Source organism: Lathyrus oleraceus, chromosome 7 (assembly GCF_024323335.1).
Source record: "Lathyrus oleraceus cultivar Zhongwan6 chromosome 7, CAAS_Psat_ZW6_1.0, whole genome shotgun sequence".
NCBI classification, from domain to species: domain Eukaryota; kingdom Viridiplantae; phylum Streptophyta; class Magnoliopsida; order Fabales; family Fabaceae; genus Lathyrus; species Lathyrus oleraceus.
In genome coordinates, this window is record NC_066585.1 from 25,851,641 (window position 1) to 25,922,854 (window position 71,214).

Sequence of the window (71,214 nt, forward strand, 5' to 3'; positions counted from 1 at the left end):
AATAAAACGATAATCCAACCGTGTTTATTTGTTATCGGCATACTGTTATCCATTGGTTTATCGCAAGTCGGTTCAGAATAGACGGAAGTCGATTCAGGACTGCGTTTTCCACTAGCCTTTAAAAATCAATTAAAAGTTTTAAAATCTGTGATTTCTCTGTGGTGATCTATTCACCCCCCCCCCCCCCCCCCTCTCGACCACCTGTCACACCGTTTAACACATTTATACATGTTTAGCTCCAAACCCAAACAATTATTTCCTAAGGCATAATAATTTACTCAAGAGGAAAAATAACTCTTAGTAAATTTATAATAATTTTCTTTCCTATCACAAATTTCTCAACAAACTCAAGAACTTTTTTCAAACGCTATGGCTAAAAATATGTGAGAGAAAGAAAAATAATTTAGAGAGAGGAAGGTGAGATATCTCGTATTTTCTGGATGTTTAGAAATGAAGGGGAAGACCTCTATTTATAGGCCAAGGAGTGGTTCATTTTAGGAAACAATCCATTGGCAAAATTAATGACCTAACTGATCAGCTAATCCATTAGGAACATGCAATAATCAATTATTGTTGTCCAAGTTCGAAGATTTTGATAAAGAGTCATCATAATTTATTAAGACACTGTCATATTCAATTATAGACTTGATTCACCCTCATCTAATTGATTAGGTATTTGTTCTAATCGATTAAGCAGTTCAAAAAGATGTCATAATCAGTTTGACACTTCCCAATTCATCTGGATAGGTTTCAAAAACATTTTTTATTATCTAATTTTAAAAAGAGGGGCTTTAAAATGGTTTTAGGTGTGTGTATGATTTATCCATACTAGTTACAAAAAATACTCTTGTATTTTTACAAGACATTGATCGCTCAACTAAACACGATCAAGTGATATGTCACATTTCCTCTCTTTCACACTCTGAAGTTTCGAGTCCTTTTACCAGATATACCAATCATATAAGTATTTCACATGAATCTTCTATGGATGAGGCTTGAGATATATTTAAGTTATATGTCATCATCAGAGGATATCATTGGTGATCATAAAACCTTAATTCTTTAACTTGATTCAGAGAAATAATTTGATCAACCATCTTGTACATTTTTGACCTCTAATTTTAATACTTTCTTTTCTTTATGTTTTGTTATCGTTAAAATCACTTTAATAGTTGTTACAACTTCAGGTGTTGTCGTCATAAAAACCATGATGTTATGGCTAATAATATCTTGTTTATCTATGAGCTTTGATCACTTCCTGATTATATCTACAAGCACATAATTCCATACTAACCAGCTGAGTGCAGTTTTTCTATCAACAAACTTCACCAACCTGGATCACCTTGATAATACCTTCAAGCACATAGATATACATCTTTATCATCCCAATTGTTTGAGAGTTTTATAGTTTTAATGTCATTGACCATGCTTTTTGGGACAAAATAATTGTCTTTGATAGTAACCCGAAGCATTTTATCAACTGACATTAAGTGATCATACATGTCATATTTCCAATATACATAGTTTTCACCCTTGAATATGGGAGCTCAATTTTGTGCACCTTTTGGATCGTCCTTAACCCATATTCTCATCTTTTGAGGTCACAAGACCTGAACAAAATATCAGTTCTTAAACCAATTGTTTGATGGAATATAGGTGTAGAATGATCTAAAAGGGAGGTTGAATATACCTTTCTCCAAAAAAACACTTTCAAAAATGTTTTCTTCAAAATAAGAGTTTTCAAAAAGTTTGGCAACGGATTTTACAAAAGATGTGCTTAGATTGATTTCACAATTTACACTATCATTAGAAAATATAATGAAGATGAGAGATGAAGATGCTAAACAAGTAATGCGTCAATTAATTGAATTCAATTTACACAAAATATTTAAATTGAACTGTATTAATTCATATATGAATCTAATATTACAAGTTTTACAGCTATAATTAACAAAAGGATCGTTCAATAAACTTAATCTATGACATGTATATGCTTATTACGTGAAATTATTATAAGCGATAAATCTAGCTACATGCAATGCTAAAATACAGATAAACCTTAAGATCATCCAAATCTATACAAGAATTTAAAGAGAGGGATAAATAAAAATGTGTTGCGATTTATACTAGTTATGTGCATTCGTTTTCACTAGCACTTTATCCGGTCTCGAATGATAGATCATTGGAATTTTGTTAGTCTTCCACTATATGACAATTTTATAATGTGTCTTTCAATAACAATAAAAAATTCTCAGATAATCCTAAAAATATAAAATAATAGATAAACAGCTTCAATCTGAATCTACTTCTTCTAATGTATACAGCTTACGAGGATGAATTTTACAATATTCACTCGATCTTGAATCGGTTCACCTTCTCAGTACCAATGTTTGTTCCAAGCCCCCTTCAGCAATAGTCTTCACTCAACCCTGTCGAAATTCCCTTGTTCGAGCCTTCGATTTAACTGAAGGAGACTGAAACTCCAAACTTTGTTTGTAGTAACCTTCACTTAATTCTACTAAAGGTTTCCTAGGATAAGAAAACCCTTATTTTTCTTTGATGGATTTTCAATCGCAACTACACAATCACAACTTGATTCTTCAATTTAAAACTCAAATTTCACAAAGCATTAGCAACTAATGACCCTACTCTCACTAGATCTCACACTCTCTCATAGTTGAGAAGCACACACACAAGAATGGTGATTTTTTATAAGTTAAAGATGAATGTTTTATTATGCAATCTCACACAAAAATGCTCAAAAATTCAGGAAATTAAAACAAAAAAAAGTTGTTCTTCAAGTTTGATTTGAGATAGAAAGATTTTGTGTGTTTAACAAAACTCAAAAAATGGGTTTCCAAAAAGTTATGAAAGTTGTGTTGTTATGCTTGAGAGAGGAATTTTTTACTGTATATGTGTTGGAGTCAATGCACTAAAAATGAGTAAAATGACCCTTACGATTCGAGTTTAGAGAAAATATTATGATTCGAGTCAAATGAGATAGTGATTTTCACCTTTGATTTGAGTCATATGATTCGAGTCAAAGAAATCTTTTATTCGAAACACAAACCCACATAAGAAATCCAAATTATGAAGTCTGGTCATGATTTGAATCCAGATTTCATGTGATTCAAATCAAGCTATTACCTAATTCAAATAAGTGGAACTTATGATTGGAATCACACTTCTAGAAGAAAATTTTGATTTACACATGATCAATTAGAATAATATGGTTATTTCTTGGATCAATATAATGCTTTCACCGCACATTGCTCAAAATATGATAGGTTTTGATTATGCTTTGGAACTCTGAGAAGATCTATGCAAAAGATTCATATAAGGTAACCATTTTAGCTTCTCCGATCTTGTTTGATACCTCTGTTTAATCAAACAAGTTGAAAAATATATTTCCCAATATTTTACCGAACTGAAAATCTTATGGGATGAGCTTGAAGATCTCCACCCAACATCATCTTGTTATTACCAAATCCTCTACACCTACGATCTCGCCAAATTCGCTCATTGGTACAAACACATGGATTGTATTCTTTCTTTCTTAGGGGCTTAAATGATTCTTTCAATAACATACACACTCAAATCTTGATCATAGATCCTCTCTGAATCATTAGTCGTGTACTCGCTCATAGTTCAACAAGAGGTATTTATTTTACATTTTTTGTGTATTATTTTACTCAAAATCATTCTCGAAGCACTAAGGCAAAATATGTGAGAAACCAAGAGATTTATATAAAATGGGAGAGAATGAGGAAGTGAGATAAAAGCTCATTTTTTGGATAAAATAAAATGATAGAGAAGCTTTCTATATATTAGCTAGATTGTTCTTTAAATTTAGAAATAATCCATGGGCAAAAATGAATGCCATAATCAATTAGGCCAATCAATTATCCACCCCTAATAATCGATTATTCGAGCAACAAATGGATGATTTTGATATTTGGTCGTTACTAATCATTCAGAGACTAACCCAATCAATTTTAGACTCAACCAAGAGAAACTAATCGATTAATTGATTAGGTCTAATTGATTATCCAGTTGTAAAAAGTCTTACAATTGATCAGATAATCCTCTAATCAGTTATTTAGGCCTTAAAACATTTTTAGGTGGTTTACTAAAATAAGTTAGGATTCTCCAAGATTTTTAGTGTGTGTGATTTTTCCATAGTATTTCCATAATTATCCTTGTTCCTTTACATGATACTAGTCACTTAGACTGACACAACCATGCGAGCTTTCACACTTTCTCTCTTTCACAGCTCTGAAGTTATAAGTATTGGCATCATTATCTTTAAGTTTATCATCATACAAGAACATTAAGTCTTCTTAATGAGGTTTAAGATATCTACAAGTTGATTACGATTAGCACGGAGTTAAGAAGATAAACTATCGGTGAACCTTGAAACATAAGTTTTCACTTGAATGTCGTTTGACCACAATGTTCACTTCAAAATATGACTTGATATTCAAGAATATATTCAAGAGTATAGCTTAAGTCTATAGGATAGCTTGATAAAACATCTTTATCATCTATGACCTCTTGAGCTATCTTCAATAGATAAGGACTTCATTGAATATCGTTTGATATCAGGTGTTGTCATCATCAAAACCAGAAATATAATTGTCGAACATGCAACTCCATACTCTAGAGAAATGAATTGTGGAGGTTTAAAAAATGATATTTTAATACCAAATTATTTTCTAAATCAGCGTTTGAAAACATTTATTAAAAACGTTTGGAAATGCAGCAGAAAGTAAGGACAAAGAAAATGAAATTGAAAATTTAAGGGAAGAGAGATAATACCAGAGATTTATAGAGAGTCGGTCTTAAATAAGTTGCCTACTTCTTTCCCCGAGAATTAATTTTGAGAGTATCCAATAATTCTTGAGAGTTTTTAAAAGGTTAAGCCCACGAACTTTCTAACACAAAGAAAATGAAATTTCAAGTTTACTTCCAACCAAACAGAGAACAAAGAAATGAATTGGCTAGTCTTCACGTCAAACAGCAGACAGAGCTTCAAGAGGTTAGTCTTTAAGCCAAACTGAGATTTTGTATGGGCTAATCTCAAACCAATTTGGAGTTTTAAATTGGATGTCCTTTGATTTGAACCGAGGTTTTACACAGGATGACCATAAACCGACCCTGGATTTTATATTGGCTTGATCTCATACCAACTGAGCTTTTGTACAAGGCTAAGCTCAAGAGCCGATGTGAAATTTTTTTACTGGTTATTCTTCGCGAACCCAAAATGAGATCTTTTTTTCAAGTGGCGGAGCTCACAAACCAAAGAGCTTTTATACACGTTTAGCTCCGAACCCAAACAATTACTTCGTAAGAAAGAATAATTTACCCGAGAGGAAAAATAACTCTTAGTAAATTTATAATAATTCTCTTTCCTAGAACAATTTCCTCACTAAATTCAAGAATTTTTTTCAAAACGCTATAGCTAAAAATATGTGAGAGAAAGAAAAATAATTTAGAAAGAGATTGAGAGAGAGGAAGATGATCTATACAATGCTTTCACCGCACATTGCTCAAAATATGATAGTTTTGATTATGTTTTGGAACTCTGAGAAGATCTATGCAAAAGATTTATATAGGGCAACCATTTTAGCTTCTCCAATCTTGTTTGATTCCTATTCAATCAAACAAGTTGAAAAATACATTTCCCAATATTTTACTAAACTTAAAATCTTATGGGATAAGCTTGAAGATCTCCATCCAACATCATCTTGTTATTACCAAATCCTTTGCACCTACGATCTCGCCAAATTCGTTCATTGGTACAAACACATGAAGTACCTTATTTCGTCCCCATGGGCTTAAATGAGTCCTTCAATAACATACACACTCAAATTTTGATTATGGATCATCTCCCAATCATTAGTCGCGCACTCGCTCATAGTTCAACAAGAGGTCTCACGTCATTGATGGTTGTTACTTGAAGCATGTGTTTCCCCCCAGGATATAGATCCTAACTTTACTTCTACCTCATACAAGCATGGATCCATTTCCAAAGAAGACTACCAACATTTACTTACTCTTCAACAATCTAATAAAGATGCTCAGAACACAATACAAATAAGTACACCTCTGCTGATAATTTGCATATAATCTCAAGTATCACCAATGCAAATATTAATTTAAAGCAATTTTCAATTAGGATCCTTGACTCGGAGGCACCATATAAGGTTTTACCATATGTCAAGTGTTTTTCTAGTATAAAACTCATTGACCCCATCCCTATACATTTCCCTAATGGAACACTATCACTGCCAATTTTTCTGAATTAATTCACCTTAAGATAACCTAGAATTAGATAATATTCTTTATATTCCTGAATATCAATTTAATCTTATCTCTATATCTTAAGTATGATTTTTGTCAAACTTTGGAGTTACACTTTGTCAGTGTATCATTCAAACGGCGGATTTAAATTAACATGTAGTTTGTAAGACCTAAATAATGGACAAGAATGAAAGAAAGTGAAAAACATTCTGAAACTCATTAATAAAAAGAAGCAAGGAGCATACACAAGTTACGTATGCACCATAAGAAAATCATAAAAACCATAGTGTTAATAATAATATTGTGATACTGGTGTACTCTCTTTTAAGAGCTTGAGTATTCTCACTACTTCAGTCAACACAACCGCTGGTTCCCTAGTATCAACTCCAATCATTGCTACCAACACTTGTATTTTGTTCATTGTTTTTCCATCATACAGAACCTCATCAAAACTCACTTCTTCATCAGAAACATCGTCGTTTACCTCGCTCGACGAGTCAGGGTCAGAGTAGTTCTCAAAAGAATGTTCTCCATGCGGAGATTTTTTTTCCAGAATGTCTCAATGTTGAAATAATTTTCCCACAATGCCCCAGTCTGAAAAAAAAAATTCAAACTGCCCAATTTTCTTATTTGGACTCGTCCATTCATTGGGCGAGTTGATGAAGGACTTTTTTCGCTGGGTAGGCTCGGCCATTCATTGGAAGCTCCACCTGTTTCAGCCTTTGCTCTCGTTTCTCGTCAAGCCTGTAGCAATACAGTTCTTGGCATTAAACCCGGTCCTATCCAGGGTTGCAGGCAATGCACCTGCAAAGTTAAAACAACAATAAAGCCCACATCAAAACCTGCAGTGCACTAGTTTGAAGACTGAAACTTATGGTGCTATTATAATGTACAAGTTTATGATGTACAGAGTATATAGACATTCTGCACGAGTTTATGGTTTACAAATTTTGCTTTGTCCATCATATGTCTAGATTACAAACTCATTTCAACAGTGATGATGGTGCTTTCATTTTGATTTCGTCTGTTGCTTATGGCATGAATTAATAGCAAGGTAGTCGAATTTCAAGAAATCCCAATTCCAAAGGAGTTCCAACCACAACATGATTTCCATCAAACCACATGGAATTCGGTTAGCATCATCCCATTCCCCATATTGAAACACATGTTGTCAACTCAATGCTAGCATGCCGGCCGTCCAATATTTCAAAACCTGAAAGGAAAAAAACGAAACAGCCTTAGCATCCAACTTTGGTATTCAAAATTGCAAGCCATGTAAGCATGGGCACGTAAGAATAACATTGATTTATCACATCTTACCCGTGCAGTTGAAACTGGAGTTCTTCTAGCTACAGAGCTTCCAAATGAGATTCCAGAGAACGATTATATCAAATATTTTGGACCAGGCTTCTCATTGAAGATTCTGAATGGGCACATAGAAAATTTAAACAGTAAATCGTATCTTAGCACTATAAAAATGCAAGTCTTGGAGAATCTACGCTGCATACAACATGCTCCAAGTGTGCAAATGCAAAACATAATGGCAATGCAAAGACTGTGAGGAAAAATAATTCAAGTCAGTTTGGTAAGTTTGTGGAGATTCAACTTAATAGAAAGGGAAGAAATGAAGGCAGCAAGTCTTACGCAATACAGAGCTTACTCCACCGATGAAGTGATGGCATTGCTTCGGTCGTGGTTGAATACCGAGTTAGAGATACTGCAGTGAATATTATTCACAAGGTGGGCAAACTCTCGTTGATTGATCTTGCAGGGTCAGAGAGAGTTTTTGCCACAGATCAAAGAACACTTAGGTCTCTTGAGGGTACCAATATTTACCGGTCTCTTCTTGCACTAAGCAGCCGAAATTCAAAACTCACTTAGCTTCTCAAGGATTCATTAGGAGGGACTTGTAACACTGTCATGATTGCAAACATAAGCCCAAGTACCCTTTCATTCGGTGAAACCCAAAAACACCCTTCCATGCATGGTGCAATTAAAAGAAAAAAACAAATCATATTATTAAACAATAAATAAAAAAAGAAATATGAATAATAAAGCATAAATATAAGAGAAAATATTAAAAGAAAGAAAAACTACACCTAGGAGTATCGAACCCACTACACTAAAGATCTAGAAGTCACTCCCCTCCACCAGGCCACTTACTAACTAAATAATATTTTAATGCTAACCTTAATATATAAACTAACATAAACTAAAAAACGAATTAAAATAAAAAACTAAAAAAAAAAACAGTTAGTCTAACCTAATTAGAAACCAGCCGCTTGACTGTTGGTTTTTTCAAAAAGAGAAATGGATTGGGAATACCAGTGGTAATTAAGTCCTAATTAAGTTCTAATTTAAAGCATGCTTTTTTTTTTGTTTTCTTTTATTTTAAAATAACAATAAATGAATAAAAAGTGATAATGAAATAGTAATGAACAAAAATCTTTCAATCTCCTCTCTCGTGTCCTTCCGTCTCTCACCTTCTCATTTTTTCGTCCCCTTCTCTGAATCGCTCTCTCTCAGAAACCCAATCGCCCTCACGAACTCACCTCTCAAACTCTGTCTCGTCCTCTCAACTCACAATCTCACTTAATCGTTACCAACTAAACTCTCTCAAACTCAGACATTCGTTCGAATTCACATGCTCAACAAAAGAAAATCTCACCTTTGGCGACGACGAATCAGGTGAGCTTAAATCTTCCTCCTCAATACTGTTTTTTTGATTTGGGATTTTAGGGTTTGTGGTCTCTTGTTCGCTGTTTCCCTTTTTTGTTTATGGCCGCCTCCCTCTCAAATTTAAATTTAAATAAACTGTTAAAAGAAATATAACTATTAGAATGTATAAAATAAATTTAAATAAGTTGAATATTATAATTAATCATTCTTACATCGTTTTCTTCCATGTGTTCTATTGCAACACGGTACCCTCATAGATGATGACGAGGATTATTTCCGTAATTCATACCTCGTTTGCATCGTCTTGCATATTAAAAAAAACCTTAAAGCGACGTATAAATAATTTTGAGAAACATAAATTGCATTTAAATGAAAATCGTTACCTTAATGCATAAGGATGTGATGGAACCTCGTTACTAACCGGGGCTAACAAGGGTATGCGTGTGAATGCCCGTACAGTTAGTAATACAACACATCCTCCTATGCTCTTGACTCCTTTATGGACTGCCTTGCACATATGTCTATATAGTGTCGTCAGACAAGCAGAACCCCAAATGTATGTATTACATTTTTCTAGGCCTCCTACTAAAGGTAACCAAGAAGAATGCAACAAATTGTGACTCTTATCTGACATTAAAAAAAGTAGCAATTAAAAGTAAAATATAAATTTTTGAATGAAGAATATTTTCTGCCTCGGTCGGGTTAGAGTTATTTTTCAGTTGTGTTAATACTGCTTCTAACCAAACTATTTTAACAGAAGCCCCATTTTTATCCGAAGCTGTTGGTTCGATGCCCAAATTCTCCATGTAAACATCATTGGTTACGTTTGTTGAGCCATTAACAGCTTTACCATTGATTCGGAGACCGAGTAACATACTCACATCCTCTAGTGTGATAGTACATTCACCCGTTGGTAAATGAAAGGTATGTGTCTCGGGTCTCCATCTCTCTAACAATGCAACAATTAATTTAGAACCTACTTTTAGACTTGCAATTTTGGTCACATTTGCAAAACCGGCTAGTTCCAAATACGGTATTATAACCGCACTTGGTTGAATGTATGTATGCGAATGGACCCGGAACCTACCGTCTTGCTGAAATTCAAATAAAAATGGTAATGAATATTTGATGTGATATTTACATATTGAATTTGTGAAATAGATTTGAAAGAGACTTACGTATTCGACAATGTTTGCCGCCGTCCCACGGTGTGATTCACCCATCCATAACAAAGACATTTTGGAATTGAAGATAGTGAATATTTGTAGAGAGTAAATATTTGAAGAGAGTAAGTATTTGTGAAATAGAAATTGTAGGAAGATGATGAGAAAGAATTAGAGAGGAAAGGATTATTTATAGTAGTAAAAAATAATAAATATATAGGTTAGAATTGTAATGGTTGATTGGACAATTAATGGAATGCATGCAAAATATTTTGGCAAGGAATCCTGCAACCAAGAGATTCCCACGCTAATGAGAAATCACACTGCCAAAAAGCCTGCATGTAGACTCGTCCCTTTGATGGACGAGTTAACCTTTGTAATGTATGGGCTCGTCCAATGGAATGACGAGATAATTCATGTGCCGTGTGGGCTCGTCCAATGGAATGACAAGTTTGTTCTTATAGGGTTATGGCTCGTCCAATGAATGGGCGAGCTAGTAAAGGCTAGGGTTCACGCTTTCTCTCTCTTCCAATTGAATGACTAACTACATGTGATTTGTATAGGGTTTGGTTTACTATAAATTGCATTAACATCTTCATTCATTCTCACCAAACCAAATCTACTACATTTATATCTTTACTTATTTTCATCAAACCAAATATTGTACATTCATATCTCCTAAATCAAATCAAATATTCCACATCCATGGCTCAAAGAAATTTAATTGTGTCTATCCATTCCGAAGGGTCCCTTTTCATAGATGCAAATGAGGGATTCTTATTTTGCAATACGAATTTGCATATGTTCAAAATCCACATCAACTCCGACTTCCATCATTTAAAAGACCGTATTGAAAAAAAGTTACAAAGTTATGTTGAAGACATCATTTATCGCCATCCATTATTTAATGGAGATAATAATACCGTCTTTTACATAATGACACCCATTGAGACCGACGAAGATGTCAAGTCGATGTTTCAATGTCATATAACATTATCTCAATTACCCACCATTGAGATATATGTTCGTCTAGTCGAAAATCTTGAAGAACAACCGAGTCACAATGAAAATGTTGAAGAACAACCGACTCACAATGAAAATCTCTGTTATCCAACGCAATCTGTACAGTCACACGACTACGGAATGAGTCAAGCCATTGACGAAGAACCGACTCAAAATAATGAACCTTTCATACCAAATGAAGAGGTAGGCGAGAATAGTGAGGATGATCTTGAGGAGGTTCAATTTGAAGATCTATTTGGTGTTAGCGATGACGATGGCAATGAAGACATCTTCGACACACCGACCGTTGCACTAAGAGCGCAACCAATTAGTTTGTACAACCCACCTGTGCACATGCAAAATATAAGTTTGGATGATGCTGAACCAATCTCCGTTTTCGGAAGTTTCATACCAACTCACAATGCTGACGAAATAAAGGAGGGCATCGAGTATGAAAATAAGGAAGAGTGTGTTCTGGCGTTGCAACAATGACATATAAAACGTAGTCTAGATTTTTCGATGGTTAAATTTGACAATGTACGTTTTGTCATCAAATGTAGAAATTCAACATGCAATTTCAAATGCAGGGTCTCTTTGCGTAAGGGCAACTCAAGGTGGAGAGTTGGTAAGTCTGGTGGGCCTCATACGTGCACAACCACTTCCATGTCACAAGACCATACAAAACTCAGTTCAGAAATGATTAGTAAGAGCATAATGGAGCTTGTAAATCGGGACGCTTCTCTTAAGGTGAAGGTTATCATCGCTCATGTTGCTGAGAAATACAGGTATATCATATCCTACAAAAAGGCATGGATTGCAAAGTGTAAGGCAATTGAGTCGCTGTATGGAAATTGTGAGACATCTTACAACGATCTGCCGCAGTGGATACTGGTAATGAAAATATATCTACCAGGTACCATTATAGAACTACAATCCTTACCTGTGATTTCAAATGATGGTTCTTACTTGGGTGACCAAAGGATATTTCATCGTCTATTTTGGGCGTTTCAACCATGTATACGTGGTTTCTTGTATTGTAAACCTATTGTGCAGGTTGATGGAACATGGTTGTATGGCAAGTACAGAGGGACTCTGTTGATGGCTGTGGCACAGGATGGGAATGAGAACATATTTCCGATAGCGTTCACATTGGTTGAAAGTGAGACAAAGGAAGCTTGGAGTTTCTTTCTTAAGAATTTAAGAATACACGTTACCCCCCAAGCAAACCTGTGTCTAATATCAGACAGGCATGAATCGATAAAGAGTGCATATAACAATCCGGAAAATGGATGGCAGTATCCTCCATCATCACACGTCTATTGCATTTGACACATCGGGCAAAACTTCATGTGCGAGATTAAAGACAAGGATCTGCGCAAAATAGTTGTTAACATGGGTTATGCATTAACAGAGGCAAAATTTAACTACTACCGGGGGGAAATACGAAGAACAAACAACGGCGCTTTATCATGGATAGACAACATCCCTCGGGAGAAGTGGGCAAGGGAATTTGACGGAGGGCAACGCTGGGGTCACATGACAACTAACCTAGCAGAAGCAATGAACTCGGTGCTAAAAGAAACCCGAAACCTTCCAATCACTGCATTGGTCAAATCTACGTACTATCGATTAGGATCACTATCTGGTAGAAGAGGCCATAAATGGACAAAAATGTTAGCCTCTGGGCAGATTTTCACTGATAACTGCAACAAGGGGATGACTGAGGAAGTCATCAAAGCTAACACGCACAACGTCATGCAGTTCGATCGCGAGAGATTTTATTTCATGGTCCAAGAGAAGATTAATCATAACGACGGTCGACCAACCGAAACATTTAGCGTTGATATGAGGAAACAACACTATGACTGTGGGAAATTTCAGGCATTTCACTTACCTTGCTCCCATGTAATCGCAGCATGTTCGAGCATACGCCAGGACTACTCCATTCACATTCCAGACGTCTTCAAAATTCTTAACGTCTTCAAGGTCTATAAGGAGAGTTTCCTAGGACTTCCCCATGAGGAGAATTGGCCACAATATGAAGGATTTACTCTTTGCCACGACGACTTTATGAGAAGGAGGAAGAAAGGGCGCCCAAACAACACCAGGATTAGAACCGAGATGGACGACGTTGAGAAGGAAAAGAGAAGGTGTGGAATTTTCCGTGAAATAGAACACATGCGTAGGAAATGTCCTAATGTTGCAGGACCGTCCCAGCGACCATCCAGATGATTATGTTGTTATTTTAAATATCCGTCCAGATGATTATGTTTTTTTTTAATTATTAACTAGTATGCACGTACTATATATAAACCATTGTGTATTTCTAATGTCTTTTGGGAACAAACAATTATGAAATACATTTGATAATCAAAGGCTTCTGGTTACAAAGCACGACCACATCAACTAAACAACAACAACAACCAACACAAGTGGTAATTAAAAAACTAATCAACAACAACAACCAACACAAGTGGACCTTTAACTCCTCTATTAACTTCACCACTATGTGCCGAAAACATACACCGAACATCTTCATCATTTTCTATACGATCCAGGTAATACATGTACGTACCATCGGGGCTTGCATAAGTCAACATTATGTATGGACAATGATACTCTACTTTCCTCACCTTCATACGACGCTCGCCCAACTGTCGGAAGCCAGTGTGGATGGCTGAAATCAGTGTTCTGAAATTCCATTGCGGATCAAGGCAAACACTGATTTTTTCACCTTGTCCATAAAATACAAGACCCCAAACAGACATTCTTACCAAAAGAAAGGATTTTGTGATCTGAGTTACATTTCTACAAGTCCTATTATTTATAGAAAATTAATACTTGAATACTCGGCCAATCATTGGCTGAGACAGTACAAACACAAAGCAATTGCTCGGTCATTGAAATTTTGGAGGGAAACATATCATTCCCAAAAAATTATTGAAATTTTGGAGGAAAACATATCATTTTTATTATTAATATATAAAAAAAATTATTTTTATTATGAATATTATAAAAAATAATCATTTTTATTATTAATATTTTAATAAAACAATAGTAGAAAACTATTATTTGTATTTTATAAAAATATTAATATTATTTTTAAAAAAATCAATTATATTATTTAAATATAGAATTAATTAGAAAACTATTTTATAATAATTTTAATAAAGTTATTTAATTATATAATACTTTTTAAAATAATAAAAAATAAAAAAAACAACTTCCTTCACTAGCTCGGCCACAGAACACATATAATATAAGAATAGGACTGGATACAGAGGGCAAATATTCCAATCAAAATCAAAGGTCACAGAACACATATCTTTTTTGTTTTTGGCTCTGTTTTCACCCATTTCTGCATTACTGCGTTGTTGTCTTTCTGTGTTTACATTTGATTTTTGTTTTGCATTTCTTTGAAGTGTTTTGGGGTTCTTTGGTATAGTTTGTAATATGTAGAAGATTTGTTTTGAGTGGTTAGTTTTGTTTCTAGTGGGAGAACATTTTAAGTTTTGCATTCTAAGTAATTAGTGATTACATTGTTAGACTGAACTTTTTCTTTGTCGCATGTTGGCTATTTTCCTTTATCAGAATGTGAGTCATTTTATTTATTTAAGTATAATGCTAAAATGCTTATTAAGATATGCATACTGGTATCTTTAGATATGGAACTCTTCCATTTGTTCTATCATTTTTTTTCTTCTTAAAGTTGATCTCAACACATCTCTTCTGAACTTTTGTAATGATTTTGTTTGGTTTTCTAGCTTATAGGATGCAAATAGACTAGGCTAGATCAGATCCTAAAGTTTTAGGGTATTACTTTATCCCCTCTAAGTGGCGGGGATAAACACAGTGAAAACTCTTGAATTTTGCTTACTATAAATTATGATAAAATTTTAAAGTATTACTTTATCTACTCCAAGTGATGGAAATAAACACATTGAAAACTCAGTTTTGTTAAAAGAAAGAAAAACTACACCTACGAATATCAAACCCACTACACTAAAGATCTAGAAGCCACTTCCCTCCACCAGGCCACTTACTAACTAACTGATATTTTAATGCTAACCTTAATATATAAACTAACATAAACTAAAAAACGAATTAAAATAAAAAACTAAATAAAAAAAAACAGTTAGTCTAACCTAATTAAAAACCAGCCGCTTGGCTGCTGGTTTTTTCAAAAAGAGAAATGGATTGGGAATACCAGTGGTAATTAAGTCCTAATTAAGTTCTAATTTAAAGCATGCTTTTTTTTTTTTGTTTTCTTTTATTTTAAAATAACAATAAATGAATAAAAAGTGATAATGAAATAGTAATGAACAAAAATCTTTCAATCTCCTCTCTCGTGTCCTTCCGTCTCTCACCTTCTCATTTTTTCGTCCCCTTCTCTGAATCGCTCTCTCTCAGAAACCCAATCGCCCTCACGAACTCACCTCTCAAACTCTGTCTCGTCCTCTCAACTCACAATCTCACTTAATCGTTACCAACTAAACTCTCTCAAACTCAGACATTCGTTCGAATTCACATGCTCAACAAAAGAAAATCTCACCTTTGGCGACGACGAATCAGGTGAGCTTAAATCTTCCTCCTCAATACTGTTTTTTTGATTTGGGATTTTAGGGTTTGTGGTCTCTTGTTCGCTGTTTCCCTTTTTTGTTTATGGCCGCCTCCCTCTCAAATTTTCGTCTCCCTCTCTGAATCGCTCTGCTTCCTATTTATCTCACAGATTAGGGTTTCAAAAGTGTAATTGGTGTTCAAAGGAGCATCCTGCAAAATCCTCTTTCATGTGCTCAGCTTGGATCGGCCTATTTTGATGCTAAAACCGAAAACGGTAATGTGGACTCCTGCTTTCTCTTCGCTTTTGTCCTCATGCTAATTTGGGAATTCCTTTTGAATTTTAACAGCTTTAATTAATTACCTGTGTTACTGCAGTGAAAATGGAGCATTGGTTTCGGTTCCGTTCTATTACCGTTTTTCTGTTTCTGTTTTAGGTACCGGTAATAGATCCTCGTTTGCCGGAGCCGCCCTGCAAAAGAATTGCCTGCAGCAGATCTGTATTCTTCTATTACTATCTTTCCAGCCATTATCATGGTCAATGCAACAAAAGGCGTCTTCATTTCCTGGTTTCTTCCTATCACTCACTCTTTCCTTTCAATTTTAATCACCTTTTTCCTCTATGCCAAATACTCAATTTCAAACCTTGGGCCAGTTTGTTTTAGCTTTAAAAAAATGAATTTTTTCTTTTTATTTTTGAAAATGGATTTTGCAAAAATATTTTTCAAAATATTACAAGTTTTTCTAAATTTATTTTTTTTATATTAAAAGATTGAATTGTTCATTGTATAACATAAATATACATTAGATCAAAACATAGTTAAAATCACAATTTTTTAAAAAAATTATATCTCAAAAATGATTTTTAGAAAAAGCTATTTGAAATAGCTTCAAAATTAAGTGATTTTTTGAAATTTTGATATCCAAAAAAAAGTTTCCATAAAATGATAAAGTACCTAAAATAAAATTTTAAGAATAACTATGTAAACAAAATTTTCATTTGAAGTTTTTATGAAAAGTTTGTTTGTAAATTTTTTTTACACTAAAATATATAACACTATAAAAATCATTTTTAAAAAAAACCAAAACAAACGGCCCCTTCTTTCCTGAAAGTTGATTTTTTCTTGCAATTTTGTTGCCATTTACAATATTTTAGGGGTTTTCACCTACTTGATCTTTATTAGCATCTAATTTGTAATAATAGGTATTTTTTTTTGTTGTTATTGTGCAGTGACATACCTATGGCTCAATATATCATAAATATGAATGCTTCAATGCCTGCATGTGACAAGTTCATAATACATGTCTTGGATAGTACTCACATGTTTGTTCAACCCCATGTCGAGCTAATGATTCGGAGTCAAATCGCAAAGTTTAGAGAAGACAATACATATGTCAAGCCTTCTTGATTCAATTTCAATTTCATCTTAGGAATATATATGTTATTTTAGTTCTTTATCATGTTGGAAAACACTCTTCTATTGATGTTGATGTTGAAATGCCTTTTGAAAAGTTGTATAGACACATGATACAACTATTTTGGTTAAATTCATAAGGAACTGGTGCACTATAAACATGACCAACTTGATAACATCTATGTTCAGCAGCATGAGTGTGTACACTGTGTATATTGACTTTGACGTTGTGTTTGTTAAGACTTTCTCGAGCATTTCTCGGCAGAGAGAGCTGAAATAGTAGAGGAATGTTAAAACTATTGGAAAGAGGTTATCTAATTAAAATGTGTCTTCTAGTTTTGGCATTTCAGGTATTATGGCTTGATTGTAAACTACTCTTTTACATGATGTTGTGTTTATATAAGATGCTTACAAAAGTGAATCATGTCTGAAAATTGACAGCACCCCTTAACAGCTTGTCAACATGAGGAAGCTCTTGTCTATATAAAGTTCTTTACATGATATTATGCTTTCTCTGTCATTGCAAATTTTAAGCTATTTATTATTATGATGATAATTTTATTATTCTTTCTATGCTGGTGTAGTGCAACCAAAAGTTGGGTAGAATAAAAAAATGATATGTAATATTACCTCATAAAAGGTCTACTGGATCTGATTTCGATCTTCTATTGATATTTGATGTAACTTAGTTTGTTGATTGCATATAGAAAAATTTCACATGCTCTGTATACATTGTGTCTTTCCTGTTTTGATTTTCCTGTTTTGATACTATTCTTTGGTAAGTTGCTGCTGCTTTTTCTGCTTCACTAAATAAAACCTTTTCTTTTGGCATTCCTTATGCCTCTTGGGATACTAAAGTCCAGTTCATAATTGTTTGCCTTGATTATGTTTATATTGTTTGGGCCTTTTCTGGCCTGTTTGCCCATATTTGGGTTTGACTTCTGCTGAATAGTTGATATCTCCAAATGGATTGTCTATATATTGTAGTATTCATTTTTAAACACGAACTCAATTGACTTTCTGTTCACCAAGCATTTACTTCATTTTTAATTACTAAGCTGCTGGCAAAAAGAAATTCATTCTTAATCTTAAGTTACACATGACTTACTCTTTCTATATATTCTAACTATTATTTGCAGTCTGAGTGTAGCAAAATGGATTCATCTAAATTGGGGGGATGATGGCTTAATTACATTATTTGCAGAGACTTGGAAGCTGCTCCGACCTGTGAGTATTATCTCCTACCATCCTTTTTTCCCTTTCTCTATGTTTTAACCACATAATATAAAAGTTCAGTTGGTAAAAGAAAAAGCCGTGATATATGGGACATGTCTAATGAGAGGAATGTTTTATTTATGCTGAGTCTAGCAGCATTAGATTATATTCCATGCCTGTGCATGGACCCTTCTAAACAATCTATGTCTGTTGCCTGTCTCTGACAGAACTCACAAATATAATGGAAGAAATTGTGTATTATTTATGGAATTTGATTGATCATGAAGCTCTACAAGTTGAAAAGATAAACCCGAGTATGAATAATCCTACGAGAGAGATGATTCTCTCCTAAGTCCTACCAGAATTCCTCACAATATGCAAAAATGACCCTCCACCTAGCCTCTCTCCTGCTAATGACATAATCCTGTAGAACAAACTAGACTAACATACTCTTTCCCTTCGCTCCTGGCCCACTTTTCCTCTCCCCGTGCAAACATGCCATATGGCGGTTTCAATCTTCGACTCCTCACAAGTTGAAGGCCCAGGTGTCCTATCAAGCTAATATTTAGCAAATTGACATTTCGGCTAATCCTCATCTTCCCAAGTAGTGTCATCCTAATTATGCCCGTTCCATTTAATCGACAACTGCCTTATTAACTGTCATTCTACTAACTCATCCATTTTGATCTCCAGCCCCACTGGTAACTCAACTCTGCTGAATAAATGAACTCTAGCTGAATCTGGCAGGTTGAGCTTATAAGAACAGCTCCAATCTTCTCAATTATGGGAAATGGTCCAAATTACCGTGGGGCCAATTTTTGATTGATTTTTCTAGCTACTATTTGTTGTTGATGTGGCCTCAGTTTCTAAAACACCCACTCTCCACCTCAAAGTTCAAATCTCTTCTCTTTTGGCCCGCATACCCTTTCATTTGTTGTTGGACTCGGGTTCAAATGGTGCTTCAATTGTCACAGCGCCTCATTTCATCTTATCAACTCTGTTGCCACTGCTTCCGCTCTCGTCCTTCCTAGAGAAAATCTCACCAAAGGAGGTGGTTTTCTCCCATAAACTACAAAAATTGTGGTACCATTGGACCCATGAAAAGTATTGTGTACCATGATAGGACCTGAGATGAGAATGTGGAGTTAAAGAGACTAGTAGTGACTAAATATACTATTGAGGTGTTTAAATAACAATGTAGTCAATAATGGGTCTCCTACAAATAACAGAATCCTCTAGAATAAACCTGCCAACTCACTAAATATAGCTTCTTCTCTTCTCTCCCGGCCCACCCGCTTCTCACGTAAACATGCCATTCTGTGGGCCTCTTAATTGTGGTTTCAATCATTGGCTCCTCATAAGTTAGAGGCCCGGGTATCCTATCAGTCTCCTTCCATTATCTTTATCTTTATCTTGCTAATCATGCTTGCTTTCTTGTATACACTTTCTCAAAACCCCATCTCTGCACTACATCCAAGTGTGTTTTTCTCTGTTCTAGAGATTCCAGCTCTGATTCGTTTTCTGAACTTGAATTAATTAATGGTGCACATATTTTCTGGTAAAACCACACACCAACATAACCTTCCTCTTAATATAATCTGTTACTTACAATGTAATATTTCTTCTAAACAGGGTGGCATTTTTGTGTTGGAACCTCAGCCATGGAAGTCATATGAAAGCAACCGTAATGTCACAGAGGTAACAATTAACTGGCTGTCATTTCTGTGATTATGGATTTCGTAGCTCAAAGGGTATACTTTATACAGTTATCTTGGATCCATTTATTTTGTAAATCAAGTGCATGGCGTGTTTGTGGAAACATTTCCTGAAATTTGAATGTATTATGTTTAGGGGTTTGCTCGTGAGCAAAGCAAGTCCTACCTTTCCAATTGATAAATGCTCTATGTTTTCTTCTGTAACTTCACTTTATGTTGGTGGAGCAACCAATGCATTATCAATATGCTAATACTATTACTATAGCTTTGCTTTTAAATCTCTTTATCACTTTTTACAAAATGAGAAAGGGGCTAGTATTGAGTCATTTTTTCTCCATTATGCAGAATACTTCTGCTAACTTCCGTAATATTAAGTTTCGACCAGAAGAGTTTCAGGAAATACTGCTAGATAAGGTTTGTTTTAAATACTTCAGGAATGATATTTTGAAGTCTGCTCCATTTATAAGCATTCCTTTTGTTTTGCCAATTTATTTATTACAATTTTGTTTAGATAGTAATGGATAATATTTAACTTATTTGTAGATTGGATTTAGAACAGTAGAAGCAATCACTTCAGATTTGTCAGGTAGTACAGTTGGTTTCAACAGACCAATTTTGGTTTTTCAGAAATAACGAATGCAGAATGCCATGTGATGAGTAAATGTGATTCTTCTCAGCAGAGAAGTAGCTGTTATATATTTTGAGATCAGAAGCTTGCATGCCATGAAACTGCTGTTCAAGATGATGAATGACATGCATGGAAGCAAATTTTTGGTTAAATGAAAATGCAGTGTCTAATAGAATGAGATATAATTTATTGTATTATAAAAATATTTAAAGAATTAATTAATTTTATTTTGTTTCAGTTTACTTGCTATTTTTTTTTTGGTTTTCACCACCTGTATCTCGTCCATTGGACCGACTAATTCGGTTCGAAGGTCAGTTCTAACCTCAAGGGATTCCAATCCCCTCCCAATCGTGGGACCGATTTTGTGTTCAATGATGGTCTTGCTTTATGTAGATGCTTTTTTTCTTTTGGTCTAAGTTAGCAATTGTGGAATTAATTGGACCTTGAAATGTCTATGAAAGTAACGTTCAGCAATCACTTTCACAGAATATAATATAGCGGGCAAGAGCACAGAAGTCAAATATAGCAAAACAGAATTATGATCAACAAGTACCTCATTACTTTTTCTTTCTACGTTTTCTTCGTTTGTTAACGGTCCTCATTATGGCATTTTAGGACCAAAACTGCACTCATTCCTTATATATATCAACACCATTGTGTAGTATTCCACCTCATTCAACATCAAACTATGGATACTCACACTTTCCATTATCTTCTTTTCACCCCAAACTCTCACATTCATACAAAAGCCAGAACTGACATTGGCAATTCTCATGTCCATCCGCATGGGACTTTTTTCCCATAATGCCCCAATGTTGAAATAATTTTCCCACAATACCCCAGTTTGATTTTTTTTTTCCAAACTGTCTCATTTTTTTATTTGGGCTCGTCCATTCATTGGACGAGTTGATGAAGGACTTTTTTTGCTGGGTAGGTTCGGTCATTCATTGGCCGAGCTAGTGAAGGGAGTGTTTTTATTTTTTATTTTTTATTATTTTAAAAAGTATTATATAATTAAATAATTTTATTAAAATTATTATTAAATAGTTTTCTAATTAGTTCTATATTTAAATAATATAATTAAATTTTTAAAAAATAATAATAATATTTTTATAAAAACATTTAAAATAAAATTCTAATAATAATAGTTTTTTATAATAATAATAGTTTTCTAATATTGTTTTTTTTAAATATTAATAATAAAATATATTTTTTTTTAATATTAATAATAGAAATGATTTATTTTTTTAAGAATTACAATGGAAGAAATACATTTTATTCATATAATGGAAAAAATATTTTATTGATATAATGGAAGAAGTACATTTTATTTATAGTGACCGCCTGTTCCACATTTTGTGCCAACTTTTTTGCGTTTTTCCTTGCCCAAGTCTTCTTGTCTTTGTCTTGCGGGAGACGGAGATGAGTCGGAAGACAATTCATCATGGGCGTCTTGTTGTTGATGTTGTTGTTGACTTTGATGTTGTTGTGATGTGTTTGGAGGCATATCCATAATGTCGAGATCTTGAATGCGAAAAGAAGGGATATTCATTAGATGATCATCGGTGAGGTCATAGTTGGGTAGTGAATGTGAGAGTTATGTGTAGGTGCTGGGTTGGGTGTGTTGGATAGGAGGATAATAGACATCATCAGGGTTGTATGTAGGAGTGGGCTGTGCGAATGTGGTGTTAGATGTTTGGGGTTGAGAATGAGGGTTTGAGTATTCAAAGTTGGGTTGAGGAATTGGAGTGTATTGTATGGGTGGGCGTAGGTTGGTTTGTTGTTGATATTGTTGGTTGTAATAGTAGTTTGTTTGAGGGAATGGAGTGTGGGGATTATGGTGTTGGGTTAAGGTGGAATAAATTGTGTGTTGTTGTGTGGTCTGGGTGTGTTGGTAAGTTTGTTGAGCTGAGGATGATGGTTGGTTATGTTGTTGTGGGGGTGATGTTGTTTGTTGGATTGAAGAAGCTACACGTTGATGTGGATCATTCAAAAACTGTGTTGGAGCAACGTGTATAAAAGGAATTGATAAAAACCAATTCATGTATTCTCTATCCGGCTTAGACTCACCAATTACCGAGTTTCCTTGTAACACCAAATGCCTTCTTCTTTTCCATTCTTTTAGCTCTTCTTTGTTTAAATCTTGCCAATGTGTGTCCCAAGCTTGGACCATAGTCATGTTATGGTGTTCACTTAGACATCTTGGCTGAGATGGTATTTGTTGTTCAAATCCAAATTGGAGTTTGACTCGATCCGTCTGATGCATCTCAACGGTAAAGAAACATACCATATATGTTGTTGCACTCCAAACTCGGCTGTCATTGTAATCAGACACTGGATATTGTACGTACGACCTCCAAATAAACTGTTAAAAGAAATATAACTATTAGAATGTATAAAATAAATTTAAATAAGTTGAATATTATAATTAATCATTCTTACATCGTTTTCTTCCATGTGTTCTATTGCAACACGGTACCCTCGTAGATGATGACGAGGATTATTTCCGTAATTCATACCTCGTTTGCACCGTCTTGCATATTAAAAAAAAACCTTAAAGCGACGTATAAATAATTTTGAGAAACATAAATTGCATTTAAATGAAAATCGTTACCTTAATGCATAAGGATGTGATGGAACCTCGTTACTAACCGGGGCTAACAAGGGTATGCGTGTGAATGCCCGTACAGTTAGTAATACAACACATCCTCCTATGCTCTTGACTCCTTTATGGACTGCCTTGCACATATGTCTATATAGTGTCGTCAGACAAGCAGAACCCCAACTGTATGTATTACATTTTTCTAAGCCTCCTACTAAAGGTAACCAAGAAGAATGCAACAAATTGTGACTCTTATCTGACATTAAAAAAAGTAGCAATTAAAAGTAAAATATAAATTTTTGAATGAAGAATATTTTCTGCCTCGGTCGGGTTAGAGTTATTTTTCAGTTGTGTTAATACTGCTTCTAACCAAACTATTTTAACAGAAGCCCCATTTTTATCCGAAGCTGTTGGTTCGATGCCCAAATTCTCCATGTAAACATCATTGGTTACGTTTGTTGTGCCATTAACAGCTTTACCATTGATTCGGAGACCGAGTAACATACTCACATCCTCTAGTGTGATAGTACATTCACCCGTTGGTAAATGAAAGGTATGTGTCTCGGGTCTCCATCTCTCTAACAATGCAACAATTAATTTAGAATCTACTTTTAGACTTGCAATTTTGGTCACATTTGCAAAACCGGCTAGTTCCAAATACGGTATTATAACCGCACTTGGTTGAATGTATGTATGCGAATGGACCCGGAACCTACCGTCTTGCTGAAATTCAAATAAAAATGGTAATGAATATTTGATGTGATATTTACATATTGAATTTGTGAAATAGATTTGAAAGAGACTTACGTATTCGACAATGTTTGTCGCCGTCCCACGGTGTGATTCACCCATCCATAACAAAGACATTTTGGAATTGAAGATAGTGAATATTTGTAGAGAGTAAATATTTGAAGAGAGTAAGTATTTGTGAAATAGAAATTGTAGGAAGATGATGAGAAAGAATTAGAGAGGAAAGGATTATTTATAGTAGTAAAAAATAATAAATATATAGGTTAGAATTGTAATGGTTGATTGGACAATTAATGGAATGCATGCAAAATATTTTGGCAAGGAATCCTGCAACCAAGAGATTCCCACGCTAATGAGAAATCACACTGCCAAAAAGCCTGCATGTAGACTCGTCCCTTTGATGGACGAGTTAACCTTTCTAATGTATGGGCTCGTCCAATGGAATGACGAGATAATTCATGTGCCGTGTGGGCTCGTCCAATGGAATGACAAGTTTGTTCTTCTAGGGTTATGGCTCGTCCAATGAATGGGCGAGCTAGTAAAGGCTAGGGTTCACGCTTTCTCTCTCTTCCAATTGAATGACTAACTACATGTGATTTGTATAGGGTTTGGTTTACTATAAATTGCATTAACATCTTCATTCATTCTCACCAAACCAAATCTACTACATTTATATCTTTACTTATTTTCATCAAACCAAATATTGTACATTCATATCTCCTAAATCAAATCAAATATTCCACATCCATGGCTCAAAGAAATTTAATTGTGTCTATCCATTCCGAAGGGTCCCTTTTCATAGATGCAAATGAGGGATTCTTATTTTGCAATACGAATTTGCATATGTTCAAAATCCACATCAACTCCGACTTCCATCATTTAAAAGACCGTATTGAAAAAAAGTTACAAAGTTATGTTGAAGACATCATTTATCGCCATCCATTATTTAATGGAGATAATAATACCGTCTTTTACATAATGACACCCATTGAGACCGACGAAGATGTCAAGTCGATGTTTCAATGTCATATAACATTATCTCAATTACCCACCATTGAGATATATGTTCGTCTAGTCGAAAATCTTGAAGAACAACCGAGTCACAATGAAAATGTTGAAGAACAACCGACTCACAATGAAAATCTCTGTTATCCAACGCAATCTGTACAGTCACACGACTACGGAATGAGTCAAGCCATTGACGAAGAACCGACTCAAAATAATGAACCTTTCATACCAAATGAAGAGGTAGGCGAGAATAGTGAGGATGATCTTGAGGAGGTTCAATTTGAAGATCTATTTGGTGTTAGCGATGACGATGGCAATGAAGACATCTTCGACACACCGACCGTTGCACTAAGAGCGCAACCAATTAGTTTGTACAACCCACTTGTGCACATGCAAAATATAAGTTTGGATGATGCTGAACCAATCTCCATTTTCGGAAGTTTCATACCAACTCACAATGCTGACGAAATAAAGGAGGGCATCGAGTATGAAAATAAGGAAGAGTGTGTTCTGGCGTTGCAACAATGACATATAAAACGTAGTCTAGATTTTTCGATGGTTAAATTTGACAATGTACGTTTTGTCATCAAATGTAGAAATTCAACATGCAATTTCAAATGCAGGGTCTCTTTGCGTAAGGGCAACTCAAGGTGGAGAGTTGGTAAGTCTGGTGGGCCTCATACGTGCACAACCACTTCCATGTCACAAGACCATACAAAACTCAGTTCAGAAATGATTAGTAAGAGCATAATGGAGCTTGTAAATCGGGACGCTTCTCTTAAGGTGAAGGTTATCATCGCTCATGTTGCTGAGAAATACAGGTATATCATATCCTACAAAAAGGCATGGATTGCAAAGTGTAAGGCAATTGAGTCGCTGTATGGAAATTGTGAGACATCTTACAACGATCTGCCGCAGTGGATACTGGTAATGAAAATATATCTACCAGGTACCATTATAGAACTACAATCCTTACCTGTGATTTCAAATGATGGTTCTTACTTGGGTGACCAAAGGATATTTCATCGTCTATTTTGGGCGTTTCAACCATGTATACGTGGTTTCTTGTATTGTAAACCTATTGTGCAGGTTGATGGAACATGGTTGTATGGCAAGTACAGAGGGACTCTGTTGATGGCTGTGGCACAGAATGGGAATGAGAACATATTTCCGATAGCGTTCACATTGGTTGAAAGTGAGACAAAGGAAGCTTGGAGTTTCTTTCTTAAGAATTTAAGAATACACGTTACCCCCCAAGAAAACCTGTGTCTAATATCAGACAGGCATGAATCGATAAAGAGTGCATATAACAATCCGGAAAATGGATGGCAGTATCCTCCATCATCACACGTCTATTGCATTTGACACATCGGGCAAAACTTCATGTGCGAGATTAAAGACAAGGATCTGTGCAAAATAGTTGTTAACATGGGTTATGCATTAACAGAGGCAAAATTTAACTACTACCGGGGGGAAATACGAAGAACAAACAACGGCGCTTTATCATGGATAGACAACATCCCTCGGGAGAAGTGGGCAAGGGAATTTGACGGAGGGCAACGCTGGGGTCACATGACAACTAACCTAGCAGAAGCAATGAACTCGGTGCTAAAAGAAACCCGAAACCTTCCAATCACTGCATTGGTCAAATCTACGTACTATCGATTAGGATCACTATCTGGTAGAAGAGGCCATAAATGGACAAAAATGTTAGCCTCTGGGCAGATTTTCACTGATAACTGCAACAAGGGGATGACTGAGGAAGTCATCAAAGCTAACACGCACAACGTCATGCAGTTCGATCGCGAGAGATTTTATTTCATGGTCCAAGAGAAGATTAATCATAACGACGGTCGACCAACCGAAACATTTAGCGTTGATATGAGGAAACAACACTATGACTGTGGGAAATTTCAGGCATTTCACTTACCTTGCTCCCATGTAATCGCAGCATGTTCGAGCATACGCCAGGACTACTCCATTCACATTCCAGACGTCTTCAAAATTCTTAACGTCTTCAAGGTCTATAAGGAGAGTTTCCTAGGACTTCCCCATGAGGAGAATTGGCCACAATATGAAGGATTTACTCTTTGCCACGACGACTTTATGAGAAGGAGGAAGAAAGGGCGCCCAAACAACACCAGGATTAGAACCGAGATGGACGACGTTGAGAAGGAAAAGAGAAGGTGTGGAATTTTCCGTGAAATAGAACACATGCGTAGGAAATGTCCTAATGTTGCAGGACCGTCCCAGCGACCATCCAGATGATTATGTTGTTATTTTAAATATCCGTCCAGATGATTATGTTTTTTTAATTATTAACTAGTATGCACGTACTATATATAAACCATTGTGTATTTCTAATGTCTTTTGGGAACAAACAATTATGAAATACATTTGATAATCAAAGGCTTCTGGTTACAAAGCACGACCACATCAACTAAACAACAACAACAACCAACACAAGTGGTAATTAAAAAACTAATCAACAACAACAACCAACACAAGTGGACCTTTAACTCCTCTATTAACTTCACCACTATGTGCCGAAAACATACACCGAACATCTTCATCATTTTCTATACGATCCAGGTAATACATGTACGTACCATCGGGGCTTGCATAAGTCAACATTATGTATGGACAATGATACTCTACTTTCCTCACCTTCATACGACGCTCGCCCAACTGTCGGAAGCCAGTGTGGATGGCTGAAATCAATGTTCTGAAATTCCATTGCGGATCAAGGCAAACACTGATTTTTTCACCTTGTCCATAAAATACAAGACCCCAAACAGACATTCTTACCAAAAGAAAGGATTTTGTGATCTGAGTTACATTTCTACAAGTCCTATTATTTATAGAAAATTAATACTTGAATACTCGGCCAATCATTGGCTGAGACAGTACAAACACAAAGCAATTGCTCGGTCATTGAAATTTTGGAGGGAAACATATCATTCCCAAAAAATTATTGAAATTTTGGAGGAAAACATATCATTTTTATTATTAATATATAAAAAAAATTATTTTTATTATGAATATTATAAAAAATAATCATTTTTATTATTAATATTTTAATAAAACAATAGTAGAAAACTATTATTTGTATTTTATAAAAATATTAATATTATTTTTAAAAAAATCAATTATATTATTTAAATATAGAATTAATTAGAAAACTATTTTATAATAATTTTAATAAAGTTATTTAATTATATAATACTTTTTAAAATAATAAAAAATAAAAAAAACAACTTCCTTCACTAGCTCGGCCACAGAACACATATAATATAAGAATAGGACTGGATACAGAGGGCAAATATTCCAATCAAAATCAAAGGTCACAGAACACATATCTTTTTTGTTTTTGGCTCTGTTTTCACCCATTTCTGCATTACTGCGTTGTTGTCTTTCTGTGTTTACATTTGATTTTTGTTTTGCATTTCTTTGAAGTGTTTTGGGGTTCTTTGGTATAGTTTGTAATATGTAGAAGATTTGTTTTGAGTGGTTAGTTTTGTTTCTAGTGGGAGAACATTTTAAGTTTTGCATTCTAAGTAATTAGTGATTACATTGTTAGACTGAACTTTTTTCTTTGTCGCATGTTGGCTATTTTCCTTTATCAGAATGTGAGTCATTTTATTTATTTAAGTATAATGCTAAAATGCTTATTAAGATATGCATACTGGTATCTTTAGATATGGAACTCTTCCATTTGTTCTATCATTTTTTTTCTTCTTAAAGTTGATCTCAACACATCTCTTCTGAACTTTTGTAATGATTTTGTTTGGTTTTCTAGCTTATAGGATGCAAATAGACTAGGCTAGATCAGATCCTAAAGTTTTAGGGTATTACTTTATCCCCTCTAAGTGGCGGGGATAAACACAGTGAAAGTATTACTTTATCTACTCCAAGTGATGGAAATAAACACATTGAAAACTCAGTTTTGTTAAAAGAAAGAAAAACTACACCTACGAATATCAAACCCACTACACTAAAGATCTAGAAGCCACTTCCCTCCACCAGGCCACTTACTAACTAACTGATATTTTAATGCTAACCTTAATATATAAACTAACATAAACTAAAAAACGAATTAAAATAAAAAACTAAATAAAAAAAAACAGTTAGTCTAACCTAATTAAAAACCAGCCGCTTGGCGGTTGGTTTTTTCAAAAAGAGAAATGGATTGGGAATACCAGTGGTAATTAAGTCCTAATTAAGTTCTAATTTAAAGCATGCTTTTTTTTTTTGTTTTCTTTTATTTTAAAATAACAATAAATGAATAAAAAGTGATAATGAAATAGTAATGAACAAAAATCTTTCAATCTCCTCTCTCGTGTCCTTCCGTCTCTCACCTTCTCATTTTTTCGTCCCCTTCTCTGAATCGCTCTCTCTCAGAAACCCAATCGCCCTCACGAACTCACCTCTCAAACTCTGTCTCGTCCTCTCAACTCACAATCTCACTTAATCGTTACCAACTAAACTCTCTCAAACTCAGACATTCGTTCGAATTCACATGCTCAACAAAAGAAAATCTCACCTTTGGCGACGACGAATCAGGTGAGCTTAAATCTTCCTCCTCAATACTGTTTTTTTGATTTGGGATTTTAGGGTTTGTGGTCTCTTGTTCGCTGTTTCCCTTTTTTGTTTATGGCCGCCTCCCTCTCAAATTTTCGTCTCCCTCTCTGAATCGCTCTGCTTCCTATTTATCTCACAGATTAGGGTTTCAAAAGTGTAATTGGTGTTCAAAGGAGCATCCTGCAAAATCCTCTTTCATGTGCTCAGCTTGGATCGGCCTATTTTGATGCTAAAACCGAAAACGGTAATGTGGACTCCTGCTTTCTCTTCGCTTTTGTCCTCATGCTAATTTGGGAATTCCTTTTGAATTTTAACAGCTTTAATTAATTACCTGTGTTACTGCAGTGAAAATGGAGCATTGGTTTCGGTTCCGTTCTATTACCGTTTTTCTGTTTCTGTTTTAGGTACCGGTAATAGATCCTCGTTTGCCGGAGCCGCCCTGCAAAAGAATTGCCTGCAGCAGATCTGTATTCTTCTATTACTATCTTTCCAGCCATTATCATGGTCAATGCAACAAAAGGCGTCTTCATTTCCTGGTTTCTTCCTATCACTCACTCTTTCCTTTCAATTTTAATCACGTTTTTCCTCTATGCCAAATACTCAATTTCAAACCTTGGGCCAGTTTGTTTTAGCTTTAAAAAAATGAATTTTTTCTTTTTATTTTTGAAAATGGATTTTGCAAAAATATTTTTCAAAATATTACAAGTTTTTCTAAATTTATTTTTTTTATATTAAAAGATTGAATTGTTCATTGTATAACATAAATATACATTAGATCAAAACATAGTTAAAATCACAATTTTTTAAAAAAATTATATCTCAAAAATGATTTTTAGAAAAAGCTATTTGAAATAGCTTCAAAATTAAGTGATTTTTTGAAATTTTGATATCCAAAAAAAGTTTCCATAAAATGATAAAGTACCTAAAATAAAATTTTAAGAATAACTATGTAAACAAAATTTTCATTTGAAGTTTTTATGAAAAGTTTGTTTGTAAATTTTTTTTACACTAAAATATATAACACTATAAAAATCATTTTTAAAAAAAACCAAAACAAACGGCCCCTTCTTTCCTGAAAGTTGATTTTTTCTTGCAATTTTGTTGCCATTTACAATATTTTAGGGGTTTTCACCTACTTGATCTTTATTAGCATCTAATTTGTAATAATAGGTATTTTTTTTTGTTGTTATTGTGCAGTGACATACCTATGGCTCAATATATCATAAATATGAATGCTTCAATGCCTGCATGTGACAAGTTCATAATACATGTCTTGGATAGTACTCACATGTTTGTTCAACCCCATGTCGAGCTAATGATTCGGAGTCAAATCGCAAAGTTTAGAGAAGACAATACATATGTCAAGCCTTCTTGATTCAATTTCAATTTCATCTTAGGAATATATATGTTATTTTAGTTCTTTATCATGTTGGAAAACACTCTTCTATTGATGTTGATGTTGAAATGCCTTTTGAAAAGTTGTATAGACACATGATACAACTATTTTGGTTAAATTCATAAGGAACTGGTGCACTATAAACATGACCAACTTGATAACATCTATGTTCAGCAGCATGAGTGTGTACACTGTGTATATTGACTTTGACGTTGTGTTTGTTAAGACTTTCTCGAGCATTTCTCGGCAGAGAGAGCTGAAATAGTAGAGGAATGTTAAAACTATTGGAAAGAGGTTATCTAATTAAAATGTGTCTTCTAGTTTTGGCATTTCAGGTATTATGGCTTGATTGTAAACTACTCTTTTACATGATGTTGTGTTTATATAAGATGCTTACAAAAGTGAATCATGTCTGAAAATTGACAGCACCCCTTAACAGCTTGTCAACATGAGGAAGCTCTTGTCTATATAAAGTTCTTTACATGATATTATGCTTTCTCTGTCATTGCAAATTTTAAGCTATTTATTATTATGATGATAATTTTATTATTCTTTCTATGCTGGTGTAGTGCAACCAAAAGTTGGGTAGAATAAAAAAATGATATGTAATATTACCTCATAAAAGGTCTACTGGATCTGATTTCGATCTTCTATTGATATTTGATGTAACTTAGTTTGTTGATTGCATATAGAAAAATTTCACATGCTCTGTATACATTGTGTCTTTCCTGTTTTGATTTTCCTGTTTTGATACTATTCTTTGGTAAGTTGCTGCTGCTTTTTCTGCTTCACTAAATAAAACCTTTTCTTTTGGCATTCCTTATGCCTCTTGGGATACTAAAGTCCAGTTCATAATTGTTTGCCTTGATTATGTTTATATTGTTTGGGCCTTTTCTGGCCTGTTTGCCCATATTTGGGTTTGACTTCTGCTGAATAGTTGATATCTCCAAATGGATTGTCTATATATTGTAGTATTCATTTTTAAACACGAACTCAATTGACTTTCTGTTCACCAAGCATTTACTTCATTTTTAATTACTAAGCTGCTGGCAAAAAGAAATTCATTCTTAATCTTAAGTTACACATGACTTACTCTTTCTATATATTCTAACTATTATTTGCAGTCTGAGTGTAGCAAAATGGATTCATCTAAATTGGGGGGATGATGGCTTAATTACATTATTTGCAGAGACTTGGAAGCTGCTCCGACCTGTGAGTATTATCTCCTACCATCCTTTTTTCCCTTTCTCTATGTTTTAACCACATAATATAAAAGTTCAGTTGGTAAAAGAAAAAGCCGTGATATATGGGACATGTCTAATGAGAGGAATGTTTTATTTATGCTGAGTCTAGCAGCATTAGATTATATTCCATGCCTGTGCATGGACCCTTCTAAACAATCTATGTCTGTTGCCTGTCTCTGACAGAACTCACAAATATAATGGAAGAAATTGTGTATTATTTATGGAATTTGATTGATCATGAAGCTCTACAAGTTGAAAAGATAAACCCGAGTATGAATAATCCTACGAGAGAGATGATTCTCTCCTAAGTCCTACCAGAATTCCTCACAATATGCAAAAATGACCCTCCACCTAGCCTCTCTCCTGCTAATGACATAATCCTGTAGAACAAACTAGACTAACATACTCTTTCCCTTCGCTCCTGGCCCACTTTTCCTCTCCCCGTGCAAACATGCCATATGGCGGTTTCAATCTTCGACTCCTCACAAGTTGAAGGCCCAGGTGTCCTATCAAGCTAATATTTAGCAAATTGACATTTCGGCTAATCCTCATCTTCCCAAGTAGTGTCATCCTAATTATGCCCGTTCCATTTAATCGACAACTGCCTTATTAACTGTCATTCTACTAACTCATCCATTTTGATCTCCAGCCCCACTGGTAACTCAACTCTGCTGAATAAATGAACTCTAGCTGAATCTGGCAGGTTGAGCTTATAAGAACAGCTCCAATCTTCTCAATTATGGGAAATGGTCCAAATTACCGTGGGGCCAATTTTTGATTGATTTTTCTAGCTACTATTTGTTGTTGATGTGGCCTCAGTTTCTAAAACACCCACTCTCCACCTCAAAGTTCAAATCTCTTCTCTTTTGGCCCGCACACCCTTTCATTTGTTGTTGGACTCGGGTTCAAATGGTGCTTCAATTGTCACAGCGCCTCATTTCATCTCATCAACTCTGTTGCCACTGCTTCCGCTCTCGTCCTTCCTAGAGAAAATCTCACCAAAGGAGGTGGTTTTCTCCCATAAACTACAAAAATTGTGGTACCATTGGACCCATGAAAAGTATTGTGTACCATGATAGGACCTGAGATGAGAATGTGGAGTTAAAGAGACTAGTAGTGACTAAATATACTATTGAGGTGTTTAAATAACAATGTAGTCAATAATGGGTCTCCTACAAATAACAGAATCCTCTAGAATAAACCTGCCAACTCACTAAATATAGCTTCTTCTCTTCTCTCCCGGCCCACCCGCTTCTCACGTAAACATGCCATTCTGTGGGCCTCTTAATTGTGGTTTCAATCATTGGCTCCTCATAAGTTAGAGGCCCGGGTATCCTATCAGTCTCCTTCCATTATCTTTATCTTTATCTTGCTAATCATGCTTGCTTTCTTGTATACACTTTCTCAAAACCCCATCTCTGCACTACATCCAAGTGTGTTTTTCTCTGTTCTAGAGATTCCAGCTCTGATTCGTTTTCTGAACTTGAATTAATTAATGGTGCACATATTTTCTGGTAAAACCACACACCAACATAACCTTCCTCTTAATATAATCTGTTACTTACAATGTAATATTTCTTCTAAACAGGGTGGCATTTTTGTGTTGGAACCTCAGCCATGGAAGTCATATGAAAGCAACCGTAATGTCACAGAGGTAACAATTAACTGGCTGTCATTTCTGTGATTATGGATTTCGTAGCTCAAAGGGTATACTTTATACAGTTATCTTGGATCCATTTATTTTGTAAATCAAGTGCATGGCGTGTTTGTGGAAACATTTCCTGAAATTTGAATGTATTATGTTTAGGGGTTTGCTCGTGAGCAAAGCAAGTCCTACCTTTCCAATTGATAAATGCTCTATGTTTTCTTCTGTAACTTCACTTTATGTTGGTGGAGCAACCAATGCATTATCAATATGCTAATACTATTACTATAGCTTTGCTTTTAAATCTCTTTATCACTTTTTACAAAATGAGAAAGGGGCTAGTATTGAGTCATTTTTTCTCCATTATGCAGAATACTTCTGCTAACTTCCGTAATATTAAGTTTCGACCAGAAGAGTTTCAGGAAATACTGCTAGATAAGGTTTGTTTTAAATACTTCAGGAATGATATTTTGAAGTCTGCTCCATTTATAAGCATTCCTTTTGTTTTGCCAATTTATTTATTACAATTTTGTTTAGATAGTAATGGATAATATTTAACTTATTTGTAGATTGGATTTAGAACAGTAGAAGCAATCACTTCAGATTTGTCAGGTAGTACAGTTGGTTTCAACAGACCAATTTTGGTTTTTCAGAAATAACGAATGCAGAATGCCATGTGATGAGTAAATGTGATTGATTCTTCTCAGCAGAGAAGTAGCTGTTATATATTTTGAGATCAGAAGCTTGCATGCCATGAAACTGCTGTTCAAGATGATGAATGACATGCATGGAAGCAAATTTTTGGTTAAATGAAAATGCAGTGTCTAATAGAATGAGATATAATTTATTGTATTATAAAAATATTTAAAGAATTAATTATTTTTATTTTTATTTTGTTTCAGTTTACTTGCTATTTTTTTTTGGTTTTCACCACCTGTATCTCGTCCATTGGACCGACTAATTCGGTTCGAAGGTCAGTTCTAACCTCAAGGGATTCCAATCCCCTCCCAATCGTGGGACCGATTTTGTGTTCAATGATGGTCTTGCTTTATGTAGATGCTTTTTTTCTTTTGGTCTAAGTTAGCAATTGTGGAATTAATTGGACCTTGAAATGTCTATGAAAGTAACGTTCAGCAATCACTTTCACAGAATATAATATAGCGGGCAAGAGCACAGAAGTCAAATATAGCAAAACAGAATTATGATCAACAAGTACCTCATTACTTTTTCTTTCTACGTTTTCTTCGTTTGTTAACGGTCCTCATTATGGCATTTTAGGACCAAAACTGCACTCATTCCTTATATATATCAACACCATTGTGTAGTATTCCACCTCATTCAACATCAAACTATGGATACTCACACTTTCCATTATCTTCTTTTCACCCCAAACTCTCACATTCATACAAAAGCCAATTATGATCATATGAAGAGTGTCCTGCTTCATATTCTCTAGTTGAAGACGCTTAGGCAACTGTCATACCCCGATTTTGACCCTGAAATTTTTTCATTTTTTCTTTTATTTTTTGCATTTTGCATACATTCATCAGTATAAAACGGATTTTAATATCTTAATTGTCAATTGTCAATTTAATATCTTAAGTTTAATTCCAATTGTCAATTTAATCTTAATTGTTTATTTTTACTAATGATTAAAACTCTAATTGATTTTTTATTTCCAAATGAATGTTAGAGTTGATATCCAAGTAATTTTAAATGAATTATAAATTAATTTGATTTTAATTTGGTTTTTACTGATTTGTTATTATTATTTAAATTGATATTTAAGTTAGTTTTGGATTATGCCTAAAAATCCATATCCATTTTTATAATCAAATATCCAAATTCCTTAAACCCACAATTAATCCATAAACCTTTTAATGGAGGTTTTCATTTACTATATTATTTATCCATAAAGAAAAAACAAGTACCAGCGTGGTTCATTTTCTTTTCATGGTGGGATGCAGCACAGACACTGACTGATACATTGTGCAAAGAGATTGGCAAAGATGACCTTACATTAAATGCAAAGGTTTTGACACTAGCTTACAGTCATGATGGAAGTTCCTCATCGGAAAACTGGTCAATTACTTGTACTTCTAACAAAAAAACTCAATATGATGATGCAGTAATTATGACGGTTTGGCTCCATTATAGCAGGGGCTTTACAATCCAGCTTATTTGGCAAAAGGAACAAAACTGGAGAAACTAAAGATACATCAAGATATTGGGAGAAGCTTTACAGCTAAGTCGACCCATTAACAGCAATTCTATATCAGTTCATATGCCAAGATTTTGCACTCTTCTTCAGCTCAATAAATCTGCTCAGGAACTGGCTACTCATATTGGAGACGTTGTGATCAACGAATGCTTCTGCACTCGCAGGAATCCAATTACCATCTCTGCTGCCGCCATATATTTGACCTGCCAACTAGAAGACAAACGATCAAACAGACCCTCGGCAGAAAAATCTACAAATGAACCTACAAAGGAATTTTCTGGATTTGACCGAGAACTATTGGAGAGTATGTAGAATGACCGGTGCTTTTTTCCTCGAAGCGGCCCTCTTCCTCCTGCCAAGCTCCACCTGTTCCAGCCTTTGCTCTCGTTTCTCATCAAGCCTGTAGCAATACAGTTCTTGGCATTAAACCCGGTCCTATCCAGGGTTGCAGGCAATGCACCTGCAAAGTTAAAACAACAATAAAGCCCACATCAAAACCTGCAGTGCACTAGTTTGAAGACTGAAATTTATGGTGCTATTATAATGTACAAGTTTATGATGTACAGAGTATATAGACATTCTGCACGAGTTTATGGTTTACAAATTTTGCTTTGTCTATCATATGTCTAGATTACAAACTCATTTCAACAGTGATGATGGTGCTTTCATTTTGATTTCGTCTGTTGCTTATGGCATGAATTAATAGCAAGGTAGTCGAATTTCAAGAAATCCCAATTCCAAAGGAGTTCCAACCACAACATGATTTCCATCAAACCACATGGAATTCGGTTAGCATCATCCCATTCCCCATATTGAAACACATGTTGTCAACTCAATGCTAGCATGCCGGCCGTCCAATATTTCAAAACCTGCAAGGAAAAAAACGAAACAGCCTTAGCATCCAACTTTGGTATTCAAAATTGCAAGCCATGTAAGCATGGGCACGTAAGAATAACATTGATTTATCACATCTTACCCGTGCAGTTGAAACTGGAGTTCTTCTAGCTACAGAGCTTCCAAATGAGATTCCAGAGAACGATTATATCAAATATTTTGGACCAGGCTTCTCATTGAAGATTCTGAATGGGCACATAGAAAATTTAAACAGTAAATCGTATCTTAGCACTATAAAAATGCAAGTCTTGGAGAATCTACGCTGCATACAACATGCTCCAAGTGTGCAAATGCAAAACATAATGGCAATGCAAAGACTGTGAGGAAAAATAATTCAAGTCAGTTTGGTAAGTTTGTGGAGATTCAACTTAATAAAAAGGGAAGAAATGAAGGCAGCAAGTCTTACGCAATACAGAGCTTACTCCACCGATGAAGTGATGGCATTGCTTCGGTCGTGGTTGAATACCGAGTTAGAGATACTGCAGTGAATATTATTCACAAGGTGGGCAAACTCTCGTTGATTGATCTTGCAGGGTCAGAGAGAGTTTTTGCCACAGATCAAAGAACACTTAGGTCTCTTGAGGGTACCAATATTTACCGGTCTCTTCTTGCACTAAGCAGCTGCATCAATGCTCTTGTAGAGGGCAAGAAGCACAATCCATACCGAAATTCAAAACTCACTCAGCTTCTCAAGGATTCATTAGGAGGGACTTGTAACACTGTCATGATTGCAAACATAAGCCCAAGTACCCTTTCATTCGGTGAAACCCAAAAACACCCTTCCTTGGGCTGATAAAGCCAAGGAAATTCGAACCAAGGCACCTGATGCAAACGAGGATCTATTACAGGTACCTAAAACAGAAACAGAAAAACGGTAATAGAACGGAACCGAAACCAATGCTCCATTTTCACTGCAGTAACACAGGTAATTAATTAAAGCTGTTAAAATTCAAAAGGAATTCCCAAATTAGCATGAGGACAAAAGCGAAGAGAAAGCAGGAGTCCACATTACCGTTTTCGGTTTTAGCATCAAAATAGGCCGATCCAAGCTGAGCACATGAAAGAGGATTTTGCAGGATGCTCCTTTGAACACCAATTACACTTTTGAAACCCTAATCTGTGAGATAAATAGGAAGCAGAGCGATTCAGAGAGGGAGACGAAAATTTGAGAGGGAGGCGGCCATAAACAAAAAAGGGAAACAGCGAACAAGAGACCACAAACCCTAAAATCCCAAATCAAAAAAACAGTATTGAGGAGGAAGATTTAAGCTCACCTGATTCGTCGTCGCCAAAGGTGAGATTTTCTTTTGTTGAGCATGTGAATTCGAACGAATGTCTGAGTTTGAGAGAGTTTAGTTGGTAACGATTAAGTGAGATTGTGAGTTGAGAGGACGAGACAGAGTTTGAGAGGTGAGTTCGTGAGGGCGATTGGGTTTCTGAGAGAGAGCGATTCAGAGAAGGGGACGAAAAAATGAGAAGGTGAGAGACGGAAGGACACGAGAGAGGAGATTGAAAGATTTTTGTTCATTACTATTTCATTATCACTTTTTATTCATTTATTGTTATTTTAAAATAAAAGAAAACAAAAAAAAAAGCATGCTTTAAATTAGAACTTAATTAGGACTTAATTACCACTGGTATTCCCAATCCATTTCTCTTTTTGAAAAAACCAACAGCCAAGCGGCTGGTTTTTAATTAGGTTAGACTAACTGTTTTTTTTTATTTAGTTTTTTATTTTAATTCGTTTTTTAGTTTATGTTAGTTTATATATTAAGGTTAGCATTAAAATATCAGTTAGTTAGTAAGTGGCCTGGTGGAGGAAAGTGGCTTCTAGATCTTTAGTGTAGTGGGTTTGATATTCCTAGGTGTAGTTTTTCTTTCTTTTAACAAAACTGAGTTTTCAATGTGTTTATTTCCATCACTTGGAGTAGATAAAGTAATACTTTAAAATTTTATCATAATTTATAGTAAGCAAAATTCAAGAGTTTTCACAGTGTTTATCCCCGCCACTTAGAGGGGATAAAGTAATACCCTAAAACTTTAGGATCTGATCTAGCCTAGTCTATTTGCATCCTATAAGCTAGAAAACCAAACAAAATCATTACAAAAGTTCAGAAGAGATGTGTTGAGATCAACTTTAAGAAGAAAAAAAATGATAGAACAAATGGAAGAGTTCCATATCTAAAGATACCAGTATGCATATCTTAATAAGCATTTTAGCATTATACTTAAATAAATAAAATGACTCACATTCTGATAAAGGAAAATAGCCAACATGCGACAAAGAAAAAAGTTCAGTCTAACAATGTAATCACTAATTACTTAGAATGCAAAACTTAAAATGTTCTCCCACTAGAAACAAAACTAACCACTCAAAACAAATCTTCTACATATTACAAACTATACCAAAGAACCCCAAAACACTTCAAAGAAATGCAAAACAAAAATCAAATGTAAACACAGAAAGACAACAACGCAGTAATGCAGAAATGGGTGAAAACAGAGCCAAAAACAAAAAAGATATGTGTTCTGTGACCTTTGATTTTGATTGGAATATTTGCCCTATGTATCCAGTCCTATTCTTATATTATATGTGTCTGATAAATACAAAGCCTCAGTGATAAGGCATGACATTCCATCACAAATCAATGTTCGTTACAAGCCTAATCAATATTCTCACACTAATGAAATGACTACATATATCAGCCATATAAGTGATTGCTTCTACTGTTCTAAATCCAATCTACAAATAAGTTAAATATTATCCATTACTATCTAAACAAAATTGTAATAAATAAATTGGCAAAACAAAAGGAATGCTTATAAATGGAGCAGACTTCAAAATATCATTCCTGAAGTATTTAAAACAAACCTTATCTAGCAGTATTTCCTGAAACTCTTCTGGTCGAAACTTAATATTACGGAAGTTAGCAGAAGTATTCTGCATAATGGAGAAAAAATGACTCAATACTAGCCCCTTTCTCATTTTGTAAAAAGTGATAAAGAGATTTAAAAGCAAAGCTATAGTAATAGTATTAGCATATTGATAATGCATTGGTTGCTCCACCAACATAAAGTGAAGTTACAGAAGAAAACATAGAGCATTTATCAATTGGAAAGGTAGGACTTGCTTTGCTCACGAGCAAACCCCTAAACATAATACATTCAAATTTCAGGAAATGTTTCCACAAACACGCCATGCACTTGATTTACAAAATAAATGGATCCAAGATAACTGTATAAAGTATACCCTTTGAGCTACGAAATCCATAATCACAGAAATGACAGCCAGTTAATTGTTACCTCTGTGACATTACGGTTGCTTTCATATGACTTCCATGGCTGAGGTTCCAACACAAAAATGCCACCCTGTTTAGAAGAAATATTACATTGTAAGTAACAGATTATATTAAGAGGAAGGTTATGTTGGTGTGTGGTTTTACCAGAAAATATGTGCACCATTAATTAATTCAAGTTCAGAAAACGAATCAGAGCTGGAATCTCTAGAACAGAGAAAAACACACTTGGATGTAGTGCAGAGATGGGGTTTTGAGAAAGTGTATACAAGAAAGCAAGCATGATTAGCAAGATAAAGATAAAGATAATGGAAGGAGACTGATAGGATACCCGGGCCTCTAACTTATGAGGAGCCAATGATTGAAACCACAATTAAGAGGCCCACAGAATGGCATGTTTACGTGAGAAGCGGGTGGGCCGGGAGAGAAGAGAAGAAGCTATATTTAGTGAGTTGGCAGGTTTATTCTAGAGGATTCTGTTATTTGTAGGAGACCCATTATTGACTACATTGTTATTTAAACACCTCAATAGTATATTTAGTCACTACTAGTCTCTTTAACTCCACATTCTCATCTCAGGTCCTATCATGGTACACAATACTTTTCATGGGTCCAATGGTACCACAATTTTTGTAGTTTATGGGAGAAAACCACCTCCTTTGGTGAGATTTTCTCTAGGAAGGACGAGAGCGGAAGCAGTGGCAACAGAGTTGATAAGATGAAATGAGGCGCTGTGACAATTGAAGCACCATTTGAACCCGAGTCCAACAACAAATGAAAGGGTATGCGGGCCAAAAGAGAAGAGATTTGAACTTTGAGGTGGAGAGTGGGTGTTTTAGAAACTGAGGCCACATCAACAACAAATAGTAGCTAGAAAAATCAATCAAAAATTGGCCCCACGGTAATTTGGACCATTTCCCATAATTGAGAAGATTGGAGCTGTTCTTATAAGCTCAACCTGCCAGATTCAGCTAGAGTTCATTTATTCAGCAGAGTTGAGTTACCAGTGGGGCTGGAGATCAAAATGGATGAGTTAGTAGAATGACAGTTAATAAGGCAGTTGTCGATTAAATGGAACGGGCATAATTAGGATGACACTACTTGGGAAGATGAGGATTAGCCGAAATGTCAATTTGCTAAATATTAGCTTGATAGGACACCTGGGCCTTCAACTTGTGAGGAGTCGAAGATTGAAACCGCCATATGGCATGTTTGCACGGGGAGAGGAAAAGTGGGCCAGGAGCGAAGGGAAAGAGTATGTTAGTCTAGTTTGTTCTACAGGATTATGTCATTAGCAGGAGAGAGGCTAGGTGGAGGGTCATTTTTGCATATTGTGAGGAATTCTGGTAGGACTTAGGAGAGAATCATCTCTCTCGTAGGATTATTCATACTCGGGTTTATCTTTTCAACTTGTAGAGCTTCATGATCAATCAAATTCCATAAATAATACACAATTTCTTCCATTATATTTGTGAGTTCTGTCAGAGACAGGCAACAGACATAGATTGTTTAGAAGGGTCCATGCACAGGCATGGAATATAATCTAATGCTGCTAGACTCAGCATAAATAAAACATTCCTCTCATTAGACATGTCCCATATATCACGGCTTTTTCTTTTACCAACTGAACTTTTATATTATGTGGTTAAAACATAGAGAAAGGGAAAAAAGGATGGTAGGAGATAATACTCACAGGTCGGAGCAGCTTCCAAGTCTCTGCAAATAATGTAATTAAGCCATCATCCCCCCAATTTAGATGAATCCATTTTGCTACACTCAGACTGCAAATAATAGTTAGAATATATAGAAAGAGTAAGTCATGTGTAACTTAAGATTAAGAATGAATTTCTTTTTGCCAGCAGCTTAGTAATTAAAAATGAAGTAAATGCTTGGTGAACAGAAAGTCAATTGAGTTCGTGTTTAAAAATGAATACTACAATATATAGACAATCCATTTGGAGATATCAACTATTCAGCAGAAGTCAAACCCAAATATGGGCAAACAGGCCAGAAAAGGCCCAAACAATATAAACATAATCAAGGCAAACAATTATGAACTGGACTTTAGTATCCCAAGAGGCATAAGGAATGCCAAAAGAAAAGGTTTTATTTAGTGAAGCAGAAAAAGCAGCAGCAACTTACCAAAGAATAGTATCAAAACAGGAAAATCAAAACAGGAAAGACACAATGTATACAGAGCATGTGAAATTTTTCTATATGCAATCAACAAACTAAGTTACATCAAATATCAATAGAAGATCGAAATCAGATCCAGTAGACCTTTTATGAGGTAATATTACATATCATTTTTTTATTCTACCCAACTTTTGGTTGCACTACACCAGCATAGAAAGAATAATAAAATTATCATCATAATAATAAATAGCTTAAAATTTGCAATGACAGAGAAAGCATAATATCATGTAAAGAACTTTATATAGACAAGAGCTTCCTCATGTTGACAAGCTGTTAAGGGGTGCTGTCAATTTTCAGACATGATTCACTTTTGTAAGCATCTTATATAAACACAACATCATGTAAAAGAGTAGTTTACAATCAAGCCATAATACCTGAAATGCCAAAACTAGAAGACACATTTTAATTAGATAACCTCTTTCCAATAGTTTTAACATTCCTCTACTATTTCAGCTCTCTCTGCCGAGAAATGCTCGAGAAAGTCTTAACAAACACAACGTCAAAGTCAATATACACAGTGTACACACTCATGCTGCTGAACATAGATGTTATCAAGTTGGTCATGTTTATAGTGCACCAGTTCCTTATGAATTTAACCAAAATAGTTGTATCATGTGTCTATACAACTTTTCAAAAGGCATTTCAACATCAACATCAATAGAAGAGTGTTTTCCAACATGATAAAGAACTAAAATAACATATATATTCCTAAGATGAAATTGAAATTGAATCAAGAAGGCTTGACATATGTATTGTCTTCTCTAAACTTTGCGATTTGACTCCGAATCATTAGCTCGACATGGGGTTGAACAAACATGTGAGTACTATCCAAGACATGTATTATGAACTTGTCACATGCAGGCATTGAAGCATTCATATTTATGATATATTGAGCCATAGGTATGTCACTGCACAATAACAACAAAAAAAATACCTATTATTACAAATTAGATGCTAATAAAGATCAAGTAGGTGAAAACCCCTAAAATATTGTAAATGGCAACAAAATTGCAAGAAAAAATCAACTTTCAGGAAAGAAGGGGCCGTTTGTTTTGGTTTTTTTTAAAAATGATTTTTATAGTGTTATATATTTTAGTGTAAAAAAAATTTACAAACAAACTTTTCATAAAAACTTCAAATGAAAATTTTGTTTACATAGTTATTCTTAAAATTTTATTTTAGGTACTTTATCATTTTATGGAAACTTTTTTTTGGATATCAAAATTTCAAAAAATCACTTAATTTTGAAGCTATTTCAAATAGCTTTTTCTAAAAATCATTTTTGAGATATAATTTTTTTAAAAAATTGTGATTTTAACTATGTTTTGATCTAATGTATATTTATGTTATACAATGAACAATTCAATCTTTTAATATAAAAAAAATAAATTTAGAAAAACTTGTAATATTTTGAAAAATATTTTTGCAAAATCCATTTTCAAAAATACAAAGAAAAAATTCATTTTTTTAAAGCTAAAACAAACTGGCCCAAGGTTTGAAATTGAGTATTTGGCATAGAGGAAAAAGGTGATTAAAATTGAAAGGAAAGAGTGAGTGATAGGAAGAAACCAGGAAATGAAGACGCCTTTTGTTGCATTGACCATGATAATGGCTGGAAAGATAGTAATAGAAGAATACAGATCTGCTGCAGGCAATTCTTTTGCAGGGCGGCTCCGGCAAACGAGGATCTATTACCGGTACCTAAAACAGAAACAGAAAAACGGTAATAGAACGGAACCGAAACCAATGCTCCATTTTCACTGCAGTAACACAGGTAATTAATTAAAGCTGTTAAAATTCAAAAGGAATTCCCAAATTAGCATGAGGACAAAAGCGAAGAGAAAGCAGGAGTCCACATTACCGTTTTCGGTTTTAGCATCAAAATAGGCCGATCCAAGCTGAGCACATGAAAGAGGATTTTGCAGGATGCTCCTTTGAACACCAATTACACTTTTGAAACCCTAATCTGTGAGATAAATAGGAAGCAGAGCGATTCAGAGAGGGAGACGAAAATTTGAGAGGGAGGCGGCCATAAACAAAAAAGGGAAACAGCGAACAAGAGACCACAAACCCTAAAATCCCAAATCAAAAAAACAGTATTGAGGAGGAAGATTTAAGCTCACCTGATTCGTCGTCGCCAAAGGTGAGATTTTCTTTTGTTGAGCATGTGAATTCGAACGAATGTCTGAGTTTGAGAGAGTTTAGTTGGTAACGATTAAGTGAGATTGTGAGTTGAGAGGACGAGACAGAGTTTGAGAGGTGAGTTCGTGAGGGCGATTGGGTTTCTGAGAGAGAGCGATTCAGAGAAGGGGACGAAAAAATGAGAAGGTGAGAGACGGAAGGACACGAGAGAGGAGATTGAAAGATTTTTGTTCATTACTATTTCATTATCACTTTTTATTCATTTATTGTTATTTTAAAATAAAAGAAAACAAAAAAAAAAAAGCATGCTTTAAATTAGAACTTAATTAGGACTTAATTACCACTGGTATTCCCAATCCATTTCTCTTTTTGAAAAAACCAACCGCCAAGCGGCTGGTTTTTAATTAGGTTAGACTAACTGTTTTTTTTTATTTAGTTTTTTATTTTAATTCGTTTTTTAGTTTATGTTAGTTTATATATTAAGGTTAGCATTAAAATATCAGTTAGTTAGTAAGTGGCCTGGTGGAGGGAAGTGGCTTCTAGATCTTTAGTGTAGTGGGTTTGATATTCGTAGGTGTAGTTTTTCTTTCTTTTAACAAAACTGAGTTTTCAATGTGTTTATTTCCATCACTTGGAGTAGATAAAGTAATACTTTCACTGTGTTTATCCCCGCCACTTAGAGGGGATAAAGTAATACCCTAAAACTTTAGGATCTGATCTAGCCTAGTCTATTTGCATCCTATAAGCTAGAAAACCAAACAAAATCATTACAAAAGTTCAGAAGAGATGTGTTGAGATCAACTTTAAGAAGAAAAAAAATGATAGAACAAATGGAAGAGTTCCATATCTAAAGATACCAGTATGCATATCTTAATAAGCATTTTAGCATTATACTTAAATAAATAAAATGACTCACATTCTGATAAAGGAAAATAGCCAACATGCGACAAAGAAAAAAGTTCAGTCTAACAATGTAATCACTAATTACTTAGAATGCAAAACTTAAAATGTTCTCCCACTAGAAACAAAACTAACCACTCAAAACAAATCTTCTACATATTACAAACTATACCAAAGAACCCCAAAACACTTCAAAGAAATGCAAAACAAAAATCAAATGTAAACACAGAAAGACAACAACGCAGTAATGCAGAAATGGGTGAAAACAGAGCCAAAAACAAAAAAGATATGTGTTCTGTGACCTTTGATTTTGATTGGAATATTTGCCCTCTATATCCAGTCCTATTCTTATATTATATGTGTTCTGTGGCCGAGCTAGTGAAGGAAGTTGTTTTTTTTTATTTTTTATTATTTTAAAAAGTATTATATAATTAAATAACTTTATTAAAATTATTATAAAATAGTTTTCTAATTAATTCTATATTTAAATAATATAATTGATTTTTTTAAAAATAATATTAATATTTTTATAAAATACAAATAATAGTTTTCTACTATTGTTTTATTAAAATATTAATAATAAAAATGATTATTTTTTATAATATTCATAATAAAAATAATTTTTTTTATATATTAATAATAAAAATGATATGTTTTCCTCCAAAATTTCAATAATTTTTTGGGAATGATATGTTTCCCTCCAAAATTTCAATGACCGAGCAATTGCTTTGTGTTTGTACTGTCTCAGCCAATGATTGGCCGAGTATTCAAGTATTAATTTTCTATAAATAATAGGACTTGTAGAAATGTAACTCAGATCACAAAATCCTTTCTTTTGGTAAGAATGTCTGTTTGGGGTCTTGTATTTTATGGACAAGGTGAAAAAATCAGTGTTTGCCTTGATCCGCAATGGAATTTCAGAACACTGATTTCAGCCATCCACACTGGCTTCCGACAGTTGGGCGAGCGTCGTATGAAGGTGAGGAAAGTAGAGTATCATTGTCCATACATAATGTTGACTTATGCAAGCCCCGATGGTACGTACATGTATTACCTGGATCGTATAGAAAATGATGAAGATGTTCGGTGTATGTTTTCGGCACATAGTGGTGAAGTTAATAGAGGAGTTAAAGGTCCACTTGTGTTGGTTGTTGTTGTTGATTAGTTTTTTAATTACCACTTGTGTTGGTTGTTGTTGTTGTTTAGTTGATGTGGTCGTGCTTTGTAACCAGAAGCCTTTGATTATCAAATGTATTTCATAATTGTTTGTTCCCAAAAGACATTAGAAATACACAATGGTTTATATATAGTACGTGCATACTAGTTAATAATTAAAAAAAAACATAATCATCTGGACGGATATTTAAAATAACAACATAATCATCTGGATGGTCGCTGGGACGGTCCTGCAACATTAGGACATTTCCTACGCATGTGTTCTATTTCACGGAAAATTCCACACCTTCTCTTTTCCTTCTCAACGTCGTCCATCTCGGTTCTAATCCTGGTGTTGTTTGGGCGCCCTTTCTTCCTCCTTCTCATAAAGTCGTCGTGGCAAAGAGTAAATCCTTCATATTGTGGCCAATTCTCCTAATGGGGAAGTCCTAGGAAACTCTCCTTATAGACCTTGAAGACGTTAAGAATTTTGAAGACGTCTGGAATGTGAATGGAGTAGTCCTGGCGTATGCTCGAACATGCTGCGATTACATGGGAGCAAGGTAAGTGAAATGCCTGAAATTTCCCACAGTCATAGTGTTGTTTCCTCATATCAACGCTAAATGTTTCGGTTGGTCGACCGTCGTTATGATTAATCTTCTCTTGGACCATGAAATAAAATCTCTCGCGATCGAACTGCATGACGTTGTGCGTGTTAGCTTTGATGACTTCCTCAGTCATCCCCTTGTTGCAGTTATCAGTGAAAATCTGCCCAGAGGCTAACATTTTTGTCCATTTATGGCCTCTTCTACCAGATAGTGATCCTAATCGATAGTACGTAGATTTGACCAATGCAGTGATTGGAAGGTTTCGGGTTTCTTTTAGCACCGAGTTCATTGCTTCTGCTAGGTTAGTTGTCATGTGACCCCAGCGTTGCCCTCCGTCAAATTCCCTTGCCCACTTCTCCCGAGGGATGTTGTCTATCCATGATAAAGCGCCGTTGTTTGTTCTTCTTATTTCCCCCCGGTAGTAGTTAAATTTTGCCTCTGTTAATGCATAACCCATGTTAACAACTATTTTGCGCAGATCCTTGTCTTTAATCTCGCACATGAAGTTTTGCCCGATGTGTCAAATGCAATAGACGTGTGATGATGGAGGATACTGCCATCCATTTTCCGGATTGTTATATGCACTCTTTATCGATTCATGCCTGTCTGATATTAGACACAGGTTTGCTTGGGGGGTAACGTGTATTCTTAAATTCTTAAGAAAGAAACTCCAAGCTTCCTTTGTCTCACTTTCAACCAATGTGAACGCTATCGGAAATATGTTCTCATTCCCATCCTGTGCCACAGTCATCAACAGAGTCCCTCTGTACTTGCCATACAACCATGTTCCATCAACCTGCACAATAGGTTTACAATACAAGAAACCACGTATACATGGTTGAAACGCCCAAAATAGACGATGAAATATCCTTTGGTCACCCAAGTAAGAACCATCATTTGAAATCACAGGTAAGGATTGTAGTTCTATAATGGTACCTGGTAGATATATTTTCATTACCAGTATCCACTGCAGCAGATCGTTGTAAGATGTCTCACAATTTCCATACAGCGACTCAATTGCCTTACACTTTGCAATCCATGCCTTTTTGTAGGATATGATATACCTGTATTTCTCAGCAACATGAGCGATGATAACCTTCACCTTAAGAGAAGCGTCCCGATTTACAAGCTCCATTATGCTCTTACTAATCATTTCTGAACTGAGTTTTGTATGGTCTTGTGACATGGAAGTGGTTGTGCACGTATGAGGCCCACCAGACTTACCAACTCTCCACCTTGAGTTGCCCTTACGCAAAGAGACCCTGCATTTGAAATTGCATGTTGAATTTCTACATTTGATGACAAAACGTACATTGTCAAATTTAACCATCGAAAAATCTAGACTACGTTTTATATGTCATTGTTGCAACGCCAGAACACACTCTTCCTTATTTTCATACTCGATGCCCTCCTTTATTTCGTCAGCATTGTGAGTTGGTATGAAACTTCCGAAAACGGAGATTGGTTCAGCATCATCCAAACTTATATTTTGCATGTGCACAGGTGGGTTGTACAAACTAATTGGTTGCGCTCTTAGTGCAACGGTCGGTGTGTCGAAGATGTCTTCATTGCCATCGTCATCGCTAACACCAAATAGATCTTCAAATTGAACCTCCTCAAGATCATCCTCACTATTCTCGCCTACCTCTTCATTTGGTATGAAAGGTTCATTATTTTGAGTCGGTTCTTCGTCAATGGCTTGACTCATTCCGTAGTCGTGTGACTGTACAGATTGCGTTGGATAACAGAGATTTTCATTGTGAGTCGGTTGTTCTTCAACATTTTCATTGTGACTCGGTTGTTCTTCAAGATTTTCGACTAGACGAACATATATCTCAATGGTGGGTAATTGAGATAATGTTATATGACATTGAAACATCGACTTGACATCTTCGTCGGTCTCAATGGGTGTCATTATGTAAAAGACGGTATTATTATCTCCATTAAATAATGGATGGCGATAAATGATGTCTTCAACATAACTTTGTAACTTTTTTTCAATACGGTCTTTTAAATGATGGAAGTCGGAGTTGATGTGGATTTTGAACATATGCAAATTCGTATTGCAAAATAAGAATCCCTCATTTGCATCTATGAAAAGGGACCCTTCGGAATGGATAGACACAATTAAATTTCTTTGAGCCATGGATGTGGAATATTTGATTTGATTTAGGAGATATGAATGTACAATATTTGGTTTGATGAAAATAAGTAAAGATATAAATGTAGTAGATTTGGTTTGGTGAGAATGAATGAAGATGTTAATGCAATTTATAGTAAACCAAACCCTATACAAATCACATGTAGTTAGTCATTCAATTGGAAGAGAGAGAAAGCGTGAACCCTAGCCTTTACTAGCTCGCCCATTCATTGGACGAGCCATAACCCTATAAGAACAAACTTGTCATTCCATTGGACGAGCCCACACGGCACATGAATTATCTCGTCATTCCATTGGACGAGCCCATACATTACAAAGGTTAACTCGTCCATCAAAGGGACGAGTCTACATGCAGGCTTTTTGGCAGTGTGATTTCTCATTAGCGTGGGAATCTCTTGGTTGCAGGATTCCTTGCCAAAATATTTTGCATGCATTCCATTAATTGTCCAATCAACCATTACAATTCTAACCTATATATTTATTATTTTTTACTACTATAAATAATCCTTTCCTCTCTAATTCTTTCTCATCATCTTCCTACAATTTCTATTTCATAAATACTTACTCTCTTCAAATATTTACTCTCTACAAATATTCACTATCTTCAATTCCAAAATGTCTTTGTTATGGATGGGTGAATCACACCGTGGGACGGCGGCAAACATTGTCGAATACGTAAGTCTCTTTCAAATCTATTTCACAAATTCAATATGTAAATATCACATCAAATATTCATTACCATTTTTATTTGAATTTCAGCAAGACGGTAGGTTCCGGGTCCATTCGCATACATACATTCAACCAAGTGCGGTTATAATACCGTATTTGGAACTAGCCGGTTTTGCAAATGTGACCAAAATTGCAAGTCTAAAAGTAGGTTCTAAATTAATTGTTGCATTGTTAGAGAGATGGAGACCCGAGACACATACCTTTCATTTACCAACGGGTGAATGTACTATCACACTAGAGGATGTGAGTATGTTACTCGGTCTCCGAATCAATGGTAAAGCTGTTAATGGCTCAACAAACGTAACCAATGATGTTTACATGGAGAATTTGGGCATCGAACCAACAGCTTCGGATAAAAATGGGGCTTCTGTTAAAATAGTTTGGTTAGAAGCAGTATTAACACAACTGAAAAATAACTCTAACCCGACCGAGGCAGAAAATATTCTTCATTCAAAAATTTATATTTTACTTTTAATTGCTACTTTTTTTAATGTCAGATAAGAGTCACAATTTGTTGCATTCTTCTTGGTTACCTTTAGTAGGAGGCCTAGAAAAATGTAATACATACATTTGGGGTTCTGCTTGTCTGACGACACTATATAGACATATGTGCAAGGCAGTCCATAAAGGAGTCAAGAGCATAGGAGGATGTGTTGTATTACTAACTGTACGGGCATTCACACGCATACCCTTGTTAGCCCCGGTTAGTAACGAGGTTCCATCACATCCTTATGCATTAAGGTAACGATTTTCATTTAAATGCAATTTATGTTTCTCAAAATTATTTATACGTCGCTTTAAGGTTTTTTTTTAATATGCAAGACGGTGCAAACGAGGTATGAATTACGGAAATAATCCTCGTCATCATCTACGAGGGTACCGTGTTGCAATAGAACACATGGAAGAAAACGATGTAAGAATGATTAATTATAATATTCAACTTATTTAAATTTATTTTATACATTCTAATAGTTATATTTCTTTTAACAGTTTATTTGGAGGTCGTACGTACAATATCCAGTGTCTGATTACAATGACAGCCGAGTTTGGAGTGCAACAACATATATGGTATGTTTCTTTACCGTTGAGATGCATCAGACGGATCGAGTCAAACTCCAATTTGGATTTGAACAACAAATACCATCTCAGCCAAGATGTCTAAGTGAACACCATAACATGACTATGGTCCAAGCTTGGGACACACATTGGCAAGATTTAAACAAAGAAGAGCTAAAAGAATGGAAAAGAAGAAGGCATTTGGTGTTACAAGGAAACTCGGTAATTGGTGAGTCTAAGCCGGATAGAGAATACATGAATTGGTTTTTATCAATTCCTTTTATACACGTTGCTCCAACACAGTTTTTGAATGATCCACATCAACGTGTAGCTTCTTCAATCCAACAAACAACATCACCCCCACAACAACATAACCAACCATCATCCTCAGCTCAACAAACTTACCAACACACCCAGACCACACAACAACACACAATTTATTCCACCTTAACCCAACACCATAATCCCCACACTCCATTCCCTCAAACAAACTACTATTACAACCAACAATATCAACAACAAACCAACCTACGCCCACCCATACAATACACTCCAATTCCTCAACCCAACTTTGAATACTCAAACCCTCATTCTCAACCCCAAACATCTAACACCACATTCGCACAGCCCACTCCTACATACAACCCTGATGATGTCTATTATCCTCCTATCCAACACACCCAACCCAGCACCTACACATAACTCTCACATTCACTACCCAACTATGACCTCACCGATGATCATCTAATGAATATCCCTTCTTTTCGCATTCAAGATCTCGACATTATGGATATGCCTCCAAACACATCACAACAACATCAAAGTCAACAACAACATCAACAACAAGACGCCCATGATGAATTGTCTTCCGACTCATCTCCGTCTCCCGCAAGACAAAGACAAGAAGACTTGGGCAAGGAAAAACGCAAAAAAGTTGGCACAAAATGTGGAACAGGCGGTCACTATAAATAAAATGTACTTCTTCCATTATATCAATAAAATATTTTTTCCATTATATGAATAAAATGTATTTCTTCCATTGTAATTCTTAAAAAAATAAATCATTTCTATTATTAATATTAAAAAAAATATATTTTATTATTAATATTTAAAAAAAACAATATTAGAAAACTATTATTATTATAAAAAACTATTATTATTAGAATTTTATTTTAAATGTTTTTATAAAAATATTATTATTATTTTTTAAAAATTTAATTATATTATTTAAATATAGAACTAATTAGAAAACTATTTAATAATAATTTTAATAAAATTATTTAATTATATAATACTTTTTAAAATAATAAAAAATAAAAAATAAAAACACTCCCTTCACTAGCTCGGCCAATGAATGACCGAACCTACCCAGCAAAAAAAGTCCTTCATCAACTCGTCCAATGAATGGACGAGCCCAAATAAAAAAATGAGACAGTTTGGAAAAAAAAATCAAACTGGGGTATTGTGGGAAAATTATTTCAACATTGGGGCATTATGGGAAAAAAGTCCCATGCGGATGGACATGAGAATTGCCAATGTCAGTTCTGGCTTTTGTATGAATGTGAGAGTTTGGGGTGAAAAGAAGATAATGGAAAGTGTGAGTATCCATAGTTTGATGTTGAATGAGGTGGAATACTACACAATGGTGTTGATATATATAAGGAATGAGTGCAGTTTTGGTCCTAAAATGCCATAATGAGGACCGTTAACAAACGAAGAAAACGTAGAAAGAAAAAGTAATGAGGTACTTGTTGATCATAATTCTGTTTTGCTATATTTGACTTCTGTGCTCTTGCCCGCTATATTATATTCTGTGAAAGTGATTGCTGAACGTTACTTTCATAGACATTTCAAGGTCCAATTAATTCCACAATTGCTAACTTAGACCAAAAGAAAAAAAGCATCTACATAAAGCAAGACCATCATTGAACACAAAATCGGTCCCACGATTGGGAGGGGATTGGAATCCCTTGAGGTTAGAACTGACCTTCGAACCGAATTAGTCGGTCCAATGGACGAGATACAGGTGGTGAAAACCAAAAAAAAAATAGCAAGTAAACTGAAACAAAATAAAATTAATTAATTCTTTAAATATTTTTATAATACAATAAATTATATCTCATTCTATTAGACACTGCATTTTCATTTAACCAAAAATTTGCTTCCATGCATGTCATTCATCATCTTGAACAGCAGTTTCATGGCATGCAAGCTTCTGATCTCAAAATATATAACAGCTACTTCTCTGCTGAGAAGAATCACATTTACTCATCACATGGCATTCTGCATTCGTTATTTCTGAAAAACCAAAATTGGTCTGTTGAAACCAACTGTACTACCTGACAAATCTGAAGTGATTGCTTCTACTGTTCTAAATCCAATCTACAAATAAGTTAAATATTATCCATTACTATCTAAACAAAATTGTAATAAATAAATTGGCAAAACAAAAGGAATGCTTATAAATGGAGCAGACTTCAAAATATCATTCCTGAAGTATTTAAAACAAACCTTATCTAGCAGTATTTCCTGAAACTCTTCTGGTCGAAACTTAATATTACGGAAGTTAGCAGAAGTATTCTGCATAATGGAGAAAAAATGACTCAATACTAGCCCCTTTCTCATTTTGTAAAAAGTGATAAAGAGATTTAAAAGCAAAGCTATAGTAATAGTATTAGCATATTGATAATGCATTGGTTGCTCCACCAACATAAAGTGAAGTTACAGAAGAAAACATAGAGCATTTATCAATTGGAAAGGTAGGACTTGCTTTGCTCACGAGCAAACCCCTAAACATAATACATTCAAATTTCAGGAAATGTTTCCACAAACACGCCATGCACTTGATTTACAAAATAAATGGATCCAAGATAACTGTATAAAGTATACCCTTTGAGCTACGAAATCCATAATCACAGAAATGACAGCCAGTTAATTGTTACCTCTGTGACATTACGGTTGCTTTCATATGACTTCCATGGCTGAGGTTCCAACACAAAAATGCCACCCTGTTTAGAAGAAATATTACATTGTAAGTAACAGATTATATTAAGAGGAAGGTTATGTTGGTGTGTGGTTTTACCAGAAAATATGTGCACCATTAATTAATTCAAGTTCAGAAAACGAATCAGAGCTGGAATCTCTAGAACAGAGAAAAACACACTTGGATGTAGTGCAGAGATGGGGTTTTGAGAAAGTGTATACAAGAAAGCAAGCATGATTAGCAAGATAAAGATAAAGATAATGGAAGGAGACTGATAGGATACCCGGGCCTCTAACTTATGAGGAGCCAATGATTGAAACCACAATTAAGAGGCCCACAGAATGGCATGTTTACGTGAGAAGCGGGTGGGCCGGGAGAGAAGAGAAGAAGCTATATTTAGTGAGTTGGCAGGTTTATTCTAGAGGATTCTGTTATTTGTAGGAGACCCATTATTGACTACATTGTTATTTAAACACCTCAATAGTATATTTAGTCACTACTAGTCTCTTTAACTCCACATTCTCATCTCAGGTCCTATCATGGTACACAATACTTTTCATGGGTCCAATGGTACCACAATTTTTGTAGTTTATGGGAGAAAACCACCTCCTTTGGTGAGATTTTCTCTAGGAAGGACGAGAGCGGAAGCAGTGGCAACAGAGTTGATAAGATGAAATGAGGCGCTGTGACAATTGAAGCACCATTTGAACCCGAGTCCAACAACAAATGAAAGGGTATGCGGGCCAAAAGAGAAGAGATTTGAACTTTGAGGTGGAGAGTGGGTGTTTTAGAAACTGAGGCCACATCAACAACAAATAGTAGCTAGAAAAATCAATCAAAAATTGGCCCCACGGTAATTTGGACCATTTCCCATAATTGAGAAGATTGGAGCTGTTCTTATAAGCTCAACCTGCCAGATTCAGCTAGAGTTCATTTATTCAGCAGAGTTGAGTTACCAGTGGGGCTGGAGATCAAAATGGATGAGTTAGTAGAATGACAGTTAATAAGGCAGTTGTCGATTAAATGGAACGGGCATAATTAGGATGACACTACTTGGGAAGATGAGGATTAGCCGAAATGTCAATTTGCTAAATATTAGCTTGATAGGACACCTGGGCCTTCAACTTGTGAGGAGTCGAAGATTGAAACCGCCATATGGCATGTTTGCACGGGGAGAGGAAAAGTGGGCCAGGAGCGAAGGGAAAGAGTATGTTAGTCTAGTTTGTTCTACAGGATTATGTCATTAGCAGGAGAGAGGCTAGGTGGAGGGTCATTTTTGCATATTGTGAGGAATTCTGGTAGGACTTAGGAGAGAATCATCTCTCTCGTAGGATTATTCATACTCGGGTTTATCTTTTCAACTTGTAGAGCTTCATGATCAATCAAATTCCATAAATAATACACAATTTCTTCCATTATATTTGTGAGTTCTGTCAGAGACAGGCAACAGACATAGATTGTTTAGAAGGGTCCATGCACAGGCATGGAATATAATCTAATGCTGCTAGACTCAGCATAAATAAAACATTCCTCTCATTAGACATGTCCCATATATCACGGCTTTTTCTTTTACCAACTGAACTTTTATATTATGTGGTTAAAACATAGAGAAAGGGAAAAAAGGATGGTAGGAGATAATACTCACAGGTCGGAGCAGCTTCCAAGTCTCTGCAAATAATGTAATTAAGCCATCATCCCCCCAATTTAGATGAATCCATTTTGCTACACTCAGACTGCAAATAATAGTTAGAATATATAGAAAGAGTAAGTCATGTGTAACTTAAGATTAAGAATGAATTTCTTTTTGCCAGCAGCTTAGTAATTAAAAATGAAGTAAATGCTTGGTGAACAGAAAGTCAATTGAGTTCGTGTTTAAAAATGAATACTACAATATATAGACAATCCATTTGGAGATATCAACTATTCAGCAGAAGTCAAACCCAAATATGGGCAAACAGGCCAGAAAAGGCCCAAACAATATAAACATAATCAAGGCAAACAATTATGAACTGGACTTTAGTATCCCAAGAGGCATAAGGAATGCCAAAAGAAAAGGTTTTATTTAGTGAAGCAGAAAAAGCAGCAGCAACTTACCAAAGAATAGTATCATACTGTTTTCCTGGTGGGTGCCAACTCTGAACAAAATTTTCACATTGAAAAGAAACAATATTGGAAAGATCAATTTGCTCCAAAGAAGAAGGCTCATTTGAAAAGTCTTTCGTTTCAACATGTGATGATGGAGTAACACTGTTCTTTGAATGGTCCGTATGGCTGTTGTCATTGAGTTTGGAGACCTTGGAAGGTTTATTCCCGGCAGATTTCATTCTAGCAGTTCTTCTCAAATTCCAATTTGCATCGCACACCCGATCTAGCATTACCCATAAAAACAAAAGAATAAACAGTTGAAACTAAACAATTTGGGATTACAAAAGGAGGACTTCCTATTATCTGTTTCCAAATTACTGGCAGTATTGATGTAATTGAAAACTATATATTTTCTAATAAGCATCCAATAGGATTCAGGAGTCAGAACAATTTTTAACATAGCATCTTAAATATGAGAACAGATACGAGTCTTACCAGAATCAATGTCAATTCCAAGAATGCTCCGGCAGCTAAACTTGAGTGCTGTTGGGAGAGAGGTAAAATTTACATCATCATGATAGAAATTACTATACAATAATAATAACAACAACAACAACAACAACAAGAGCTAAAATCAAGGCTAATGATGCATGAAAATTAGACATTAACGCAATAGTTATTAATTGAATTGAAGAGGTATTTAAGAAAGAAAGAAAAATACCAATCTGTATGGTGATTATCCCACTATTGCAACCAATATCAAGACAATCCTTTCCTTGAAACCACTCTTTGTTGAAAACTTTCAAGCGAGGATCTTCATCAACACCTTGACTAATCTGAAACAAGATCAAAATACGATAAAGACGGTGATAATGTGGGTGCAGGTAAAGGTAAAAGGTGAAGAAGAATATGTTACTCGGTAGTTGTAGTAACTCTTGTAGTTGCCGTATTCGAAAACCTGATTATGCTTTTTGTTGTTCTTGTTTGATTTTAGGTTTTCACCTTGGCGTTTTCTTCCATTTTTTTCTTCCATTTTTCAATCAGCACTAAGCAAAATCTTTCGGATTGCTTCAGAGAATGGTGATTTGGGGTTTCAACAAAGGTTGATCGGAAAGAGGAGTAAGAAAACACACTGACGGAAACCTAGGGGCGGAGCTACGTATACTTGAGAGGGTTTCAATTGCACCCTCTGAATTTCTTAAATCACACTTAGTATCCAATTAATTCAGCAAAGTATTATACTATATTATTAACATTTTATATTTTAAGAAAAAGAAATATGCACTCAAAATATAAAATATTTTTCAACTCTGAGAGATGAAAGACATGTATTTGATTTTTTTTAAAATAATTAATATTTTTAAAATTAATTTCAAAATAATAATTTCTTTTAAAAAAAATCGAAATAACCACATTTAAAAAAAATGCGCAAGATGAACTGCTGCATCCTAATTGTACCGAGAGGAGGCGCCTAAGGCCTTGGCGCCTGCATTGGAAGCCTCGTGAGGAGGTGTCAATGCCCATGGCGCCTGCATTGTGTCCCATGAGGAGGCGTCAATGTCTATGACGTCTGCATTGTGCATGTGGTGTATGTGTCAATTCATCTGGCGCATATACCCTTGTATTTTTTTTTTAGTTTTTAATTTTTTTTATTTATGAAATAATAAAAAGTAATGTAAAAAAAATATTCATGATATAATAAATGTTACATGGGATTGACCAAAAATTTAATGACCGACCCGATCGAAACGTTCCCCTGTTCCACATCCAGGTGCGTTAGTTTGTCTCCGAGGTCTCCCACAATTTTTCTGAGGTGTTTGGGGTCTTTGTGTGCTGACCTGATCGAATGATGGCTGGTGTGAAGGTCCGGCAGAAGTTCCAGCGGTATTTGATAGATGTGTCATCATTTGTTCCCAATATCCGGAAGGGTTCTGGCCAACAGTGCTTCCTTAATGGAGTTCGGTGCCCATGTCATCGTAGTTAGGTCGATAGGATTGGGTGGATTGTGAACGGTATAGTTGCCCAAATTGGGACATTTAATCGTTTTGGAAAGAAAGCAATGGTTCTTGGGGCGTACTATAGTTAAACAATGGTTGTGTGTTTTGGTGATGGGATATTTTAGTGGTCATTGGTGGGGGGCTACGATGAAGTGACTCATATGAATTATTTGGGCTATAGACAGTTGTGGTTGAAGCGTATGGTTGTTGGTGGGTAGGGTTAGATTCTTAGTTTTGTGGTTCGGTGGGTGGCATGAATGGATTGCAACGTTGGGTGTTTGGTTGTTGGGTGGATGGCATGAATGGGTTGTGAAGTTGGGTGTTTGGTTGTTGGGTGTATGTGGTAGGTTGATGTTGTGAGGTTAGTTGTTGGGTTTGAGTGGTTTGACATTGGTGTTGGACGGGGACTTGTTGTTACGATGACGAAGCTAGTTGGCGTGGATCCATCAAATACTGTCGCTCAGACACAAATTGTTGAGTTGTTACCGACCTAAACCATGTCATATATTGTTGAGTTGGTCTTGCACCATGGATGACTGATTCGTTTAAGATGTGTTGTCGTCGATTCTCCATTAACGACACATCTCTTTTGCAAAGTCTCTCCAGTCGGAATAATCCCATTGGGCATCAACTCTTTTTTTATGTCAATTCCCCAAACACGTGGGAGGTTCTGGAATCTGTTGTTGCTTGTCAAACTGTAGTTTGACCCCGTCACTCTGGTGCATTTACACAATAGTGAACCGGATAATTGGTGTCTTTGTTGTCCAAACTGCAGCATCGTCATGGTTCACATCATGATCAAGACTCAAATATGGCCTCCAGCTAAACTATAAAACAATACGAAACGATTAGATGATAAATAATTTGATAAGTATTTTTAAATTAAAATATAGTTGTGTAAGAGTATTACATCGTCTGGTCCAGGCAGCATATTTCAGTCTAGGGGCATTATTTGAGACCAGAAGTTCCAAATGGAGTTCAGTGTTGCAATTTGGGCAGTTGTTCAGTGATGCTTCAATGAAATTTATTAGACATGAAGTTGCCAAAGCAAACACACATGTGGTCACGGTGTTTGACCGCACTAAAGGTTAGTATAGTGTTGTCGAGTCCATGGATCACAATGAGGGCATGCCGATGGGACAATACAAAGTCGAACTAGATAGAGGTTTGTGCGATTGCGGAAAGTTTCAAGTCTTTCATACGCCCTGCTCCCATGTCATTGCGGCATGTTCAAAGGTTCGAATGGATCCATCATACTTGTTATCTGACGTTTACAAAGTCACCAACCTATCAAATGTTTATAAAATTAGTTTTTCCGTAGTAGCAAAAGAGGATTACTGGCCAGAATATCAAGGGGACATCGTCTGGCACAACGAAGTTATGCAAAGGAAGAAAAAGGGTCGTCCAAACAGCACCCGCATTCGAACCGAAATGGATACGGTGAACAAAATGGTTAGATTATGTAGTTCATGTCGTTAGCCAGGTCAATCCTACTAACTGTCTTAGTGTTGGAACGAGCACAACCAGATAAATTCACATGTACATCTGTTGTAATATATGAAAAACTAAATTTATTTCATATTATAAGTTTGTGATGAAAATACCATTACATAAATAATAACACGAACAATTAAAACAACTACAATACAAGAACTATGTGACTACAACCATCAAAACAATTTTGAACATGCAATGCATCATCCTATGAACGTCTCGGTCAGTCTTAATATTCACCCATTCACGCACTTCTCCATTTTGGTTGAACGTGGACACAAGCCATTGGATTCTTCTAATCCTTTCACCATCTCCAATTTCTCCATCTAACCAATTGTTCAACGTCCGATTAAGACGTTCAAATGAATCTATATTCCATAGTCGAATCTTTATCGGAAACGCAACGGCGGAAAATATTAAATCGAAATTTTGCTTGTGAATGTATTCAGACATGGTTAAAACACAAAAACTTGAAGGAGAATGGAGTTGAATGAAAGAAAATATGGTAGTATGGGAGGATTTTGTGTGAAAATATTGCATCCAGGGCGAGGTATTTATACAGAGGAGATATAAAATATATGCGCCAAGAGGCTAGGCGCCCAATATGTCAAGACATGCAGGCGTCATAGGCATTGACGCCTCCTCGTGAGGCACAATGCAGGCGTCATGGGCATTGACGTCTCCTAATGAGGCTTCCAATGCAGGCGCTAAGGCCTTAGGCGTCTCCTCTTGGTAAATAAGGATGCGTCAGTTCATCTAACGCGTCTTTTTTTAAATGTGGTTATTTTGGGAAAAAATTTAAAATTTTTATTATTTTAGAATTAATTTTGAAAATGTAGGTTATTTTTAAAAAATTCACATGTATTACGTCAAACTATGCTTTTATTTTTAAAATATTATTATAACATCATAGATTATTTTACACTCTTTGTGTATTATTTTTAAATTCTTATGATTTTGTCTAATATCATTTAATAAATACACAATTGGTTCTTCTATTTTGTTTTAAATAATATTTTAATCTTTCATATTTATACCTTCATTTATTATGCAATTTTAAAATTCATATTTTTAATCTATAATTTCATGAATTATAATATTGTAATTTTTGTTCGAATATAAAAATGAAATTTTAGTCTTTAAATTTCAAAATCCGATTGATTTAACAATTTTTTCAATTTTTTTCAATTCAATTTTGACCCAAATATAGATTTTTAAGAGAGAGGGAGTGAAATGATGAAGAAGCAACCATGTTCTTTTTCTTTTTTTTCATAAATACGTAGTTTTCAAGTGTGGTGATATCCAACAAATTTAAAATACTGTTTATTTTTTTCCTGATACTTTTTATGTAATTTTAATTCATGATAATTAAATTAAACCAAATAAAATTTATGGTAATTCAAATTATTTTTTATTTTAATATTATTATTTATGATAATTTTATTCTAGGTTATTTTAAAAAAAATTCAAACATAATAATTTCTATTATTATTAGAATAAAAAATAATTATTTTTGAAAATTAGTAATAATTTAATTTATTTTTTTATATTCTTTAATAAATATAATAACTTTTATTATTATTGGAATAAAAAATAATTACAAATAAAATATATGTCACCACATCAATTCAGTTATCTCATCATAAAAAATAAAAAATGACATTTAAACGAAATGGGGTATTAAAATTCAAAAAAAAATTTGAGGATTAATAAACCGAGTTTTGAAATAGATGGACCAAAATTTTATAATTAAATCTATTATTTAAATAAATTGAATCAATTAGGACATTAAATCCTAAAATAAAAAGAATAGTCTTGATATATATACATTCTAAGCTTTTCAATAAATGTTCAATTCACTTGAATTTGACTTTGTTTTATATTCATATGTTAATTAATTAGTTGGATTTAAGGTGTGATTAGTAAATAACATGATTTTGGAATTGTTTCAATAAGAATGTAGGTACACAAGATGACTAAATAATTAGTGATTTAAAATACACATTGTGTATGAATGTTCTGAAACTGTAGGATAATTATGTGTGAAGAAAAATGTATGATATATTTTAAGATTAATTGATAAATAAACAATTAAGATAGATATGAATTGGATTGATAATATGTCAATGAAATTGTCATGGAAAGAATCGGAAAAACTAGACTATTTTACTTGTTCTTCTAATGCTAAATAATATAATTTAATATATGTGGTTGTTATGTAAAGATAAAAAAAGAAATGGATAATCTCTTAGTATGCTTTTGTTTACTAGTTTGTAAGGAAATTATATCATTTAATTATAATTTTGAAAATGGAACATATTTATGAATCTTGATTTTATAATGAATAATTAAGGTGATTATTTAATATTCATACTTTATATACTTAAGAAGTGATAAGGAAAATATAATAAGAAATTGTGAGGTAGAGTTGTGAAGGTAGACAAAGAAAAAGAATGTTTCTTTCTGACTTATATATCTCACTTTATTAGTGAGTAAATATCATTGAGTACACTCACACATAAATACCAATTATTTATATTGAGTATTAAAGAATTTTAATGATGTGTGAGGTAGACTTAGGGGTCGCAAACAGACATGCGCGCCCCATTTAAGCCCACACTGCAAAGCCGGTAAAGAATGGGACGGGCATAGTTGAGAGTGTGACCTTAAAAACTTGTCTCGCTGCACTAAACGTGAGGATGAGGCGGGTCAAGCCTGTAATACCTTAAACCCATAAACTTATATAAGAAGATTTAATTGACAATTTAAGGAGTCGTCAACGACCACCAAAAACTCATCAAAACATGTGGTAACAGGCAGCGAAAAATCATAACATAACAACTTCAATTTAAACTTCGCAATTAAAACATTAGTACTTAAAACCACATAATATACTATTAACTCAAAACATAGCAAAACAGTTTGTGTCCGATGTTACAAGCTCAGAACACTAAAACTACTAAGTTGCGATAAAACGAATAATAGCTCCAACAAACCACATTCCACACACATCAACAAATTTACTCATGATTATCTGCAAGATGTCCATGATGGACAACATTAAGAAAAAATGGGTGAGAAGTAAACTTCGATATAAAATGGTGTAAAGAATGCAAGGGTAGATAAACATACAACATGTCATACAGTTAATACACGGATAACATTATCACCATCTCACGCCCATTTATAATAACATACATATATATGTAATGTGACTCACGACACAACGTGACACTATGCATGTGGTACCAACTTAACATTTGATTCTCTCAAGAATCAAGTCCCCCCTTCTGAACCCATGAGCCCCCCCTTCTGAGCTCCAAGCCCCTCTTTTGAGTCTGTGATAAGCCACTAGTCCCCCTTCTGAACTAGTGTGTTAAAACAAAATTTGGTTTTACATCTGGCATTTAGTTTTGATGATAACAATGCATTGTTCTTATAGAACAACTTTGTACACTAATGGTTTTTATCTAGTGTGTAGCTTTTGCTAATAGGTTCTGACTCTAAAGCAATGACATGTGATGTCATCAGATTCTGGAATTAACATACTCTAACTCTGAGGAAATTCAAGTGCTTTACAAGATAATTCCAAGTTCTAGAAAGCTCTTAGACAACGGTTCTGAAGAACGTTCGTGTTAAAGCTTCTGATTGTTACTCTAATTGAAGAGCATTTGAAGGTTTGTCTACCTTCAAGATTCTGCGCTCAAGTTCTGAAGATTCTGAAGAACAAGATCTGAAGACTCTGAAGACCAGGCTCTGAGGAACTATGTCAAGACTCTGAGGACCAAGGTTCTAAAGATTCTGATAACTTGTCTCTTGACCCTTATAAGCATGCTTCAACATCATTTCATCATAAGCCTCTGAAGATTCGAAGATAAGATCAAAAGGTTTTACGTTAAGAAAATAGTATACGGTATAAGATCACCCTTTCCTCCACTATCCTGATTTTGTGGGCTAAGGATTATACTATTGTACCATTTTGTCTCCCATGTGCAAACCATTATGAAAAGAGACATTTGCAATTCGGTATACCAATTCTACCCTCCAACTGTTCTTTTATATGCCTATATAAAGAAGACATGAAGATTGAAAGAAGTTGCTAATGCTAAGTCATTACGCTCATAACAACACTACAACACACGCTCTTGCTAAAAACATATTATTTTTTTGTATAATTATGTAACCACACAAGAGTTTTTGCTCGTTATTGTATGAGAAATATTCATTGTATTAACTTGTGTTAATCTGCTTTTTAGAAGAATTCTTTGTAAACACAACTTGTAAATCTCAAACTTCTTTGAATGGTTTCCTTGAGTGACTAGGTTTTAGTCAGATAGACTCAAGAAGACAATGATAGTTTATCTTTGTGGTGTCTGTAATCAGGTTTTGATGAAGAGTCTGAAGAGGAATCAGAAGAAAAAGATGAATTATCGCTTCTGTCCATACGCATTAATCAACTTTGGAAGAAAATGCAAGGCAAATTCAGAGGACAAATAAGGACATGTGGTTGTTATGAGTCCACCTATAGATCCAAGAAGGCTGGAGCTGGAAAAGAACTCACGTCCTTTGAAGGCAAGGAGTTTGGCCACTTCAAGAATGAATGTCTCAAGTTAAATAAAGAAAGGCCCAGAAAGAACTTCAAAGGAAAGAAGAAGGGTGTAATGGTTAAATGGGATGGTCCAGAGTCTTCAGAAGATGATTCTAAAGAAGAGCAGGCTAACATGGCGCTAATGGCTTACATAAAAGCTCCTGCAAAAACGACTCAATCAGAATCAGAATTTGAGTCAGATTCTGAGGAGGTGTTTTCTAAACTATCTTGTTCTAAGCTTGAATCTAATTTACAAAAGTTCTGGAAAAATATCAGAATCTTCTGGATAAATACAAGGATCTGAAAAAGATTCATGTATCTGAATCAGAAGCTTATTGTAAGCTTTGGAAATATTTTTCAAGTTTGAGTGAAGAAAATCTTATTTTGAAAAACAACAACTTCGTACCTCAAAGCAAGAGTCTCAAACCTGGAAAAAAAAATCTTTTTAAAGCCTTTACAAGTTCTGAAGATATCATAAAGAAATATGATAAATCTTCCAAAAAATTCTTAAGCCTTAATAGAAGTCTGATAGCTTCCATGATTTATGGTGTTAGTAGAAATGGGACAATGGGTATTGGCTATGATTCTAATGAAGAATCTGATTCTGAAAAAAATGAAAAGTCAAATACTCTTCAATCACATCTTGTTCCTTCTGGGAAAGAAAATGATGTTAGGCCTAAAGGTATAAACAATTCCAAACCTAAGGCTAAAACAAAACCACATGCCCATATCATGCATCCGTGTATATATATCCTGCATAGAAGCCCCAATTTGTTAAGAACTCTAGGAAGACTAACTCTAAAGGACCCAGAAAGATATGGGTACCTAAGGATAAAATAATATATGTTGCAGATATTCTTAGTAACAGAGTTAAGACACCAGTCATGGTACATGGACTCTAGATGCTCGTGGCACATGACGGGAAGAAGGCATATGTTCTAAAGCATAAAAATTAAGCCTAGAGGTGTCGTCAGTTTTGAAGGTGATCAGAAAGGGGAGATCATTGGCTCTGAGACAGTAGGTGATAGTACACTTCCTTCCATTACTAATTTTCTTTTAATTGAAGGATTAATGCATAATTTGTTGTCCATATGTCAATTAAGTGATAATGGTTATGACATTATTTTCAATCAAAAGTCATGTAAAGTTGTCAGTCAAAAGGATGGCTCAGTTCTTTTCAATGGAAATATGAAGAACAACATTTACAAGACAAGACTTTATTATTTGAAAAGTCAAAATGTAAAATATCTTATGCCTATGAATGAAGAGCAATGGACGTGGCATAGACGATTGGGTCATGTTAGCATGAGGAGGATTTCTTAGCTAAATAAGCTTAATTTAGTCAAAGGCCTGCCAAGGCTGAAGTTTGCTTCAAATGCTCTTTGTGAAGCATGTCAGAAAGGAAAATTTTCTAGAATATCTTTAAAGGCTGAAAATTTTGTTTCAACCTCTAGACCATTTGAGCTTCTTCATATTGACTTATTTGGTGTAATGAAAACTACCTCTGTCAATGGTAAGAAGTATGGACTAGTCATTGTTGATGACTACAACATATGAAAATGAGTAAAATTTCTCAAACACAAGGATGAGTCACATTTTGTATTTTATACCTTATGCTCTCAAGTGCAAAATCAGAAAGATCTCCAAATTGTAAAAGTCAGAAGTCATCATGGTGGCGAATTTGAAAACAATGATTTTGAAAAACTCTTTGATGCTAATGGCATTTCACATGATTTCTCATGCCCTAGAACTCCACAACAAAATGATTTTGTAGGGAGGAAGAATATGACTCTGAAAGAGATGGCTAGAACCATGATCAATGAGACTAATATGGCCAAGCACTTTTGGGCAGAGGCAGTCAACAAAACATGTTATATTCTGAACATGATCTATATAAGACCTATTCTGGGTAAGACTCCCTGTGAATTATGGAAGAATATGAAACCCAACATTTCATATTTCCATCCCTTTTGATGTTCTTGTTTTATTTTGAACACTAAAGAGAAAATGAGCAAATTTGATTCTAAGGCACAAAAGTGCATCATGTTAGGATACTTTGAACGCTGAAAAGGCTACAACGTATATAACATTGAGACACAGATTGTTGAAGAATCAATTCATGTCAAATTCGATGATAATCTTGACTCTGAATAATCAAAGCTAGTTAAGAAATTTGCAGATTTGGAGATCACTTATTCAGGTTCTAAATGTAAGAATTCAGAAGCCAGAGAAGATAAAGTTAAATACTTTGAAGTTCCTCAACCAGAAGTTGTTAAAGCTCAGACTCCTCTAAGAAGGCACTGACAGTGATCTTCATATTCTGAAGAATTGATTATGGGTGACAAGTTTGAACCTGTCAAAACCATATCCTCTTTCAAGTCCTCTGAAGAAAGTCTTTTGGGTTTGGTGTCTCTAATAGATCCTACATCAATTGATGAAGCACTTCAGGACACATAATGGATTTTGGGTATGCAAGAGGAACTCAATCAATTCTCCAGAAATGATGTCCAGGATCTGGTTCCAAGACCCAAAGGAACTCACATTATTAGAAACTAGTGGGTCTTCAGAAATAAGCTGAACGAACAAGGAGATGTAGTCAAAAACAAGACTCAACTGGTTGCACAAGGTTATAGTCAGCAAAAGAGGATTGACTATACAGAAACCTTTACACCAGTTGTCGGGTTAGAATTTATTTGTCTCTTAATTTCTTTTGTAGTCAACTATAACATCATCTTATATCATATGGATGTTAAAAATTCATTTCTGAATGGTTACATTACTGAAGAAGTGTATGTACACCAACCCCCTGGTTTTGAAAGTCCTAGAAATCTAGATTTTATTTTCAAACTGAAAAAATCATTGTATGGTTTGAAACAAGCTCCTAGAGCATGGTATAAAAAACTAAACAATTTTATTTTAGAAAATGATTTCACCATAGGGAAAGTGGATACAACATTATTCTGTAAGTCATTCGAAAATGACATTCTTGTTATTCTGATTTATGTTGATGACATAATATTTGGTTCTGCTAATACTGCTTTGTGCAAATATTTTGCTAAGTCTATGCAGTAAGAGTTTGAGATGACTCTGATGGGAGAACTCAAGTTCTTTTTGGGGATTCAGATTAATCAAAGTTCAGAAGGAACTTACATCCATCAAAACAAGTACACCAAGGAACTTTTGAAGAAGTTTGACATGTTTGAATGCAAGATGTCAAAGAGTTATATGCATCTTACACACATCCTTGAAAAGGATGAAGTAAGTGTTAAGGAATAATATAAGGTATACATAGGTATGATTGATTATCTCTTATACTCGACTGCTTTTAGGCCTGATATTTTGTTTAGTGTCTATTTGTATGCTCGTTTCTAATCAGATTCTAGAGAGTCCCACTTAACAGTAGTTAAGAGGATCTTAAGGTATCTGAAGGATACAATAACCTTGGCTTCTGCTATAGAAAATCCAAAGACTACAAGCTACTGGGTTATTATGATGCTAATTATGTTGGAGACAGACTTGAGAGGAAAAACACTTCTAGAAGTTGTCAGTTTCTGGGAGATAATTTAATCTCATGGTCCAGCAAAAGGCAATGAACAATAGCACTTTAAACTATGTTATTAAATAAAAATACTAAAAAGATGAAATTATTATTCATAAAAAAATATCACTAATAATCATTTTTACAACCACATTTTCTAGAAGAAGTGATTTTCTTGCAGCTTGGGCGCAAAACAACGGTAAGCTAATTTTAGGAAATTTGGACAATACTATAAAACAATGGTCTCTTAGTTATTTTTTTTATTTTCCCTTAATTTTCAAACCAATATATATATATATATATATATATATATATATATATATATATATATATATATATATATATATATATATATATATATATATATATATATATATATATATATATATATATATATATAAAAACATACATGCACTTGGAAAATTATCTCATTATAATAATTAATATACTCTTTAATTTGCTTAAACTGTTAACTTTATATATTATTGTTTTTTGACTGAAATTTTTTTGTCATATTTTTTTATATATTATACTTTTCACTTGTTAAATTCTTAGTATTTGATTCTCTATATAAAGACTTACAAAACCATTACCATAACCAAGTAATAAACAAATTGTCTTGAGTGGAGAATTTTCATATTATTCACAAAAAAATTCTCTCGTATTTCAGAGAATGAATAAGAACAAAGAAAACGTTGGTTATGGCTAAGAACTGACCTACTTGCTTAGGGACAATATAAATTTAAGTAATATTAAATTATTGTTTCTGTCATTTATAATTCTATTTGCAATATACAATAGCATCTATAGTTAATTCTACTTATCTATCTTCTTACATGTCACAGAACAAAATGCAAGGTTTTAGATCAATGTATCGAGAAATGATCAGAAGAAATGCAGAAACTACATCGAGTTGAAAAAGAAAACTTTTTCCTTCTCATTTCTTTCGAATTTCGATGTTTCAAGTTTTTGCATTTGTTTTGATCATTTCTCGACACATGGATCTAAAACCTTGCACTTAGTTCTGTGACATGTAAGAAGATAGATAAGTAGAATTAGCTATAGATTGTCTTGTATATTGCAAATAGAATTAAAAATGACAGAAAAAATAATTTAATATTACTTACATTTATATTGGCCCTAAGCAAGTAGGTCAGTTCTTGGCCATAACCAACGTTTTCTTTGTTCTTATTCGGTTTTTTTTACCCAAATACCTTTATTTTTTTTAAAAATCTCAAAATAACCTTGTTTTCAAAAAAAACTCTCAATCTACCCCACTTTGAAGAGGAGGCGCCAGATGAATTAGCGTCTGCTCTTAAACTTAGAGAGGAGGCGCCAATTGGTTGAATAGTGCTCCTTGTGTTGTCAATCCAATTGGCGTCTATGTGTTAAGCTTTAAAGGAGACGCCAATTGGCCCTAAGCAATTGGTCTGACACCTGTGTGTGTTTTGTAATTTTTTTTGAAAAACATTGTACATGATAGATAAAGTCGAAAACGAAGAATATTGGCCTCCATATGAAGGTTACATAGTTTGGCACAACGATGAGATGCGAAGAAAGAAAAAAGGACGGTCAAACAACACGCGTATTAGAACAGAAATGAATACGACTGATAAGAACAATTGTCCCAATCTAGGAGCAACATCTGCATCATTAGATAGTATCTCCTTTTAACTTTTGTAACCTTGGATTTTTATATATCATTATCTTTTTGTTACAACAAGGTTAACAACAAACATCACTACAACATAAACAAACTTAAAATATAACATTTCTAACTGATTACAATAATCAAACTGATGTCATCTCGTCCAAACATCATATCCATAGCATCCTTATCAGTTTTGACTCGCACCCAATCAAATATACTATCGAGCCTCTCAATACTTCTAATTTTTCCCTTCTGGTATTTTTCCATTTAAGCAACGAACCAACTCCCTCTTCAGTTGATCGAAACTACAGATGTTCTAGAAGAGCATCAACATCGGAGGTTTGTCTCTCGAATAAATCACTTTTCCATAGCGGCGACGAACACCAAACATGTTTACAATATGACGAAATAAGATGTGGCAAAATGATTCACACAACACCTCTATTTATAACACAAAAAATTCCATATTACACTGAGGCGCCAGACCAATTGACGTTTCCTCTTCCAAATAACACATGAGCGCCAATTGGATTGACAACACCATGTTCTATAGCCAATCCAATTGGCGCCTCCACTTAATGTTTAAGGGTATGAGCCAATTCGTCTGGCGCCTATCCCCTATATATTTTTTTGAAATTGGGGTAGTTTGGAAATTATTTTGAAAACTGGATTATTTGGGGATTTTTTTTTTGAAAATCTGGTGTATTTAAGTAAAAATTTCTTCTTATTCATTCTTTGAAATGTGAGAGAAATTTTTTATGAATAATATAAAAATTCTCCACTCAGGATAATTTGTTTATTACTTGGTTATGGTAATGATTTTGTAAGTCTTTATATAGAGAATCAGATTCTAAGAATTTAACAAATGGAAAGTATAATATATAAAAAGTATGACAAAAAAAATTAAGTCAAAAAATAATTATATATAAAGTTATCAGTTTAAGCAAATTAAAGAGTATATTAATTATTATAATGAGATGATTTTTCAGGTGCATGTATGTTAATATATATATATATATATATATATATATATATATATATATATATATTGGTTTGAAAATTAAGAGAAAATAAAAAAATAACTAAGAGACCATTGTTTTATAATACTGTCCAAATTTTCTAAAATTAGTTTACACCTATTAGGTTATTGTGATGCTAACTATGCTGGAGACAGACTTGAGAGGAAAAACAATTCTAGAAGTTGTCAGTTTCTCGGAGATAATTTAATCTCATGGTCCAGCAAAAGACAATCAACAATAGCACTTTCAACTATGTTATTAAATAAAAATACTAAAAAGATGAAATTATTATTCATAAAAAATATCACTAATAATCATTTTTCCAACCATATTTTCTAGAAGAAGTGATTTTCTTGCGGCTTGAGCGCAAAACAACGGTAAGCTAATTTTAGGAAATTTGGACAATATTATAAAACAATGGTCTCTTAGTTATTATTTTTTATTTTCCTTTAATTTTCAAACCAATATATATATATATATATATATATATATATATATATATTATATATATATATATATTATATATATATATATATATATATATATATATATATATAAAACATACATGCACTTGGAAAATTATCTCATTATAATAATT

At 34.5% G+C, this 71,214-nt stretch overlaps 6 protein-coding genes and 1 long non-coding RNA gene across 42 annotated transcripts; 4 read left to right on the forward strand and 3 right to left on the reverse strand.

The window, feature by feature from the left end:
* Positions 1 to 7,265: 7,265 nt before the first annotated feature.
* LOC127100852 (probable RNA methyltransferase At5g51130) lies at positions 7,266 to 57,540 on the reverse strand. Of its 23 annotated transcripts, none has more exons than XR_007794515.1 (9): positions 57,246 to 57,537; positions 57,051 to 57,165; positions 56,825 to 56,872; positions 56,339 to 56,612; positions 42,008 to 42,095; positions 40,322 to 40,387; positions 39,891 to 39,959; positions 7,624 to 7,726; positions 7,266 to 7,516 (listed from the first exon to the last, which is right to left on the reverse strand). XR_007794515.1 is itself a non-coding variant. In XM_051038156.1 (9 exons), the coding sequence occupies exons 1-9, from the start codon at positions 57,360 to 57,362 to the stop codon at positions 53,499 to 53,501; spliced, it is 828 nt and encodes a 275-aa protein (XP_050894113.1). In that variant the 5' UTR covers positions 57,363 to 57,536; the 3' UTR covers positions 53,317 to 53,498. The 23 variants fall into 23 exon arrangements, 13 of the variants coding, with proteins under 13 accessions (XP_050894112.1, XP_050894110.1, XP_050894109.1 ...); XR_007794512.1 differs by lacking the exons at positions 40,322 to 40,387; positions 42,008 to 42,095 and adding exons at positions 54,204 to 54,269; positions 55,890 to 55,977 and having other exon boundaries at positions 7,267 to 7,516; positions 57,246 to 57,536; XR_007794513.1 differs by lacking the exons at positions 7,624 to 7,726; positions 40,322 to 40,387; positions 42,008 to 42,095 and adding exons at positions 37,101 to 37,203; positions 54,204 to 54,269; positions 55,890 to 55,977 and having other exon boundaries at positions 7,267 to 7,516; positions 57,246 to 57,536.
* LOC127100856 (general transcription and DNA repair factor IIH subunit TFB5-like) lies at positions 8,825 to 31,177 on the forward strand. Of its 8 annotated transcripts, none has more exons than XM_051038168.1 (4): positions 8,825 to 8,991; positions 29,758 to 29,862; positions 29,964 to 30,154; positions 30,816 to 31,177. In XM_051038168.1, exons 3-4 carry the CDS (start codon positions 30,120 to 30,122, stop codon positions 30,991 to 30,993), a joined length of 213 nt encoding a protein of 70 aa, XP_050894125.1. In that variant the 5' UTR covers positions 8,825 to 8,991; positions 29,758 to 29,862; positions 29,964 to 30,119; the 3' UTR covers positions 30,994 to 31,177. The 8 variants fall into 8 exon arrangements, with proteins under 8 accessions (XP_050894125.1, XP_050894123.1, XP_050894124.1 ...); XM_051038166.1 differs by having other exon boundaries at positions 30,023 to 30,154; XM_051038167.1 differs by lacking the exon at positions 8,825 to 8,991 and adding an exon at positions 15,510 to 15,719.
* LOC127100855 (general transcription and DNA repair factor IIH subunit TFB5-like) lies at positions 8,880 to 17,297 on the forward strand. Of its 4 annotated transcripts, none has more exons than XM_051038158.1 (4): positions 8,880 to 8,991; positions 15,877 to 15,981; positions 16,142 to 16,273; positions 16,936 to 17,297. In XM_051038158.1, exons 3-4 carry the CDS (start codon positions 16,239 to 16,241, stop codon positions 17,111 to 17,113), a joined length of 213 nt encoding a protein of 70 aa, XP_050894115.1. In that variant the 5' UTR covers positions 8,880 to 8,991; positions 15,877 to 15,981; positions 16,142 to 16,238; the 3' UTR covers positions 17,114 to 17,297. The 4 variants fall into 4 exon arrangements, with proteins under 4 accessions (XP_050894115.1, XP_050894117.1, XP_050894114.1 ...); XM_051038160.1 differs by having other exon boundaries at positions 8,928 to 8,991; positions 16,083 to 16,273; XM_051038157.1 differs by lacking the exon at positions 8,880 to 8,991 and adding an exon at positions 15,608 to 15,719.
* LOC127100858 (uncharacterized) lies at positions 17,904 to 34,804 on the forward strand. 3 transcript variants are annotated; one of them, XR_007794518.1, is made up of 4 exons: positions 17,904 to 18,346; positions 19,967 to 20,032; positions 34,275 to 34,343; positions 34,473 to 34,804. It is a non-coding gene; the product is annotated as an uncharacterized LOC127100858 (long non-coding RNA). The 3 variants fall into 3 exon arrangements; XR_007794517.1 differs by lacking the exon at positions 19,967 to 20,032 and adding an exon at positions 33,847 to 33,912; XR_007794516.1 differs by lacking the exons at positions 17,904 to 18,346; positions 19,967 to 20,032 and adding exons at positions 31,784 to 32,226; positions 33,847 to 33,912.
* LOC127100851 (serine/threonine-protein phosphatase 7 long form homolog) lies at positions 22,025 to 23,485 on the reverse strand. Its single transcript, XM_051038142.1, has 3 exons — positions 23,292 to 23,485; positions 23,120 to 23,210; positions 22,025 to 23,042 (listed from the first exon to the last, which is right to left on the reverse strand). The coding sequence occupies exons 1-3, from the start codon at positions 23,423 to 23,425 to the stop codon at positions 22,275 to 22,277; spliced, it is 993 nt and encodes a 330-aa protein (XP_050894099.1). The 5' UTR covers positions 23,426 to 23,485; the 3' UTR covers positions 22,025 to 22,274.
* On the reverse strand, positions 43,057 to 44,927 carry LOC127100857 (general transcription and DNA repair factor IIH subunit TFB5). Of its 2 annotated transcripts, none has more exons than XM_051038169.1 (4): positions 44,634 to 44,927; positions 44,372 to 44,476; positions 44,080 to 44,211; positions 43,057 to 43,418 (listed from the first exon to the last, which is right to left on the reverse strand). In XM_051038169.1, exons 3-4 carry the CDS (start codon positions 44,112 to 44,114, stop codon positions 43,241 to 43,243), a joined length of 213 nt encoding a protein of 70 aa, XP_050894126.1. In that variant the 5' UTR covers positions 44,115 to 44,211; positions 44,372 to 44,476; positions 44,634 to 44,927; the 3' UTR covers positions 43,057 to 43,240. The 2 variants fall into 2 exon arrangements, with proteins under 2 accessions (XP_050894126.1, XP_050894127.1); XM_051038170.1 differs by having other exon boundaries at positions 44,080 to 44,270; positions 44,634 to 44,922.
* LOC127100850 (serine/threonine-protein phosphatase 7 long form homolog) lies at positions 50,736 to 52,213 on the forward strand. Its single transcript, XM_051038141.1, has 3 exons — positions 50,736 to 50,946; positions 51,028 to 51,118; positions 51,196 to 52,213. Exons 1-3 carry the CDS (start codon positions 50,813 to 50,815, stop codon positions 51,961 to 51,963), a joined length of 993 nt encoding a protein of 330 aa, XP_050894098.1. The 5' UTR covers positions 50,736 to 50,812; the 3' UTR covers positions 51,964 to 52,213.
* Positions 57,541 to 71,214: the final 13,674 nt, after the last annotated feature.

Bases quoted from the DNA above. Each gene is read 5' to 3' on its own strand.
- LOC127100851 (XM_051038142.1), bottom strand. From the start codon at position 23,425: ATGTGCAAGGCAGTCCATAAAGGAGTCAAGAGCATAGGAGGATGTGTT. The intron at 23,211-23,291 runs GTAACGATTTTC...TTAATATGCAAG, and splicing joins TCACATCCTTATGCATTAAG to ACGGTGCAAACGAGGTATGA. The intron at 23,043-23,119 runs GTAAGAATGATT...TTCTTTTAACAG, and splicing joins AACACATGGAAGAAAACGAT to TTTATTTGGAGGTCGTACGT.
- LOC127100850 (XM_051038141.1), top strand. From the start codon at position 50,813: ATGTGCAAGGCAGTCCATAAAGGAGTCAAGAGCATAGGAGGATGTGTT. The intron at 50,947-51,027 runs GTAACGATTTTC...TTAATATGCAAG, and splicing joins TCACATCCTTATGCATTAAG to ACGGTGCAAACGAGGTATGA. The intron at 51,119-51,195 runs GTAAGAATGATT...TTCTTTTAACAG, and splicing joins AACACATGGAAGAAAACGAT to TTTATTTGGAGGTCGTACGT.
- LOC127100857 (XM_051038169.1), bottom strand. From the start codon at position 44,114: ATGGTCAATGCAACAAAAGGCGTCTTCATTTCCTG. The intron at 43,419-44,079 runs GTTTCTTCCTAT...GTTATTGTGCAG, and splicing joins AAAGGCGTCTTCATTTCCTG to TGACATACCTATGGCTCAAT.
- LOC127100856 (XM_051038168.1), top strand. From the start codon at position 30,120: ATGGTCAATGCAACAAAAGGCGTCTTCATTTCCTG. The intron at 30,155-30,815 runs GTTTCTTCCTAT...GTTATTGTGCAG, and splicing joins AAAGGCGTCTTCATTTCCTG to TGACATACCTATGGCTCAAT.
- LOC127100855 (XM_051038158.1), top strand. From the start codon at position 16,239: ATGGTCAATGCAACAAAAGGCGTCTTCATTTCCTG. The intron at 16,274-16,935 runs GTTTCTTCCTAT...GTTATTGTGCAG, and splicing joins AAAGGCGTCTTCATTTCCTG to TGACATACCTATGGCTCAAT.
- LOC127100852 (XM_051038146.1), bottom strand. From the start codon at position 57,362: ATGGAAGAAAAAAATGGAAGAAAACGCCAAGGTGAAAACCTAAAATCA. The intron at 56,873-57,050 runs GTATTTTTCTTT...CTCTCCCAACAG, and splicing joins GATAATCACCATACAGATTG to CACTCAAGTTTAGCTGCCGG. The intron at 53,842-54,203 runs GTAACAATTAAC...TCCATTATGCAG, and splicing joins GCAACCGTAATGTCACAGAG to AATACTTCTGCTAACTTCCG.